A 72,089-nucleotide genomic window follows, 5' to 3' on the forward strand; every position below is an offset into this window, starting at 1 on the left:
TTTTTTATTTTTTTATATAGGTACAATACTGGGCTGGCACATGATAAGGGGGGCTACTGGGCTGGCACATAAGGGGGGCTACTGGGCTGGCACATAAGGGGGGCTACTGGGCTGGCACATAAGGGGGGACTACTGGGCTGGGCTGGCACATGATAAGGGGGGCTACTGGGCTGGCACATGATAAGGGGGGACTACTGGGCTGGCACATGATAAGGGGGGACTACTGGGCTGGCACATGATAAGGGGGGCTACTGGCACATGATATGGGGGGCTACTGGCACATGATATGGGGGCACTCTGGCTACTGGCACATGATATGGGGGCACTCTGGCTACTGGCACATGATAATGGGGGGCATCTGGCTACTGGCACATGATATGGGGGGGCTCTGGCTACTGGCACATGATAAGGGGGGGGCTCTGGCTACTGGCACATGATATGGGGGGCTACTGGCACATGATAAGGGGGGCTACTGGCACATGATAAGGGGGGCTACTGGCACATGATAAGGGGGGCTACTGGCACATGATAAGGAGGGCTACTGGCACATGATATGGGGGGGGCTCTGGCTACTGGCACATGATAAGGGGGGGGCTCTGGCTACTGGCACATGATATGGGGGGCTACTGGCACATGATAAGGGGGGCTACTGGCACATGATCAGGGGGGCTACTGGCACATGATCAGGGGGGCTACTGGCACATGATCAGGGGGGCTACTGGCACATGATAAGGGGGCTACTGGCACATGATAAGGGGGGCTACTGGCACATGATAAGGAGGGCTACTGGCACATAGGGGGGCTACTGGCACATAAGGGGGGCTACTGGCACATGATATGGGGGGGCTCTGGCTACTGGCATATGATATGGGGGGCTCTGGCTACTGGCACATGATGTGGGGGGCTCTTATTTCTGGCACATGATTGGGGGCACTCTGGCTACTGGCACATGATATGGGGGGCTCTGGCTACTGACACATGATATGGGGGGGCTCTGGCTACTGACATGATATGGGGGGGCTCTGGCTACTGGCACATGATGGTGGGGGGGCTCTTATTACTGGCACATGATTGGGGGCATCTATGGGGGCACATCTTACTGCAGATTATTGGGGGGCACTATAGGGGCATCTACTGAGGCTAAAAAAGAAGATATTTTATATGGGGGCTCTGTATAGGGGCATTTTATACTGGGACACATTATGGTGGGTACTATGGGGAAGGGGGGGGCACTATGGGGGTCATCTACGGGGGCACTGAGAAGGGGTATTTTATATTGGCACATTATGGGAACATTAGCTCAACTGGGGGCATTACAAATGTTTTGAATATTATAAGGAGAATTATTACTACTGGGGGGGCATTATGGTGGGCTTTATTACTCCCCCATGGTATGACCCCCTAGTAGCAGCACCAGCCTCTCCCTGCTCTTCTATCCCTCTGCCCCTTCTCCAAATCCTTATTATGAAATCTTTCTCATTAGGTTAAAGCACAACATCAGCTCCGCCGAGCCCCCGGCCAAAGTGTTGAAGTGGCGTCCGAGATCCCCAAGGGCCAAGTCAAGTAACTGTAAGTTTTTATGGGGGTTCTACAAAAGAGCTATCGTGGGGCAAAGTTCATATTCGTGTTTACACACGTGTTTTAAAATGAATGCTTTCTCCTATTATAAACAAGTAAATAATGACGCAATGCTGTGGGGCTGGTGTGCAACTTTTTCCAGGGCTGGTTTTTATCCCCAGTCCGGCCCTGGCCGAGCGAGCCGCCGGGACTTTTTTTTTTTGACTTTTTTTTTTTTGACTTTTTTTTTTTTGACTTTTTTTTTTTTGACTTTTTTTTTTTTTAAGCCGAGCCGCCGATTCGTGGGGCTGAAGTTGGGGGCTGAAGTTGTTGCCATAGAAACATTGTAAAGGGGAGGAGTTAGTAAGATAACCACGCCCATGTGGGGGCGCCAGAAATATTTCTGCACCCAGGCGCCTGTGACCCTAGGATCGGCCCTGCCTACTGGTAAGTGAAAGGTCTGTGCGGCGCATTGCCTATAGCACAGACCTGTCACTTACCAGTAGGAGGAGCTGCCGACCGGTCACAGACATCGCTGCTCGCAGGTAAGTATGAAGCTTCTACAAATTGCTAAGTAACCATGGCAACCGGTGAGGGAGGGGAGAGGGCCCACTGGCCACCAATGAGTTAACTACAGGGGAGGGAGGGGGGGCCCACTGGCCACCAATGAGTTAAAAACAGGGGGGGGGGGTCTGCCCCCTGCTGCCTGGCGGCACCTGCCAGGCAGCAGGGGGCAGTCATGTACACAGTTTTTCAGTATATTCTAACCTGAAGCGTCCCCATCACCATGGGAACGCCTCTGTGTTAGAATATACTGTCGGATCTGAGTTTTCACGAAGTGAAAACTCACCTCTGAAAAAGCTTTTATGCAGACGGATCTTCGGATCCGTCTGTATGAAAGTAACCTACGGCCACGGATCACGGACACGGATGCCAATCTTGTGTGCATCCGTGTTCTTTCACGGACCCATTGACTTGAATGGGTCCGTGAACCGTTGTCCGTCAAAAAAATAGGACAGGTCCTATTTTTTTGACAGACAGGAAACACGGATCACGGTCTCGGCTGCAAAACGGTGCATTTTCCGATTATTATTTTTTTATTTTTTTTTTATTTATTTTTTCCACGGACCCATTGAAAGTCAATGGGTCCGCGGAAAAAAATGGAAAACGGCACAACGGCGACGGATGCACACAACGGTCGTGTGCATGAGGCCTAACACTGTAAATAACAAAAAAATAAAAACAGATGCAAAACAGCTATTTTTTTGTTACCTTGCCTCACAAAAAGTGTAATATAGAGCAACCAAAAATCATATGTACCAACAAAACTGCCACCTTATCCCGTAGTTTCCAAAATTGTATCTTTTTTTGGAGTTTCTGCTCTAGGAGTGCATCAGGGGGTCTTTAAATGGGACATGGCAACTTAAAATTATCCCAGTGAAATCTGCCTTTTGTGCCCTGCCGTGTGCCCGTACAGCAGTTTATGACCACCGGGCAGGGGAGGGCTGAGAACTTAAAGTGGCCCTGGAAAATAAAATAAAAATGGCCTCATGTTGTAGGTGGGTCCTTATTGACAAAAAGCGGGACAACAGAAGTAGGTGGGGCCAGCAATACCATAGTGCAGGACAAAATAGTACCCCAGAAGAACCAAATACCACAGAGCAGCACAATATATGGCCCTAGCAGAAGCAGATACCACAGTGCAGCACAAAATACTGCCGTCCACCCCACAGTATGAAGATGTATTATTGTCCTGATGATGGCAATATCATTGAATTCAGGAGGGCACCTGCGGCCACTGGCCAGCTACATAAGTGCCTGATGCTCCTACATTAGTTATGTACCTTACTGATGGCCAAGAGGATTAAGTGGCTGCCTGGGCATTGGCCCACCAGGAAATTTCCCTGTAGGGTTTATGGCCAATCAGCCCATACCTAAGAGTGCCTGCACATGGTGCAGATTCATGTGCAGAAAACCTGCACCAAAACCTTGCAGATTTGGTGCGTTGTTTGGTGCAGATTTTAGTGTGGATTTTTTTGTTTGTGTAAGGCTGGGTTCACACCTGAGCGTTGCGCAAACGCGCGTTTTTATGCGCGATTTTGTCGCGCGTTTTTATGCGCGTTTTTTGTAATAGTAAACGCGCGTTTGACGCGCGTTTGGGTGATTGACAGCAGTGTTGTCCAAAGAGTCTATGGCCCAAACGCGCGACGTAAATGGGTCATTATTCATTTAAGAGAACTGGTCACCATGAAATGCAGTGCAATCTGCAGGCAGCATGTGATAGAGCAGAAGGAGCTGAGCAGAATGATATAATGTTTTCTGGGAAATACGTTTTCACCATGTACACAGATCCCTCTGGTTTGTTTCCATCCTGTATGTAGCATTTCCTGTTGGTGTATCCAACCTACCCCATGATACACCAAATATTGCTCTGCAGAAGTGCAACCAGTAAAGGGGTCGCACTGCGACTTGTAAATTGCAGTGACCCCGACCCCAGAATCACAAAAAATCCTGATTTTGTCAAGTGCTGCGCCCAAGATTGCCCTGTTGCTCCAGCCTTATTTCTACTTTTCTAGGAGGAATGGCACAATGTAGAGTTCTGAGACTGCTCCACAATTGGTACATTGTGGGAAATGCAAGTATTTACTAAAACTGACTTGTCAGAAGGCTGACAGATCCTCTTTAACCCCTTCAACCACCGTAATGTACTGGTCACAGTGGTTGAGGAAATGTAAGAAGTGGGCTGCTGCGGTGAGCCTGCTCCATGTGTGGCGTATGCCAGCTGTAAAATACAGCAGGCACACGGCCACACTGATGGGGAACAGCAATCACGCCGAACCAGATCATTTAACCCCTCAGATGCTGCTATCAACACTGATCTGTGAGGCAAGGCAGGGGGATGTGGGGCTCCGATGGCAGCCTGAACACTTCTGAAGCTTACCAGACTGCCATTGTAGGCTCCCTGCTAAGCTGTGCACGAAGCACAGCTCAACATGGAGCATGTCAATATCCCATTCGCCCTAATAGCTCTCTACTAGGCCCCTTTTACACGGGCGAGAATTCTGTGCGAGTGCAATGCGTGAGGTGAATGCATTGCACCCGCACTGATCTTCATTCAGCAGGACCTGCGCTGACTACACCGTGCTCACGTGGTGAGCGCGATTACGTCATCAAAGATCCTTTGGCAGGTCCTGAAAGAAGAAGAAAGAAGATGATGCTGGCTGCGCGAATAACAGGATGAGGTGAGTTAATTTTTTAACATTTTTTTAACCCCTAAAGCCACATTTTAGTAAGCATTCTGTATTAAGAATGCTATTATTTTCCCTTATAACCATGTTATAAGGGAAAATATCAAAATATACAGAACACCTAACCCAAATCTGAACTTCAGTGAAGAAGTCCGGGTTTGGGTCTGGGTACCACATCGGAACGCAATCGCAGTCAAAACTGACTGCAATTGCATACCAACTCGCACGATTTTCCCTGATCGCAGACGCAACGCATCCGGACCTAATCCGGACACGCTCGTCTGCAAGGGGCCTTAGGGTGATCAGGACAAGGAATCAAAAGATCCCGGGTTCTAGCCCCCTAAAGGGGGTTAAAAGTTATTATTGTAAAAAATGAAAGTTTAAATTACCCCCTTTCCCAATTTTTCATATAAAAATATATTAACAATAAAACATTTACTTATCAGATATCGCTGCATCCAGAAGTGTCTGAAAGATTAAAATATTTTGTGCGGTGAATGCTGTAACGAAAAAAATGAAACCCACATGATTTGCCTTTTTTTTTGTGAAAAAAAAGTACGTACTACAAAAATGGTACTAATAAAAATTATAGTTCGTTCTGCAAAAAACAAGCCCTTATACAGCGCTCTACACTAAAGTATAAGAAAGTTATGACTGTCAGAAAATGGCAAAGAAAATGTGTATTTTTTTCAAAGGTTTTAATTTTTTTTTAAAGTAGTAAAACAAAAATAAAACTATACAAATTTGATAACGCCATACTTGTATTGAGTCTCAGAATAAGGATGTCATTTTTAGCGCACAGTGAACGCATTGAGGCAAAAAAAAAAAAAAACCTTGGCGGAATTATGTTTTTTTTTTTTTCAATTTAACCCCACAATTTTTTCCCGGTTTCCAATAACAGACAAGGTAAATTAAATGCCTTTAAACTATACAACTTAGCCCGTTCAGCCGTTCGTTGCGTTGGGGGGGGGGGCGCAATTTAAATGGCTCCATGATCTGTCCGCGGCGAGAAAAAATAGAACATGTTCTATTTATTTTTTCGGTGCAGAGGCACAGAGAGGAAACCCCCATGGAAGCACTCTATAGTGCTTTCGTGGGGTTCCGTGCCTCCATTTTGCACCGACCTTCCGGATTGCGTACCTATTAAAGTGATGCGTTGGTGCAGGCGGCCATTGCCCGCATTTCACAGCCATGTGAATGAGCACTTATCCTGCAAGTGGCTATCTGGACGGAAAATTAAAAAAGTTATGGCTATTGGAACGTGGAAAGGAAAAAATGAAAATGCAAAACAAAAAATGGGCCCAATACTTAAGAGGTTGAAGGGATTGTCCCATTTATAAGATGACTCCCCCAGTGCCCCCAAATGTGATAAAATAATAAAAGAATATATACTCACAACTTCTAGCGTTGCAGCTCCGATCGCCACCTCGGGTACAGGTTACAGACTCAATCCCTTGAAGTGTTAAAAATACAATGACTAATGCAAATGAAAAAAACTATTTCAGTAGAGCAAATCCACATGCAGATCTGCTGGCCAGTCTCTAACAGAAATCTATCTACAGGATTGGGAAATATGGCCTAGTACTTTGTTTCTGTTTATGTTCGTATGCAAGAGGCCTATTTTCTTTCCGTGTCCGTTCCGTTTTTTTTTTTTTTTGCAGACCGTATACGGAACCATTCATTTCAATGGGTCCGCAAAAAAAACTGAAGGTACTCCGTGTGCATTCCGTATCCGTATGTCCGTATTTCTGTTCCGCAAAAAAATAGAACATGTCCTATTATTGTCCGCATTACGGACAAGCATAGTACTGTTCTCCTAGGGGCCAGCTGTTCCGTTCCGAAAAATATGGAATGCACACGGACGGACCGCAAAATACATACCATCGTGTGCAAGAGGCCTTAGGATCAACTCTTGGTTTAGGTAAAAAAGAACAGCTTGCAACTGTGTCAAGAAAACTGCATTGTGTGAAAAAGGCTTTCGCTTAGCATAGAATAGGACACTGTGCTTACAATAATGAAAACAGACTAAAATAAGCTGCCATATGAGTCTATTCTCACTACAGTACCTTGTAAAACATCTAGGAAACTGAATTGTCAACTGGGATGTCATGATGCACACGACAGTGAAAAAAAACGTCTGGTAAAAACGTACTCACTGTCTGTCAGTTTTTCATGGCCATTTTGCATCAGTGTGTGCATCCATTTTCTGGCCATGTGTCCGTTTTTAATGTCCGTTTTGCATCAGTTTTACATGTCCGTTAAAAACGGACAGTTATTTCTAGACCCACCCTTCTGAGAACACTCACAGAATGGTAGGCCCCCAGCTAAAATAATGTCCCCCATTGTGTAGGATTTTTTCTTTTATGCTGCCCCCAGCTTTAATAATGCCCCCATGTAGGCCCCCAGCTAAAATTATTTCCCCCATAGGGTAAGATTTTTTTTTTTTTTTTTTTTTTACTGTCCCCAGCTTTAATAATAATGCCCCCAATGTAGTCCCCCATCTTAAATAATCTCCCCCATAGTGTAACATAGTAACATAGTACATAGACATTTGTCCAACCAGTTCGGCCTGTTATCCTGCAAGTTGATCCAGAGGAAGGCAAAAAAAAAACAGTGAGGTAGAAGCCAATTTTCCCCACTTTAGGCCCCTTTCACACGGGCGTTGCGGGAAAATTTGCGGGTGCGTTGCGGGAACACCCGCGATATTTCCGTGCGAGTGCAAAACATTGTAATGCATTTTGCACTCGTGTGAAAGAAAAAACGCGCGTGTTTGGTACCCAAACCCTTGGGATCAGTGTTCTGTAGATTGTATTATTTTCCCTTATAACATGGTTATAAGGGAAAATAATAGCATTCTGAATACAGAATGCATAGTAAAATAGCGCTGAAGGGGTTAAAAATACATAAAAAATAATTTAACTCGCCTTAGTCGACTTGCTCGCGTAGCCGGCATCTCCTTCTGTCTTCATCTTAGCTTTGTGTAGCAACAGGACCTGTGGTGACGTCACTCCGGTCATCACATGATCCATCACCATGGTAAAAGATCATGTGATGACTGTGACGTCACCAAAGGTCCTTGTTGCTACACAGAGCTAAGTTCAAGACAGAAGGAGATGCCGGGCTGCGCGAGCAATAGATTAAGGTGAGTAAAAAAAAAAAAATTTTTTAACCCCTCCAGCGCTATTTTGCTATGCATTCTGTATTCAGAATGCTATTATTTTCCCTTATAACCATGTTAATAAGGGAAAATAATAATGATCGGGTCTCCATCCCGATCGTCTCCTAGCAACCGTGCGTGAAAATCGCACTGCATCCGCACTTGCTTGCGGATGCTTGCGATTTTTACGCAACCCCATTCACTTCTATGGGGCCTGCGTTGCGTGGAGCATGCTGCGATTTTCACGCAACGCATAAGTGATGCGTGAAAATCACCGCTCGTGTACACAGCCCCACAGAAATGAATGGGTCCAGATTCAGTGCGGGTGCAATGCGTTCACATCACGCATTGCACCCGCACGGAAAACTCGTCCGTGTGAAAGGGGCCTTAGGGGAATAAAAAATTCCTTCCCGACTCCAATCAGGCAATCAGAATAACTCCCTGGATCAACGATCTCTCTCTAGTAGCTATAGCCTGTAATATTATTACGCTCCAGAAATACATCCAGGCCCCTCTTGAATTCCTTTATTGTACTTTAGTGTAGGCTAGCTTAAACTAGCTTAAACACGCTTAATGACCAGACCACTTTTTGCAATTCTGCACTACACTATTTTCACCGTTTATTGCTCGGTTATGCAACTTACCACCCAAATGAATTTTACCTCCTTTTCTTCTCACTAATAGAGGTTTCATTTGGTGGTATTTCATTGCTGCTGAAATTTTTACTTTTTTGTTATTAATCTAAATTTAACAAAATTTTTGCAAAAAAATGACTTTCACTTTCAGTTGTAACTTTTTTTTAAATAAACGACATCTATATATAAATTTTTTGCTAAATTTAATGTTCTACATGTCTTTGATAAAAAAAAAAATGTTTGGGTAAAAAAAATGGTTTGGGTAAAAGTTATAGCGTTTACAAACTATGGTACAAAAATGTGAATTTCCGCTTTTTGAAGCAGCTCTGACTTTCTGAGCACCTGTCATGTTTCCTGAGGTTCTACAATGCCCAGACAGTAGAAAACCCCCACAAATGACCCCATTTCGGAAAGTAGACACCCTAAGGTATTCGCTGATGGGCATAGTGAGTTCATAGAACGTTTTATTTTTTGTCACAAGTTAGCGGAAAATTATGATTTTTTTTTTCTTACAAAGTCTCATATTCCACTAACTTGTGACAAAAAATAAAAAATTCTAGGAACTCGCCATGCCCCTCATGAAATACCTTGGGGTGTCTTCTTTCCGAAATGGGGTCACTTGTGGGGTAGTTATACTGCCCTGGCATTTTAGGGGCCCTAATGCGTGAGAAGTAGTTTGAAATCCAAATGTGTTAAAAATGCCCTGTGAAATCCTAAAGGTGCTCTTTAGAATGTGGGCCCCTTTGCCCACCTAGGCTGCAAAAAAGTGTCACACATGTGGTATCACCATACTCAGGAGAAGTTGGGCAATGTGTTTTGGGGTGTATTTTTACATATACCCATGCTGGGTGAGAGAAATATCTCTCTAAAAGTCAACTTTTCCCATTTTTTTTTTATTTTTTTTATTCAAAGTTGTAATTATAGAGATTTTTCTCTCACCCAGCATGGGTATATGTAAAGACACCCCAAAACACATTGCCCAACTTCTCCTGAGTACGGGGATACCACATGTGTGACCCTTTTTTTGCAGCCAAGATGCGCAAAGGTGCCCGAATTCCTTTTTAGGAGGGCATTTTTAGACATTTGGATCCCAGACTTCTTCTTACGCTTTAGGGCCCCTAAAATGCCAGGGCAGTATAAATACCCCACATGTGACCCCATTTTGGAAAGAAGACACCCCAAGGTATTCAATGAGGGGCATGGCGAGTTCATAGATTTTTTTTTTTTTTTTTTTTTGGCACAAGTTAGCTGAAATTTATTTTTTTTATTTATTTTTTTCTCACAAAGTCTCCCTTTCCACTAACTTTGGACAAAAAGTTCAATCTTTCATGAACTCAATATGCCGCTGTCATGGTCTTACCTTCTTGCTGTTCTCCTTCGTTTGACATGTGCTGGCGGCCATCTTGGTTTCTGGGTTTCTTGTAGCCTCCCACCCTGCGGCTTCTCCTTCCCACTGGGAGGAGCTGGATGCCTAGCTCATATATATAGGAGGTCTGTGGCTTCAGTTCCTTGCTTGGTCCTCCTGTGTTCACATGCTTCTAAGACTGCTGCTGCTTCTGGTTCCTGATCCTGGCTTCGTCTGACTACCCTGCTGGTTCCTGATCCTGGCTTCGTCTGACTACCCTGCTGGTTCCTGATCCTGGCTTCGTCTGACTACCCTGCTGGTTCCTGATCCAGGCTTCGTCTGACTACCCTTCTGGTTCCTGACCTCTGGCTTCGCAAGACCCTGCTTCGGTTTAGCCATCCGTTTGGACTTTTGCCTTACAGCTTTATTTTCAATAAAGCCTTCTTATTTCCACTTATCTCTTGTTGTACGTCTGGTTCATGGTTCCATGACAGCCGCTCAGCGAATACCTTGGGGTGTATTCTTTCCGAAATGGGGTCACATGTGGGGTATTTATACTGCCTTGCTTTAGGGGCCCTAAAGCGTGAGAAGAAGTCTGGAATATAAATGTCTAAAAAATGTTACGCATTTGGATTCCGTGAGGGGTATTGTGAGTTCATGTGAGATTTAATTTTTTGTCACAAGTTAGTGGAATATGAAACTTTGTAAGAAAAAACAACAAAAATAAATAAATCAATTTCCGCTAACTTGTGCCAAAAAAATGTCTGAATGGAGCCTTACAGGGGGGTGACCAATGACAGGAGGGTGATCAGGGAGTATGTATGGGGTGATCACCACCCTGTCATTGATCACCCCCCTGTAAGGCTCCATTCAGATGTCCGTATGTGTTTTGCGGATCCGATCCATGGATCTGTGGATCCGTAAAACACATACGGACGTCTGAATGGAGCCTGACAGGGGGGTGATCAGGGAGTCTATATAGGGTGATCACCCCCCTGTCATTGATCACCCCCCTGTAAGGCTCCATTCAGACGTCCGTATGTGTTTTGCGGATCCAATCCATGGATCTGTGGATTCGTAAAACACATACGGACGTCTGAATGGAGCCTTACAGGGGGGTGATCAATGACAGGGGGGTGATCAATGACAGGGGGGTGATCAGGGAGTCTATATGGGGTGATCACCCCCCTGTCATTGATCACCCCCCTGTAAGGCTCCATTCAGACGTCCGTATGTGTTTTGCGGATCCAATCCATGGATCTGTGGATCCGCCAAACACATACGGACCTCTGAATGGAGCCTTACAGGGGGGCGATCAATGACAGGGGGGTGATCAGGGAGTCTATATAGGGTGATCACCCCCCTGTAAGGCTTCATTCAGACGTTTATATGTGTTTTGCGGTTCCGCGGATCCATGGATCCGCAAAACATGGACACCGCGGATCCGCAAAACACATACGGACATCTGAATGGAGCCTTCCAGGGGGGTAAACAATGACAGGGGGGTGATCAATGACAGGGGGGTGATCAGGGAGTCTATATGGGGTGATCAGGGGGTTAATAAGGGGTTAATAAGTGACAGGGGGGATGTGTAGTGTAGTGGTGTTTGGTGCTACTTTACAGAGCTGCCTGTGTTCTCTGGTGGTCGATCCAAGTAAAAGGGACCACCAGAGGACCAGGTAGCAGGTATATTAGATGCTGTTATCAAAACAGCGTCTAATATACCTTTTAGGGGTTAAAAAAATCGCATCTACAGCCTGCCAGCGAACAATTGCCACTGGCAGGCTGTAGATCCATTCGCTTACCGGCTGATCCTGTGACCGCGCGTGCCTGTGTGCGCGCGTTCAAAGGAAATCTCGCGTCTTGCGAGATGACGCGCCGGCGCATCCAGGAGGAATTACAGGGCCGCCGCAAAGACGCATCCCTGCGTGCTGCGGTCCTGTAGTGGTTAAATAATGCCCCCATAATGGCCCACCACAGTTTTTTTTCACGCAACGCATAAGTGATGCGTGAAAATCACAGCTCATGTGCACAGCCCCATATAAATAAATGGGTCCAGATTCAGTGCGGGTGCAATGCGTTCACCTCCCGCATTGCACCCGCGTGGAAATCTCGCCCGTGTGAACACCCTAAAAAGAACCCGTTATCTCTGCTGACATGTCTGGTTTAGTAAATGCGTGTGTTTCCCATGAAATAACAAGTATGGAGAATTTTTGTTATAACTTTGCATTATTCTGTTCCTCTGTTAGGCTGGGTTCACACAGGCGTGACGGATTGGCTCAGGATGCGTTCAGTGAAACTCGCACCATTTTGCAAGCAAGTTCAGTCAATTTTGTCTGTGATTGCGTTCAGTTGTTCAGTTTTTTCCGCGCGGGTGCAATGCGTTTTGATGTGTTTGGCCTCATGCACACGACAGTACTTTTTCACGGTCCGCAAAAACGCGGTTCTGTTGTTCCGTGATCCGTGTCCGTTTTTTTCTTCTGTGTCTTCCTTGATTTTTGGAGGATCACCAGACCAGAAAAGTGAAAAAAAAATCTAAGTCAAGTTTGCCTTTAAAATGATAGGAAAAAAACGGACGCGGATGACAATCTTGTGTGCCTCCATGTTTTTTCACGAACCCATTGACTTGAATTGGTCTGCGAACCGTTGTCCGTCAAAAAAATAGGACAGGTCCTATTTTTTTGACGGACAGGAAACACGGATCACGGACGCGGATGACAAACGGTGCATCTTCCGAGTTTTCAACGGACCCATTGAAAGTCAATGGGTCTGCAGAAAATCACGGAAAACGGAACAACGGACACGGATGCACACAACGGTCGTGTGCATGAGGCCTTTTTCACACGCGTGATAAAAAACTGAAGGACCATCAGTGAAAAACGCATCGCACCCGCACTTGCTTGCGGATGCAATGCGTTTTTCACGCAGCCCCATTCACTTCTATGGGGCCAGGGCTGCGTGAAAAACGCAGAATATAGAACATGCTGCGATTTTCACGCAACGCAGAACTGATGCGTGAAAAACAACGCTCATGTGCACAGACCCAGTGAAATGAATGGGTCAGGATTCAGTGCGGGTGCTATGCGTTCACGTCACGCATTGCACCCGCGCGGAAAACTCGCTCGTGTGAAAGGGACCTTACTCCTTCTGCAAAATGTATGAATGGAAAAAGAAGTTGAAAATACTCCAGACATAACAAGTTGTTTCAAAAATATCCAAACAATGCAATACCTACGCGTTTCCTTCATTTCCGTGCCCTTACTCATGGCGATAGACTGAAGTTGCCCAAAACGCATAGGTGTAGTTTGGATCTTTTTGCAACCACTTATGTAAGGAATTTCTTAAATAAAGTACAGATTTATAGCTCCTGAAATTCTGGACTATTTTCTGGGTTCTGAAGTGTCCGTGGAGAACAGATCCTGGGAGCACAATGACGAGACAGCTGGCTACAAACAAATATGTAGGAATAAATTAACAACTGGGTGTTACCATTCACATTGTCAAAGTGGTGTGTCCCTACACAGTCTGGCATTGTCATCCCTGATAGGACAGTATCAGACTGTGTATGGACACTCCTCCAGCTGTTAATACCCAGTTGTCAATTTATTCATATATTTCTAGGAAGAATAATAGAGGAACGTCCCAACACACAGTTCTAAGAAAAGATACTCAGGGTTGTTTTTTCATGGGGGTTGCACATATTTACTAAAATGGACATGTCAAGAGCTGTGACGGTTCCCCTTTAAGTCTGACCGGAGATATATATGAAGAATACAGAAGACATAAGTACTCTTTCCTTTCTAAATAGAGAACACCAGAAAATAGTATCCAGATTTCCGCATTATGATTTATATCTGTAGTGAAGGAATGACTACTCCACCTACTACTTGCCATGCACGTGCTAGAAGTCATGGCAGAGCAAAGTTTAAAAATACCAGACTCTCATCACGTAAATTATAACCTTTGAGGCAACACTGTGCCATTATAGCTTTTTATAGACTGTACTATGATTCAATTATACGCCTATGCTTGGCATCATATAAATGTGCGACTATTATAATACTGTAAAAGCTAGTCACATAATAAAGCATTCCAAAAGAAAAATGAAAGTTGCTCATTATTTTCAATGACACGTGCGGTCACGCTTTCTCGCATATCTCTATGACATTTCCAGAACTTTCACACTCCGTGGTCTACCACACTGTTTTCAGCACATGCAGTCTTTTGTTTGAAAGCCCATGGTGGCTGCCCTTCAGTGGGATACCTTCAATGAAGGCAGACTGCAACTGCAACAGGACCAGGTGGTAGGGGGTCCTGGTGCTGAGGTCCTTCTTCTCCTTCCAATATGAAAACACTGCATTTCCATTCAGCCACCACTAGGGGGAGCTCAGTGCTAACAGATGATTACAGCTTCAATTTCAGTCAATGGTACTAGCATAAATTCCCATGCACTGAGCTCCCCCTAGTGGTGGCTGCTGGCAGCCAGATTTGTAACTGATGGAAAGCAGAAGACTTATCAGTCTATTTATGCTTGTTTTCTAGCATGAATACATTAAGAAATATGGGGGTCATAATGAGCACAATATTTATGAACCACTGTTCCACTTTACTGACAAAAAAGTCAGATAAAATGGATAAGGGCAAGGGTGATTTTTTTTTATTTACAATTTTTTTAATTCAAATTTCATTCACTTAAAGAAAAAAAAAGTAGATTCATCAAAAATTGAGATCACTGAGCAGTGATTGACATATGCATACTAAGGAACAGGGTGGGGCAGGGGGTCAATGCTAAGTTTTGCTATGGGGCTCTTTGAGATCTGTGAACGCCCCTGCTGCACTTACTTTTGTTGCATATGTACATGGTTCTTCCACAGTGATTTCAACTTGTTCCCCTGTTGTTACGCTGAGCAGTGGGAGACACGAGAACACTGGCATGGATATACCATAAGTCATCACAATAAAAGTAAAAGTGAGAGTCAGTGGTGTACATAGAGAAGTAAGGTCCCCATAGCAAGAATCAAACCAGGCCCCCCACACAGGACAGAAGGGGGGTTTCTGCCTAAACCCTTTTCAATGACCCTTGGGCCATTTTTTTACCGCTTGCTTAAAGTTGTTCCTTTAGAGGGTAGAGTCCTGACCAAGTTTTCAACCCCAGTAGAAGAGCGGATGATCCCAACTGGGCCCCCTCTTGCCCTGGGCCCCATAGCAGTCGCATGGTCTGCCGCTATGGTAGTTAAGTCCCTGGTGAGAACCATGTGTCCATAGTCTGCATAAAAGCACACAGAGTTTCTTGTGTGTGGCCCAGGATAATGCCTCTGTATAGTACTTTTTTAGAGTATGACCCCATAGAGCGGCTGGCCGCATGTGGTCAAGCCACGCCCACCCACAGGAACCAATGGTCACACAATTTTTGTGTAAAACTGTGCAGCCATTGGCTGCTGCATGGGTGGGTGTGGCTTGGCTGCATGAGGTCAGCCATACCGTGGGATCACACCTTTACAGAGATACTCAATCTGCACATGAATGTCTCAATAATACGGAATACCATGGCACATGTCACACATTTTTACGTGGTACAGTAAGGCAACATAGATGTCTATTGGTGCAATATTACATGTTAAAACTTGGAAATGTTATTGAACTGTAATTTGCTTGTATGCATGAGCCTTAAAGGGGTTGTCCGAGATAAATACAGCGGCAGCGCAGCCCCTTTAACAGCTGATCATGGGGTGATGAATGCTGTACGCATGATAAGTCATGGAAAACTCCTTTAAAGGGATTCTGTCACCAGGTTTCACCCCTGTCAGCTAAACATATGCTGATGCTCAGGGCCTCATCAGGATTCCTATTGTGGGCTTCTAAATGTGATCCGTAGCCTTATTTTGCTGAAAAACAGGTTTTACTAACATGTCACTCAAAGAAATAAGGTGCCCGAGGGGATGTCAAAGGATGCAAGGTGCCGGCCGCACCCACCGCCGTTCGTGCCCAGCGTCGCCTTTCCAGACTTCTGCACCACCTCCTAATCCTCTGTGCCGCCTCTCGCTCTCCCTCCCTCCCCCTCCTCCTGCTGTAAGATCTTGCGCGTGCGCACAGGGCTCTGAGAGGCTGGCGCCAGAGTGCAGGTCATACCTGGGTTGAGCAAAGTGTCGGCGCATGCGCACTTCGCTATAAGAAGCCAAATCGAGAAGTCCGCATAAGCGAGTCAGGCAGAGCCCTGTGCGCACGCGCGAGATCTTACAGCAGGAGGAGGGGGAGGGAGGGAGGGAGGGAGGGAGAGTGAGAGTCGGCACACAGGATTAGGAGGCAGTGCAGAAGTCTGGAAAGGTGGCGCTGGGCACGAACGGCGGTGGGTGCGAGAGGCACCTTGCATCCCTTGACATCCCCTTGGGCACCTTATTTCTTTGAGTGACAGGTTAGTAAAAACCTGTTTTTTTTAGCAAAATAAGGGTACGGATCACATTTAGAAGCCCACATTAGGAATCCTGATGAGGCTCTGAACATCAGCATATGTTTAGCTGACAGGTGTGAAACCTGGTGACAGAATCCCTTTAAAGGGGTTTTCAAACACCTTCTCACTTTTCCTCAATTTCAGTGCTGCCATTCTGTTTTTTGTTTCTGGGGTTGATAGTGAAGTCATCCCTAACAACCCCATGCGATCTTTGCAGCCAATCACTGGCCTCAGCAGTCACGTGGGGGTTACAGAGACGTCATTGCTGCACAGAGACCTGTGCTGTATCAGTAATGTCCCTAACGACCAGACGCGACCACCCAGACCAGTGAATGACTCACATATGGTAGTCAAGGATGTCATCACTGCAGCACCAGAAAGCAGCAGCAATGTGTCAGTTTGGGATTGGACAGGTGGGTACAGCTACGCCCACATCTGTGTTTGGCAAATCCGGTAGTCTGTATCGGCAATTCAGTAGACTACCAGAATGAATACATCCGGTATAACTAGACATTGTCGTGGCCTGCAAGATCCCTATTCATTATAATGGGATCCTTCAGGAGTCCGGCAAGGAAAAAAAATGCTGCATGCAGTGGTCTTTTTCCAGCAAAAAGCAAGCATTCATGCAGGAAACCTGCCAAAAACTCAACATATCCCATCAAAGTGATTTTGAATTACCGGATATGGTAATTCCGATAGTCTGCTCCTCTGCTGGAAAAGACTACCAGATTTACTGAGCACAGATATGAACCTAGCCTTAGCCTTTTTTTTGTCATCTTTTTAAAAAAATCCCTGCTTTCAACTTAAATTTTGTGGTCTACTCGGGAAAACCCCTTTAAATGGTGAAATGAATAATTGTACCCTCATCTTTACTATGCAAATAATTTCGTAATTATCTTTTTGCAAACATGAAATATTTTACTGCTGTATAGATATATAGATGAGATAAATAGATATGAAATAGATAGATATGAGATAGATATGAGATAAATAGATATAAGATAGATAGATATGAGATGGATAGATAGATAATAGACAGACAGGAGATAGATAGAGAGCGAGATAGATTTTAGATAGATAGACAGACAGATATGAGATAGATAGATAGATAGATAGATAGATAGATAGATAGATAGATAGATAAAAGGTAGAAAGGTGTGGGCAGCACAGCTGTCTGTAAAGTGCGGTCGGAGTGCCAGCGGCTGTGGGGGCGATCCACCTCCAATAAATACAAAATAGAAAAATTCCACAGCACATCCAAGGCGTAAAAAAGTAGAAAACGGCTTTATTCACCAGACACGCAACGTTTCGATCCGCTTACTGGGTCACTTCTTGAGAAACATCCCAGTAAGCGGATCGAAACGTTGCGTGTCTGGTGAATAAAGCAGTTTTCTACTTTTTTACGCCTTGGATGTGCTGTGGAATTTTTCTATTTTTTAGATAGCTAAATAGATAGATTTGAGATAGATAGATATGATAGATAGATAAGATAGATAGATAGATAGATAGATAGATAGATAGATAGATAGATAAGGTTTTGGAGCTAAGCGCCTCAGATGTATAACAGATGCTGCAGTAATACACACATAATACTAATCAGACGTCCCGCCTGGTTGGTTCTGCTGCATCTTTGTGTTACTTTGCACTGCAGTCACAGATCTCCACCTGCCCATATATATCTCACTTTGTCAGTAGGCACTGCCTGCATAACTTTATCTTTTGCATTCTCCTGGCATTCCAGCACTGAGTGGGTTAAACTAGCAATCTGACAGTCAGTCACCACATGCCCCCAGAAGCATGAAGCTAAAGGGCAGTCAATTAACACAAGGTCTGCCCTATCCTCTAGTGCCCCCTCCTCCCTTCACCCTGCCAAGCCATGCCTAAAGCCACCCCACCCTTTACCTGCCCCCTCACATCATCATCGCTCTCCCCAGACATCTACCCCTGCAAAACCAGTGCCTGCATCCCAACGACACATCTCCCTGCAAAGTGCCTGTCTGCCTTCCCCTCCCTGGACAATGAGCACACATCCTGACAGGAGCAGGAGTCATCTGGAAGGCGTCTTGGGAGGTGACTGCAGAAGAGCTGTCACAGGTGGAGAGATGCTGGTGCTGGAGCTCATGTAGAGAAGGGAGGTGTCTTCTGGAAGCAGCTGCCCCTTTCCTTCCAGCTCCTCCACTCTAGCCCAGACTGCTGCTGCTGCTGCTGCTGCTGCTGCTGCTGCATTGGGATACACTGTATGACCCACTTACCCACATCGGAGGAGGCTACATCTCTGCCCAGGGCCTGCCAGATTCCCATGTGCTAAGCAAGAGACAGCAGGAGGTGGAAGCCATCCCCAGACAGCGCCCAGAGCCCTGTAAGTAAGATGGCCAGCATTCTGTGACTATGTGTGTGACCTCCTCCCTGCAGATAGGAGCCCAGCCTGGAGACTGCATCTGCTCCTTCTATTCATCTACACCAATCTCATTATCCAGTGATGGTTCTGTGCTGTGATTTACTTGTAGATGTGTATGGAGAGAGAGAAATTACAGAAATGTAATATCTATCTACAGCTGTAGCAGGGTTAACACATAAACTCAACTCAAATGTATTAATTCATCATCTAGAAACAAAAGTCAGTGAAAAGCAATTGAAGGTGTTTGCTTAATGCATTTAGATAACACGTCTTATAAAGTGGGGTGTGTTAACTTTTCTACATCTGTATCTATCTTGCTGTCATGTATTGTATTATCTGTCTGCCTCTATATCTATCTATCTATCTATCCTGCTGTCATGTATTGTATTATCTGTCTGCCTATCTATTATTCTATCTATCCTGCTGTCATGTATTGTATTATCTGTTTGCCTATCATTCTATCTATCTATTTAGCCTGCTGTCATGTATTGTATTTTTTGTTTGTCTATAATTTATATCTATCTAGCTATCTATCTATCCTTCTGCCATCTATCCTTATATCTATCCATCATCTACCCTATCATCTATGTATCCATCGATCTGTTGATCTATATTTCTATCCTGCTGCCACCTATTCTTCTATCTATCTATCTATCTATCTATCTATCTATCTATGCATGCTTCTGTAATCTGCCCTATTATCTGTGTTTCTGTCCATCTATATTTCTATCCTGCTGTCATCTGTCATTTAGTCATATATCCTTCTATTATCTATCTATCTTCTATCTTTCATTTCTCTATCTATCTATCTATCTATCTATCTATCTATCTATCTATCTATCTATCTTCTTTCTATCTATGTATCTATCTATCTATCATACATATGTAGACGATTACATAGCTCTTATCCTTATTGCTATGTGAGATAGAGAACCAGGCTTCTTCCATGTACATACTATGGAGGACATGCATTATTAGTGTCCTCCTCTCATGGCAGCAGTCTAGGGCATGTTACGGGTTTATCTAAGGTGATTCTGATCTGCCATGGCATACAATGTTTTAAACATGTTGTCCAAAAATGTTCCTTATGCCATAATGATAGGGTATCTGAGATGCTGAACCTTTTTTATTGACTACTAAGTGCCAGGATGATGTGTATTTGGCATTATGACTGCTCCTTGCCTTGAACATAGTGCTCTTGGATTGTCAGTAAAGTGGCATATACAATATGATTGGTATTACATTGTGGACTGTTAACATATGTAAAAGTATTGGATCTCTGATTGCCTTTGTTATGTCTATGGTCGAGGTTAGGTTTATGGCACGCGAGGATCTGCTTGGGGTAGTAACTGATGTACATAGCATTAGATATTAGCATGCTGTTTGGTGGAAGAATTTCTGGGATTTTATCTACTTTGCACATTGAGCTGAGGTGACAGTGACGCTCATGCATTGCAGATGTTGTGATGACTGTTTAAAGAGCTTCTGAAGGCTGAAAAGAGAAGGCAAGGGTTCAGATTTTAGCAGAGCTTTAATCTACTTGCTGAATGGAGCACATGCCTGACAGGCTCCAACTGTCCAGATCTGATGATAGTTCTGTTTTTCTTAGCAAGCTTCAGCATTTTGAGCAGTCAAGTGAAAACAGCGACCAATACAAGGCAGCAGAGTAAAATAATTCAGCGGCGAATAATGCTGATCCTTGCCATAATTATACTGCAGTGGAAAAGCAAAGGTTCTAGTCTGCTGACTAGATGACTGGCAATGTATGGCATACTGCAATGCGTTGTGCCCTGAACAGCTCAGTATACAGCTGTGCCCTTCACATCTTAATTATGCCACCCTGCATTTTGTAAGAAGGTGTCACCGTGGCTGCCATAGGCATGCCCAGCGCAATCTTAGTAAGATGATAACATTATTACTAATCATTTTACTATACAAATATTGCTCATGAAAGGTGGTGTAATTATCTAGTCTGTGTTTACCAACCTTAAGACTAATGTATTAGTGACATGGCATAATTTTCCCAGCTAATAGCAATATAAACGCATAATAGTTACATGGAGGCACATTTAACCTTCCCAACACATCTTAAACTTACTGTATAATAGAATAAATAAAGACACTACAATGCTTTATTATGTGGGTTACCTTGAAAACATTAACACCACAATACATTTCCATAAATAATTAAATAAATATAATAAATTCCACATTAAATAAATTATTAAATAAACCCATAACCATAATTAATTAATGAGAACTTAATCCACCCAGCTGCACTGAGTCATTCTGCCCCCACCAACTCAGCAAAGCGACGAGGAACACATTTTGTTTTTATATAAAAAAGGGAGTGGGGGGGGGGGTGGCCCTCTTCTTCTTGAAACTGGCCCCAAACCTTTGAAGAACCTGCAATATAAAGTCGACAGGCTTCCCGCCACAAACATGACAACAAATCCCAGGGCTGGATTTCTCCCCCAGCAACCGCCAGCAACCAATCAGAAATGGATTTCCTGAGCCAACATTTACAGCCAAACTGGAACCAACCGGTTACCTCAGCACCTCAGCCATAATTCAGGTATCTCTGAAAATTAAAAGAGCGGGAAAAAGGGGGGGAAGAAAGGCAATACCACAAATATATGAGGTGCCTGTGCCCCCATGTGTCCCCCAAGTGAAACGCTCTGGAGGACTAACCATGGACTAAGATGTTTTTTTTCTTCCCAGACCACAAGCATGTATGAGTTAAAGCCGATTGGCATAAATCTTTAGTTGCAACCTTTTGGCATAAAGCTTGGGTTGTAGCCAGTTGGCATAATGCTTGAGCTGTAACCAAGTGGCAAAAATTTGGGTTGTATCCAACCATCATAAAGCTTGGGTGGTACACAATTGGCATAAAACTTGGGTTGTAGCCAATTTTCAGAAAGCTTGAGTTGTAACAAATTTGCACAACCTATTGTTGTAAAGCTAGAGTTGTAAGTAACCAGTAGGCATAAATCTTGGTTTGTGAAAAGCAGAGAAACTTGTGGATGGCTAAATGTATATGACCAATAAAGTAAATGTAATAACTTATTTGAGAGGTATCTGTTGACGAAGCAACCTTTTCCTGGACCTCTATGCATTGGTCAAGATCTTATAGGTCTCTTTAGTGGCCATGAACAGTGAATACATGTTTTAGATTTATCCTCCAACTTCCAACTGGATCTGCATGCCCACTTCACTTGTCGATGCCATTACCTGTAGTCCGCACGCGCGCAGACTACAGTGTGTAGTGCGCACACGCGGGATTTAAAACCGGCTCAGGGATTACGTCAGCGCGCCGGCTCTTGAATATATTATATTAGAGGCGGCGCTGGACTCAGGAAGGCGGCGCTGGGCACTGGACCGAGGGGTGCGGCTGAGCACCAAGTTAGGAAAGGACATCCCCTTGGGCACCTTATGTAAGTCATTAGCATATCACTAAAATCGATTTTATAAATAAATAAATCAAGACTATTAGTTAATAAGGGCATAATTTAAAACAGCTCAGGGAGACCTACAAGTAGCTATGTTTTACTGTAGGGGGTAAAATGTGGTGACAGAATCCCTCTAAGTTCACTCCTGGATTTGGCCTTCAAAACTGCATTAGGAAACCTGAACCTATGGCCGTACCCTTTGAGACAGTTGTCTTTGGCAGTTGCTAGGTCCCTGTCCTACACAGAAATTTGGACCTCTCAGTATTTTAAAAAAATATGTGTGTGATGTGGCCACAACACGGGTGATTTTTAATATGGCCATCTGATATCAGCTTAAGAAAACATTTAAAGAAATAGCTGTAGACAGTGGATCAGTATGGCCAGACTTAAAAATACTTGTTCACATTCGCCAACCATAGACGTAGCGCTGAAACACCCTATTCACCCTATGAAATACAGTAACTTCCTCTCGTATCTGCAGAGTGTTGTTTTGTAATAACAGTTGGCAGACATTAGTCTGTATGCCTTTTATCATTAGGCTGGTGACTTCATGGGTACTATAAACATGTTAATGCAATTATACATGTAATTATTTATTGTGGTAGGAGGGAGGAGTAGGTGTGTGCTGCTGCTAAACAAAGGGCGGAAGGTAGAAGATGGATTTTAATAATTGTTCATTTACATAGTAACGCTCATCGTCTGAATATTTGCAATTAATGATATGAGACATAAGAAATGTCTCATCAATGGAAAGACACATGAAAGTTCACATAATGTGTTTTTATATCACTACTTTCAAAAGATGACACCCAGGCGTGAATTAAATTAAATTAAGTGTTCTTGTAATAATGTGCATAAAGAGCAATTTCCCGGAAGGAGTTGCCCAGCCACATAATTATTTTTTTACACAACCGGTCTCTGTTCACCCGGTTCCAGCGATGATGTGTTGGCATTACATGTGACCACTGCAGTGAGTCCACGCCTGCTGCGGTGACATCAGGTCTGTCGACATGTCAACGATGTGGCCAGTGATAAACTGCAAAGGCCACATATTGTGTAGACATGTCATCGCTGGAGCCAGGATTGGTACGGAAGCAGCAGACGATTGGTATGGATAGTATCACTTTTCTGTTGTTTTATAGCTTTTTAACCTGTCTGTATAACATTGAATCTGGATTGGCATCCCCTTTATATATAAAGTCATACAGCTAATAGACAGGTGTCATATGAGAATAACGTCACAGGGCAGAATGGAATTCACATTCTCTACGTGGTGTGAATCTATATGCAGATTGCAGGTTGCCTTTTACAGCCTTTTTTGGAGCATCAGGTTCTGAATGTCCTAATATAATAAAATCCAGAATTGGTGGGACAGCGGAACTATTGTCAATTAAATTCCATCTAGTAATGGGATAATTTTGCTATTTTGGGGGATAGCTCTTTATGCAACGACAGGTAGTCTTGTCCTAGTGCAGGCTTCAACTGAAAACTGTTAGAAGACAGCACTGACAAAGGAGGGGGGAGGGGGGGTTTGTAGGGCATCAAGAACTTTCAGATTTGACCAAAAGATCGGGAGCAAAAAATGGTAAACACCATCAGAAAGTATTATTTTACTGAAAGAGTAAGTCAGATGTGGTTGGAAAATACAGTAAGTGAATATATACATGCACGGAATATCTTATGTTAAAAATAAAAATATAAGGCATCTAGAAGAACCATGTTGTCTCTTTCTGCCGTCGTTCTGCTATGTTTCCACAAGAACTGAACATCTGTAGATTGTAACATTTACGTAAATCAATGCTGTTTTGTCAAAGTTCAAATAGTCAATAGAAACCAGAATCACTGCAATAATTAAAGCTTTCATGCCTTTATGTGGTGTAAGACATATCGAGTCACATGAAGAAGCATCACGCAGAAAACATCCCATATAGATGACATCCTCTCTACTGCTTGGTTTATGTAATGCCATAAGCTATTTATTAAGGCACCAATACCCAACTTATTTGGCAGTCCAACGATGGTAGAACAACTGCGTTTTCATGAATAATTCCACAGTAATCCACTGATGATGCTTATGTCCACCCATGGATTTTATATGGTCTAACAATTTCTGGATGCTATTGTTTCCTATTATCCATCTGTCATGGTTAGAGAACTTTCAGTCTTCAGTTTTGAGCACCATTAGGTGTCTTAAAGGATTTTTTTTGTGGGAGGTGGGGCTAATTTATCTAAGCCAATTAGTATTTTGGGCAAATATTGGTAGGTAAGTGAATACCAGTAAAATAATATGTAGAGTATAGCTGTATGTGCATTGTGTTGTGTTCACATACTACTGAAACCAAGGACACATGACGGCACCTGTCACCCAACCTTTATCTCACGATCTACAATATTCTGCTGGGCTCACGGTTCATGGGATGACATTGTTTTTCAGTAAACACGGATCTTTGTGACCATAACACGGGATTTCCTGACGGATGTTGTTTACTTTAAACAACATCCTGGAGGAACGCTGTGAATGGGAAGTGAGGCTGACGTATCTGAGCCAGCCGGTGACAATGGAATCACACTCACGTCCTTCCTGATTTTACATGTATTATACAAGACCAGCTCTTACCGTCTGATCCAATATATTGTAACATGGGTGCTATTGTTATATTGATAAATTATTTTTCTATGTCTATGTGGCTCTTCTGATAGAAATTTTTATATGTATCATGCATCATTTTTATGGATATAATGTTTGAGGCATAAATAAAAGCCTGCCATTCAATATGCTTGTTGAGGGGATAGGCCATCATTATCAGATCAGTGGGGTGTCTGACACTCCACGTTCCTGCCGTTCAGTGCTTCCATTCTCTACCATGGGACCATCACTGTGGTTACAAGATCAATCCCCTACACAATGGATGGAGCTATATAATTCCTGCACTGAAACAGCTTATTGGCGGGGCTGTGGGATGTGTATCTAACAATGACAGCCCATCAATATTAAAATCCTGGAATGCCCTTTAAGGGGGGGGGGGGGGGAAATGTGTTGGATACCTGTTTTGCGTCTCTGGTCTAAGTGAATTTGGTTTCTTTCTTGCCTACAGATCACTTCTTAGCCAATCGCATGATGAATAAGGTGCTTGTAGGTTGTGTGATTGGCTAATATGCTAACGGCAGGCATAATTTGCATTGGTAGCAGGATAGTTTTTACTAGTGTTCAGTTAAAGGGGCTCTTTTGATGGCCAAACTTCAAGATTACCTTCTGCACAATGAAGAAGCCATGTTACTCCTGTGAGCCTTGTGTCCACAAGGACAAGAAACTGTGTCTGTTACTTGAACTTGTCCATTTCAGCCCCGTTCAAGCATATGGAATGATGGAGTGACCTGCAGTCCCAGACACAAAGCGGCTTATACAGATGGGCCTCCAGGGATGGATTGGCCATAGACCTTACAGGGATGGTACCTCACGGTCAGCCAGTGGATGTTTTTGGGGATGTATTTTGTGCTGCTGGCAGTATTTTGTGATGGACTGTGGTATTTGGCTTTGTTGGGGTGGTATAATGTGTGACAAAATGGTATTGCTAGCCCTACCTCCTTGCTTGTGTTGGCCCTGCCATCCATCAATTTGGACTCGACTACACAACAGGTCCACTTTTAGTAATTTTTCCAAGGCCACTTTAAGTTCCCAGTCCACCCCTGTGGGCCACTGTGCCTGAGTAATAGTGTAGTTTGCCTTAACCAAGAAGGGTGATCAGCAAAGCCCTTTTGTTTTGCTTATTGCTGGGGTTCCTGGGGTTTTCACTCCACCTAACCCATTCTAAAGGCCCTTTCCCAGTCAGATTACCCGGCCAATTATAGAGAACAAACATACATGCGATCCCTCATTCCTGATAATTGCCACATGTAAATGTGCAGCTGATCACCCAGTAGATGAGCAAAATGCTCATTTATGTAGCACATAAAATAATTATTCATCACCAGTCCTTTGCCCTCTCTAAATAGGGATGCACTTCCTGCAAACAATAAATCTGTATGGGGATGAACTATTCTAGTAGTGATCATTCATCCCCATATGGAGGGGATAATTGCTGTCTCTAAATAAAGTTTAAACAACCTAGCCCGATTTCCATACAAATGCGTCAACAGAAAGTTGCTGCTTACAATGGCCTGTACCCTGTTTAAAGGCCACCATACACAGTAGTATTTTTTCAGCTGAATCTGACAAAAATGGCAGGTTTGGCCAACAGTCTAATATGTGTGAAGAGCTCTCGGGGAAAAGAAGGATTGGGAGAAGTGAATATTTTCACCCGTCCTTTTATAACTCCCAGAGTTATGCTACCGCCAGAGGTGTCTGGCAGCGGCTTTCTCCTGTCTCCTCATTGAATACACATATACATGTGGCCAAATCGAACGTGGATACGTATGGGGAAGTCGGGAAGAGATAGCTGTTGAATGTCTATGGCAGCTTTAAGGAAAAGCAGACATGGGCAATCATACAACAGCTTGAGTCTGCTGAAGGTCTAATGTGTAGAAATCTGAGTCTCACCTCCTTCTGGGATTCGCGTCCCAACCTATCCCTTGGTTGAACCTGATGGACTTATGTCTTTTTTCAACCGTATTAACTATGTGACTATGGAAATAGAATATATTAAATTATTGCATAACTACTGCTTGTACTTTTAGAGCACTTTCACACAAGCGTTAAAGTTTTCTAGTATTTAGTTTCCGTCATAGGGGCTCAATACCGGAAAAAAACGCTTCAGTTTTGTTCCAATGCATTCTGAATGGAAAGCAATCCAATCAGTATGCATCAGGATGTCCTCAGTTCAGTCCCCTTTACGGTATTTGGCCAGAGAAAGGTATTTTCTCCGGCCAAAATTAAAATTACGGAACACTTGCCGGATTACCGGATCAGGCATTCATTTCCATTGAGATGTATTAATGCCGGATCCGGTACCAAGTGTTCCGGAAAAATGGATGAAATAAATCTGTGGACAAGATAAATACCAGATCCGTTTTTCCAGATGACACCAGAGAGATGGATCCGGTATTGCAATGCATTTGTCAGCCAGATCTGCATCTGGATCCGGAAACAAATGATATCCGTTTGCATATGGATTTCTGGATCCGGCAGGCGGTTCCGGAAAGGGAACTGCCTGCCAGATTCTTCTAATGCTAGTGTGAAGGTACCCTTACAGTTCTAATATGAGGGAGGTTTAATGTAACCTACATTTCACTTTCTCACTATTAGGCCTCCTGCACACGACCGTATGGCTTTTGCAGTCTGTTTTTCATGGATCCGTTGTTCCGTTTTGTTTCCGTTTCTGTTCTGTTTTTCCGTTCCGTCTTTCCGTATGGAATATACAGTAATTGAATAGATACAATTGGGCTGGGCATAACATTTTCAATAGATGGTTCTGCAAAAAATGGAATGGAAACGGAAGACATACGGATGCATTTCTGTTTGTGTTCCATTTTTTTGCGGACCCATTGACTTGAATGGAGCCACGGAACGTGATTTGCGGGCAATAATAGGACATGTTCTATCTTTAAACGGAACGGAAAAAATGGAAATACGGAAACGGAATGCATACAGAGTACATTCAGTTTTTTTTGCGGAACCATTGAAATGAATGGTTCCGTATACAGACCGTATACGGAATGCAAAAACGGCCAGTAAACGGGGAAAAAAAAAGGTTGTGTGCAGGAGGCCTTATACAGACGTGGTGAACTATTGTGCAAGGTTTAACCTTGTTCTATTTGTCATTAATGTTTGGAAATCTAGCAAGCCAGGTCCTAATCGTTAAGTGTTACGTATATAGGGGCAACACCTGGTATTTGTTAATGTTACAAAGCCCATGAGTGAAGGGTCTAGCTAAATCATTGCATGTAAAGCTACTATATAAGGAAATTTCACTGGCCACACTTCAGCTATAACACAGTATAACATATCTTGGCTGTGTTACATTGGACATGCTACATTTTATGTTTGGGACGTTTGCTTGGCTTATCATACATCAAATCTGAGTTTCATTATTTCTTTTTGCAGTGGAGGAATAATGGACTTAATAGTTTATATACGTTTTCTAGAAAGTTATTAATATTCCTGGATTCCTTTCAATTTTTCTGACAGGATACCTCAAATATAAGTGTACATTTTATCCTCTCGATTTGCTTCAGTTGGATAGCTGAAGCTGAGGTAAGTGTGATTGATGGCGAATAAGCTATAGCACTTCATTGGACAATCATATGTTCGATGGGTTTTCCGTGGCTGAGTTTGGTTTATGTACCACCTAACATCATTTAGAATTTGATTATAGTTATGGCATATGTTGGAGACCATTTTTATTAAGTGGTCTACCACTAACTGTGTACAAAAAGATTTATTATGCCAAAAATGTATTTGATTCTGGGATTTTCCTACAATGAATTTAAAAATTGAAAAAAGAAAATCTGATGCAGGGTGAAACATTTTAGACTCCGCGTATTAAAGTATTGCTGAGTGCCCAGGTATACACATGGCTGCTTACTAATAGAGGACAAAGGACTACAGTAGTTGGTTTTGTAGTTGATCCATATTTAATGCTATTGATGATTACCAGAACTGGGGCACCACCATAGGGGGTGCAGTACATGGGGTAGCACCCTGAGTGGGCTCTAAGTCCCTTTGTCCCGTAAAACTAACTTAAATTCTGTGATTACTTTGTGAACTGTGTTACAGATTTCACATCGCCTCTATAACAAAGCGTAGAGTGCCCCTTAGTCATAAATGAGACTAATGTATGCTCATTACTCTGCTGCCTATCCAGCATTAAAGGGGTTTTCCGACCCTAAAATGCCCCACCTATATGCCTGGGCTCCTCACACACAATTTACTTACCTGGCTATCTGACACCCGCGTCCTTCCTGGTCCCTGCACAGCCGCCACTGAGGGGCCCGGGCATATAGGGGGGCATTTCAGGGGTCAGATAACCCCTTTAGGCTGTTATTGAGTGAGAGGGACAGTTGGCAGCTATGAGCTTGTAAATGCAAATGGGAAAAGTGCCATTGGCAGAACTGCACCCACAAATTGTTTTCTTACCCATAATAGAATACAGTAAATTGTGCCACTGAAGGAATTTGACTGAGGGTGTTGTCAAGGTGGTCCCCTGGTATTCACTCCTGTACAGGGATTTGGACTTCAGGAGTAGTCTCCGTTCCGAGGTTGCACAGTAATGGCTACCTTTGCAGCTACTACCCAGACTAGGAACCTGTTGCTAGGTACTCTCACATAGGCAGGGGCATAGCTATAGGGGGTGCAGAGGTAGCAGTCACTACCGGGCCCAGGAGCCTGAGGGGGCCCAAAAACCCTTGTGCCACATAAGACACTATAGAAAGTGTATGCTGGTCTATTTACACCTCTAGCTAGAGGGAAGGGGTTAGGTCAAGAATTTGGCATGAGGGGGTGCCCTTTCAATGTTTGCCTTGGAAGGGTATGTGCTACCCTGCCCCTTGCCACCAAGCACTGAGGAAATGGGGGCCCAAGCTGAACTCTTGCACCAGGGCCCGTGAGCCTTTATCTACACCCCTGCTTAGCTGTTGGCAGATGGGTTCTACCAGAATTACAAATAACTTCTTAAAAGGTAACCGAGGAGTTTCATTCAGGGGTTGATTGGTTGATAAGATCTACACAATATTCATGATTTCTCCACTGCTTAAAGTCATAACACAGTTAGTGCCAGAGTTTTAGGCTAGGTTCACACTAAGTTCAGGTATTATGCGTAGCAAGCATATTTGAAAGGTTTCCTGAATGTAAGCAACAACTATATGCTTACACCTGACATTGGCTTTTTTATGAGCATTTTTGGGACGCTTTTTTATTCAGAATTTTTTACATGCATTCTTTTCATTCATGAAAAAATGCCACACCTACAGCATACTGGGGTTTGAAAAAAAAATGTCACTGACCTATATTACATACCTAAAGTGAAGGAAACTGTCCACAAAAACACAATTTCTATTACATTTTATATTCCCTTATGCTAAAATGCTGCAAAAAGATTGTTTAAAAAAAATAAATGTTTATTTGTCAAGATTTGTGTTTCTAACACCAGTTTTGATCTACTAAGGGTATTTTCACACTAGCGTTATTATTTTCCGGTATTGATTTCCATCCTAGGGGCTCAATACTGGAAAAAAGATCAGTTTTATCCTAATGCATTCTGAATGGAGAGCAAGTCAATGTCTTCAGTTCAGTCACGCTTACGGTATTTGGCCGGAGAAAATACCGCAGCATGCTGCGGTATTTTCTCAGTCCAAAGTTCCAGAACACTTGCCGGAATGCTGGATCCTGAATTATTTTCCATTGAAATGCATCAATGCCGGATTCGGCACCAAGTGTTCCGGCAAAACAGATCCGGTTTTCCAGTCTGCGTATGTGCAAGCCTTTAAAAATGCAAAAAATAAAAAAATCTGCATCCGGATCCGTCTACAAATGCTATCCTTTTGCATCCCCTAGGATGGAACTCTTTGCCGGTAAAAAAAAACGCTAGTGTGAAAGTACCATTAGTCTGCTGTAGGAGCATGGAGGAAAATTTTGGCAAGATTTATTGCACAGTGACTTCACATGCACATGGCTGTACCCAATTATGCTTCTGCAACAAATCGATCCTTAAAAAACAGGTAGCTTCTGCGAGTATTCTATGATCTGTAGTATTCTCAAAAACTAAAGATCATAGGGCCTGCTGTGAGATTCATGGATCGGGCACATTAATCTGTTAAAAAAACGGATGTGTGAATGTCCCCATTAACTGGTTACTACTTTAGCTATTTAAAAAACCTCACTGAAGAAAAACATGGTCGTATGCATGCACCCTTAACATAGCATAATAAAAGCTACTACATCCTCCAAAAACGTATTTTCCAAAACTACTGTCTTGTTTTATTCCGCAGCTCTTGTGGTTCCATTGTAATAAAAGTGTCTGCTATCAATGGTTATAATATTTCCACTGGGAGCTGCTTGACAAACAGGAAACTGACTCTATATAAAGATCTTCATATCACGCAAGATTTAGAAGTTTGAGTGGAGTACATGATAGTATGCAGCTCTTGAGTGCTTAACTAGTGGAAATGGACCCTGTAGAGTATAATTGGCTGCTGAACTACTGATAAAATACATATGCTGTGAGATACAAGTGCTATTTGCAGTTTAAGGAGGCCAAAGGCAGTCAAGTAATGCTCTATTTTACACTGAACAAGACAAATAAAGCAATCAAGTCATCTCGCCCCCTCTCATGATAATATAAAATAGTGCTACCAAGTGAATAAAATGTATTGGCCATGACATATATAGAAGCTAAGGGTGACATTTCTCACCCAATACTCTTATCAGTAAATTCTTTTGTCTCTATTAGCTTTTAAATATTACATAGGGCCTAGTTTTAAGATCGTGGAATCAAAACCTACTGCTGAAGAACAAATAAAATCTGGGATTTAAAGGGGGGAGGACACAGATCCAGCAACATTCTTCATAGAAACAAGGAAAACAGGACTGTAGAATCTCTGACAAGAGATTATTACAACTCCATGTAGAGGTATAGATTATTCCCAATCATTGAGCGTTCTGTTCAGATATTTGTGGTGGTGCTAAAAGGAAAAGGCGCATACACAATAGTAGTTTAAGAAGAAGGGAGACACATGACTGCAGAATCGGACTACACCGTTTTTTTGTAGTCTGTAACAATGGAGATACATAAGTCTACATGGGAGATGCATACACAAAACTTTAGGATATCTTCAATCAAAACTGTTCGCAAAGTTGTCTATTCCAGCAATGGATATTGTGTATTTTAAACAGACTGAATGTTACAATTACATATGCAATTCTCATACCAGCATTGGTGTGCAGCTCCGTTTGACTCTAATGGCTTGTTTACATCTGCTTTGGAAGCTCCGTTCAGGGCTTCCAATGCAGATTCCATCAAGAAGCCCGGAAAAAAAGGTCCTGCATGCAGGACTTTCTTGTCTGGTAAAAAAAAAAAAAAAAAAAATGGTTCCAAAATGTTTCCATTGCAGTCAATACAGTTTGTTCAGCCCCATTTATTTTATCTATGTGCCGAAATATATAGTGGTGGTGTGAACTCACCCGAATTATAATGTATTTGGTATATTTCACTGTATTTATTAACATCATCTTACTGTACAGTAATAATATAGAATTAAAATGCCTCCCTCTTTAAAAGTTGTGCAATTCATGGACACCTGCATCAAGTTTAACTGGCGGAGATGCATACATTGTACAGTCACTTGTTTTAAAAGCTAAAAAAGTTTACTCTGTATATTAATCTTTACAACGTTCATAGAAGCTTTTGAGAAGAGCGACATTTGTATTAGATTCATACCTCAAACATTTGCTTCTTTTCCACACTTGACAACTTGTAACACTAGATTGAAGGTGTTGTCCAGTTAAGGCTAGTTTCACACTAGCGTTCGTCGGTCCGCTCGTGAGTTCCGTTTGAAGGAGCTCATGAGCGGACCCGAACGCCTCCGTCCAGCCCTGATGCAGTCTGAATGGAGCGGATCCGCTCAGACTGCATCAGTCTGGCGGCGTTCAGCCTCCGCTCCGCTCGCCTCCGCACGGCCAGGCGGACAGCTGAACGCTGCTTGCAGCGTTCAGCTGTCCGCCTGGCCGTGCGGAGGCGAGCGGATCCGTTCAGACTTACAATGTAAGTCAATGGGAACGGATCCGCTTGAAGAGGTCACCATATGGCTCAATCTTCAAGCGGATCCGTCACCCCATTGACTTTACATTGAAAGTCTGAACGGATCCGCTCAGGCATCTTGCGCACTTAGAAAATTTTCTAAGTTATTAATGCAGACGGATCCGTACTGAACGGAGCCTCCGTCTGCATTAATATGATCGGATCCGTTCAGAACGGATCCGATCAAGCGCTAGTGTGAAAGTAGCCTAAGATGACAAGTGCCCATATGCCTGTCTTGGATCCATGCTCCTAACCTGTATCAAAAAGAGCAAAGGGTTGCTGCTCTGGAGGCTTCAGCAAACTATGCAGCCTTATAGCTTCAACCATCTGCTTCATCTGTTTAAGTTGTAGAACCTACTCTGATCAGTTTACCACCAGCACGTTCTAATTTAGAGGTTAGGTTGCCCAAAGACAGTGCCTTTAAAGTGGCAGCCAAACTGTGCCTAAGATCAGGTGAAGTTGTGAATGCAAGATCACAATAACTTCACCTCAGCACTATGTGCAAAGCCAGTTTCCACCTGACCTACAGCATGTCCTGATCATTGCATTGACGTTGAGCAAATTGATAACTATTAGTGTTGGTTGAGCACCAAAGTGCTCGAGTAGAACAACTCGGGATGCTCGGGTGCTTGGTAGAGCACAATGGAAGTCAATGGGAGAACCCGAGCATTAAGCCAGGCACCCCCTGCTCTGAAGAGGGGAGGGTGTTTGGTTCACAGGAAAAGGTCAGAAATTGATGGAAACACCACTGAAATTGTTCGGGAACAGCATGGGGAGAATATCTGGATGCATCTTGGACTCCCAGTTCGCTGCTGGGAACGATGTTGTCTGAGTAGTACACCAACTTTACCGACTGACAATAATACGCACAAAACCGAAGATAAAATTTATTTTAGAGGAAAAATTGTTAGGAAACATTCTTTCCTGTATATTTACTTGTATATAACGTGGAAGTGCTGCCTAAAATTACAAAGAAGAGGCACTCCAATACAACTGTATATCACATAAAGGAGGACCTCATTCACATTGTGGTACAATTGTTCAGGTAGTGGGACTCCTACACTCATAAAGCCTATGCAGTAAGTGAAAGGGCTGCCAAAAATTACAAGGAACCGGCACTACAATACACCCTTTATTACACATAAAGAAGGGCATCATACACACCCTTGAAAAATTGTGATTGATGGCCTTCTGGTGACCCTCAAAAACTATTGGAGATGCTGATCTGAACATCTAAAACATTAGGGGCGAGGGCCTGCTGCTGAGCTGACCTTCTAAAACATTAGTGGCGAGTGCCTGCTGGCGATCTGACCATCTAAAATATTAGGGGCGAGGGCCTGCTGCTGATGTGACCATCTAAAACATTAGGGGTGAGGGTCTGCTGCTGAGCTGACCCTCTAAAACATTAGGGGTGAGTGCCTGCTGCCGATATGACCTTCTAAAACCTTAGGGGTGAGGGCCTGCTGCTGAGCTGACCCTCTAAAACTTTAGGGGCAAGTGCTTGCTGCTGATCTGACCATCTAAAACCTTAGGGGCGAGTGCCTGCTGCTGATCTGACCATCTAAAACATTTGGGATGAGGGTCTGCTGCTGAGCTGACCATCTAAAACATTAGGGGTGAGAGTCTGCTGCTGAGCTGACCATCTAAACATTAGGTGTGAGGGTCTGCTGCTGAGATGACCATCTAAAACATTAGGGTTGAGGGTCTGCTGCTGAGCTGACCATCTAAAACATTAGGGGTGAGGGTCTGCTGCTGAGCTGACCATCTAAAACATTAGGGGTGAGGGCCTGCTGGTGACACTCTAAAACATTAAGAACAAGGGCCTGCTGGTGACCCTCAAAAACATTATGGGCGAGGGTCAGCTTGTGACCCACTAAAACATGGGTGAGGGCCTGCTGGTGACCTCAAAAACATTATGGTTAAGGGCCTGCTGGTGACCCTCAAAAACATTATGTTGAGGGCCTGCTGGTGCCCCTTAAAAACATTATGGGCGAGGGCCTGCTGGTGACCCTCTAAAACATTATGGGTGAGGACCTGCTGCCGAGCTGACCCTCTAAAACATTAGAAGCAAGGGCAGCCTAATAAACATGTTGATATGATTGAGGAGGAGGACAAGAAATGGGAGATTGAACCATATACCCTTCTTAGTGGTGGAAGGGGTGCATGGGAATACAGTGTATTCAATATACGATAAAAGCCACATAGTTTATGTTCAGCTGCTTTCCTCTGGTGGTGTAGAGAAGTCAGGGGCCAGCCAGGCCTTGTCCATTTTTATAAGAGTCAACCGGTCAGCATTTTCAGTTGACAGGCGGATGCACTTATCAGTTATTATGCCCCCAGCAGCACTAAACCAAAATGCTGGCGGCAGGGCAGGCCAGCACCTCCAAGGCGTAGAGCGCCAGTTTGTGCCATGTGTCTAGCTTGGACACCCAATAGTTGTAAGGCACAGAGGGATCACTGAGGACGCTGACACGTTCTGCTACATACTCCTTAACCATCTTTCAAAAAATTTCCCTCCCTGTGACACTAGGCAGCGCATCAGGTTGAGGGTGCTGGCGGAGTGTCATAAAACTGTCCCAGGCCTTGGACAGTGTTGCCCTGCCTCTGTTGGAACTGCTGTGTGTTCCCCTCATCTCCCCTCCTTGGTTGGCCAAGGAACTACATAATCTACAACCATCGTTGTCGGCCAGAAATTTCTTGAGCAATTGTTCCACAAGGACCTTCTGGTATTGCACCATTTTCCTCGTCCTCTCCACCACAGGAATAAGAGATGAGAAGTTCTATTTGTAGCAGGGGTCGAGAAGGGTGAACAACCAGTAATCGATGTTGGCAAAAATGCATACAACGTGAGGGTCACGGGAAAGGCAGCCTAACATAAAGTCAGCCATGTGTGCTAGAGTCCCAACAGACAAGACTTCGCTGTCCTCATCAGGAGGAAGACTCTCAATCTCCTCATCCCCTTACTCCTCTTCTACCCATACACGCTGAACAGATGGAATAAAACTTCCATGGGTATTACCCTCTGTAGCGCAGGCAACCATCTCCTGCTCCTCCTCATCATCCAATTTGCGCTGAGAAGACGAACTTAGGGTGTTCTGGCTATCACCCTGTGTACTGTCTTCCACCATTTCCACCTCTTCCACATGCAAAGTGTCCGCCCTAATTGTGAGCAGCGAGCGTTTGAGTAGACACAGAAGTGGAATGGTTATGCTGATAATAGCGTTATCGCCGCTCACCATCTGTGTTGATTCCTCAAAGTTGCTTAGAACCTCACATGCCCACATGACATCCATGCCCACTTATCGCTTGTGAAGAGCAGAAGCTGACTGGAAAGGCGACTACCATGTTGCAGCTGGTTTTCCACTACTGCGTCTGCTGCTCACAAAGCCTGGCCAACATGTGGAACTTGGAGTTCCAGCAAGTGCTTACGTCGCACAATAGTCAGTGAGCTGGCAATTGCAAGCCTTGCTGCAGCATTGCTAGACCGGCGGAAGCTGTCGATGACTTGCGGAAATGGGCACACACGCGGCGCACCTTCACCAGTAGCTCAGGCAAATTGGGATAGGTTTTGAGAAACCGCTGAACCACTAGGTTGAACACGTGGGCTAGGCATGGTATGTGTGTGAGCTTGCTGAGCTCCAAAGCCACCTCCAAGTTACTGCCATTATCAGACACAACCATGCCTGGTTCTAGGTTGAGTGGTATGAGCCACAGCTCAGTCTGGTCTCTTGTCCCCTGCGACAGCTCTGCGGCAGTGTGCTCTTTGTCACCTAAGCAGATCAGTTTAGGCATGGCCTGTTGCCCCTTCCTCACTGCAGTGCTACACTGCTTCCAGCTACTGACTGATGTCTGACTGGTGCTGCAAGATGATAATTCAGAGGTGGAAGTGGAGGAGAAAGCGAAGGAGGAGAAGGGGTGCAGCCACTAATGTAGGTGGTGGTGGAAACCCTGATGGAAGTAGGGCAGGGCCCGCAATCCTTGGTGTTGGTAGCACCCGTGCCATCCCATGGTACGACTCGCTCCCGGCCTCCACAACGTTCACCCAGTGTGCCGTCAGGGAAATGTAGCTTCCCTGGCCAAAAGCACTTGTCTATGTGTCAGTCGTTAAGTGGACCTTCCCAATAACTGCGTTGGTCAGGGCACGGGTGATGTTACGGGACACATGCTGGTGTAAGGCTGGTACTGCACACCGTGAAAAATATTGGCGGCTGGGGAAAGAGTACCGCGAGACAGCCGCCGCCATCAGGCTGCAGAAAGCCTTTGTGTCCACAAGCCTAAATTGCAACATTTCCAGGTCCAGAAATTTGGAAAGATGCGCATTTAGTGCTATGGTCTGTGGGTGGGTGGCTGGGTATTTGCGCTTTCGTTCAAAGACCTGGGGTATAGACATCTGTAACGCTGTGCTGGGACGCAGAAGTGGATGTGCTAGCTGATTGTGCTTGCGAAGGTCCAGGTGCATGGCGGGAGGCACCCGGGCCTGCATCTTGGACAGGGGATTGGCCAGCACGTAACACAGGGGAAGAGGAAGCAGTGGTGTGACCCGCACACACTGTTTGTGGACCCAGGCGTTCGGCCCACCTATTAGGGTGGTTTTATACCATGTGGCAGATCATACTGGTGGTGAGGTTGCTAGTGTTCACGCCCCTGCTCATTTTGGTATGGTACAATGACAATTCTTTTATCGTCTGCGCTTTCCTCAAAAAAGCGCCAGACTGCAGAACACCTACCCCTTGGCAAGGGAGATTGCCGCAAGGGGGTGCTCCGGGGAACAGTTGCGGGCCTGTTTGGTGTGGCCCGCCTTCTCCCTTATGCCAACCCACTGCCTCTTCGAGCCTATTGCGGTTTAACGGATCCCTCCCCCTCTGTACTGCTATCCTCGCTCGGCTTGCTACCTTTCCAGGTTGGGTCAGTGACTTCATCGTCCAGCACCTCCTCTTCCACTCTGGTCATCCTACTGACGGGTTGACCTAACAACAACCTCAGTTATTGACTGTGTCTCATCCTCATAATGAACCTCTTGAGACACTAATTGCGGTTGACTTATTGGCAACTGTATCTTATCATCATCTTCCACCTCGTGAAACACTAATTGCCGTTCCCTACCGTTATCTTCTTCTGACTGTTGATGCTCCAGAGTTTGGGAATCAGGGCACAAGATCTCCTTATGTCCCTCTTCAAGCAGGCTTGGCGAGAGGCCCAAATTAAGCAATGGCGATGAAAAGCTCCTTTGAATATCTGAGTGTGGGCTCACTTGTTTGCCAAGACTCTCCATGGTGTGTGGAAGGAGTTTCAGGGTGGGTATTCTTTTGACTAGACTCTCAGCTACTGAGACTGGACTTTGTGGAAGACAGGGTGGTGCTTAACCGACTGGAAGCATTATCTGCTGCAATCCAAATGACCACCTGGTCGCACTGCTCTGACTTTGAGAGTGGTGTCCTGTGCTGCCCTGCAAACTGGGACATGAAGCTAGGTATCGTGGATCAGTGTGTTTCTTCCCCGTCCCTTACTGCTCGCCTTGCACATATTAAATGGTATATATGCTTGCAAGTATGTCACACGTACAGTAGCGCAGGTTTTGTAAGTGTATGCACAAATAAAGTACACAGAATGTCCCAGATATTATTAGGATGTGCCCACGTCAAACAGGTATAGCGCAAGTAGTGTCGCTGTCACCACCGCCTAATAAAAAAATGACACGGAATGAATGTTACTGATATTTAGGATGCGCAAACATTATACAGGAGGTATAGCGGTATAGCGCAAGTAATGTCACTGTCACCACCGGCTAATAAAAAATTACACTGAATGAATGTCACTGATATTTAGGATGTGCACACGTTAAACACGAGGTATAGCGCAAGTAATGTTGCTGCCACCACCACCTAATAAAAAATTACACTAAATGAATGTCACTGATATTCGGGATGCGCACTTGTTAAACAGGAGGTATAGCACAAGTAATGTCACCACTGCCTAATAAAAAATTACACTGAATTAATGTGATGATATTTAGGTTGCACAAACATTGTACAGGAGGTATAGCGCAAGTAATGTCGCTGTCACCACGCCTAATAAAAAATTACACTGAATGACTGTCACTGATATTTAGGATGCACAAACGTTATACAGGAGGTATAGCGCAAGTAATGTCACTGTCATTAGCGGCTAATAAAAAATTGCACTGAATTAATGTCACTGATATTTAGAATGGGCAAACTTTATACAAGCGATGTAGCGCAGGTAACATCGCTGCTGCCAGCAGCAGAAAAATTAGACTGAATGTCACTAATATTTTGGATACACAAACGTTATACAGGAGATGTAGCGCAGGTAATGTACCTGTCCGCAGCGGACACCGTCTACAGAAAAAGTACACTGGATGTCACAGATGTTTTTAGGCTGCGCACACAATACACAGGAGATATAGCGCAGATAATGTCGCTGTCACCAGCGGCGAAAAAAATTACACTGTCACTGATATTTCGGATGCACTAATGTTATATAGGAGATGTAGTGCAGGTAATGTCACTGCCACCAGCAGCAAAAAAATTTGACTGAATGTCACTGATATTTCGTATATGCAAACGTTATACAGGAGATGTAGCGCAGGTAATGTAACTGTCCGCAAGCGGACATCATCTCTGGAAAAATTACACTGGATGTCACAGATATTTTTAGGCTGCGCACACGTTAGACAGGAGTTGTAGCGCAGATAATGTCACTGTCTGCAGCGGCCAAACAAATGCAAGCTATTTAGTGCAGGTTGCTCTAAAAATATATATTGCTGCCAGATACAACAATAGCCCTTAAAAGGACTTTTGGTTCTATAACAAGTATGAAAGCTAAAATATTCCTATTTCACTCTTTACACTATCTCTCCCTTCTGCTCTCCAGCTCTCTCTGACTAAGACTGATGCGTTTCGGCCAGCCAATCACTGTAATGCCAGTAGCCCTCATGGCTATGGCATTACAGTGAATAGCAGTACTTACCCGCACATTTATTGGCTGCGTAGCAGCCAACAAACGTGCGGGGAGGAGACTTGAGCATTGCGCTCGAGCACACGCAGTATTCGGCCAAACACCGCTATGTGCCAAGCATCATGATGCTCGAGTATAATTAGTGTTCGGCCCAGCATGCTCGCCCAACACTAATAACTATGTCTAAAACATATTTTGTTTGTGTAGAAACATTTTGGCTTTTATACTGGGCTGTAAAATATTAGGTTTTGGTCTGGTGCTATTGTTTAGTTGTGTGTTCCACAGCTTTGTTCTGCCAAGTTTGAAAGGAATTATGAGGGTGTTATGCTGAGGATTATATTGGTTATTGCAGCTAAGCTGTAAATTATACTTCCTTTGCTCGCTTTTGCAAGTGGTGTTCTTTTTCTTATGGAAACATAAATGCCGTATGTTATTACTAATCTTGTTATAAACCGCTAACTCTCTAAGAAGGATTGAACCATTACTGTTTTCTTTGTGACACTTTTTTTGTTGTTGCAATTATCTGTACTATTGTGTCTATTGTCTAAATTGTTCTGGTTTAAAGACAGCAGATGATGATCAGCACAATGTAGTCAAATGGAGTTGAAGGTGTTTTGTCAAAAAGATTAACTTGCAAAAAGATCTTAAAATAACTATGCATTCCATTTGAGACACCTGAAACATACAGATGAAAACATGAGAGCCTATAGCTGACAGATGGCACTTATACAGTGAGATCCGTCGGCTGTATGGTTCGGGAAATCCTCCCAATGTCTACCACTGATAGAAACTATGTGAAAGCATCCTAAATGCCAGGAAACAAGGTAACACAACAATAAGGCAGCTGCCACTTTGGGTATCTTGAAGGGTCAGAGCAGGGACATACTGTAAGTATAGGAAATGCAGGAGTTGTAGTTGCAAGCCTGAGTGAGCCTAAGAAGGCTCTTTACACCAAGACAGTTATATTTGGGGGCCTAATTCTAGCTTTTTCATTTGGGCCCAGAAGTATCAAATTGACACTCCTGTGCCCCAATGAAAGGTCAGACCCCCTTCTGATTGTACATCGGTGGCACAACTAAGCAATATGCCACTATTGTCTGTGAAGAGACACAGGCTCGGACTGGTCCACCGAAGTTGCCGAGGATCCTCCAGTCTGCCCAGGCTCTGATACTATAGTGGACCTGAAAGGCCCAGGAGAAAAAAATATATTTTTTAGCTGACTTTGGAGTTAATCACTTGCCACTAGGGTCTATGTAGTTGATTCAAAACATATTAAACTGTATTGATAATATAAGGGTTAAGCCAAAGAATGATTTCCTCTAGTGGACCCAATGCAACACTGATGAGAAACCCTTTAGATTGGTAAGACATAATTGATGACAATCACATATGGCACTTTTTGTAGTATCCTTAGGGATTGTCAGATTTCCACAGATCCTGGGTGACAATTTTAATGTACCATGGAATGCATGCCATTAGTGGCTGTATCCCAACATCTGCTACTCAAAAGACCAAGATAACCCAGAAACAGCTGAATTAAATGTAAAAGGACTTTTAGTTTTTAGATGCATTGAATACATGGTTGCCATTACATTAGTCTTTTAACAATTTCAATAGAAAAGGGAAAACGATGACTCAGAGAAAGTTATTCCTTTATTGGTAGTGTGCTGGTCATCATTAAACACTTCCTGAAGTTGAAGGAAGTGGTTTTAATGCTAGTTTTGTGATGGAATTACAGTGCAGGAGCGCTCTGTTGGTCACTTCCTGGCTTCTCTCCATAAAATAATGTGAGGCTTTCACAAAGGGTATCACAAATTGTCATCATTGACCTATTCAGGAAGTCTGGCAAATTTTGTAGCTACAGTCATATACTTAAATAATTATTTCCTTCACTTTTTTATAGCAAATTGATGATTTGAACCCTCAAAATCCAGAATTAGTGACATATACATTACATTTCTCTTTAAGAAAGTTTTCCAAGAATATTCCTTTGGACCATTTCTTTGGATAGGCCCTTAATTTGTGATTATTGGGAATCTGAAACTAGGGATCCTCACCAATCAGCAGAACAAAATGGCTTTACCTCTTTTCCACGGTGGTTGGGTCTTCAATGGCACCTTACATGAAGCTGTGCCTAGTACTATAGATCAGCCACATTCTTTCTGTTGATTAGTGAGGGTCCCAGGAATTAGACCCCAAAGGATAACACTTTGACAGAATATGCTAAGAATAAGCCATTTATTGGTATTTCTGGAAAGGTGGTCTTAGGCGAATATAGTTAGGCTCCATTTAGATGTCCGCACTTTGGGTCTGGATCCGTTCTGCAATTATGCAAAACAGGTGCGGACCCATTCATTTTCAATGGTGACGGAAAGGATAAATGCATTTCCAGTCCGTGGCCCCGAACTACTGGTCCGCGGCTCTGCAGAAAAATAGAACATGTCCTATACTTGTCCGCAGCTGCGGACAATAATAGGCATTTTTATTGGGGTGCCGGACCGGTGTTTTGCGGATCCGCAAAACACTTCGGACATGTGAATGGACCCTTAGATTGATTGGTCGCTAGGACCTGGTGTTTGTAGTGGTAATGCAACTCCCAACTGATAACTTCAGCTTTGGGTTGGATATTCTGTATACTCATGACAACCACATGTAATTGTGACAATAAATATATCAGTGTCCTATCTACAGCCTATTTATGCCTACATGTCAATATGTGACATGGCCACAGTGGGGAAACCCCTTCTGTGCAATGTAAACCCCCTTTAATTTATCTAATTTCATTTATTCTAATTTACAGTTATCTTATATCTTCTATATATTTCTGCTTAATAAAAATATTGGAAAAAGACAGCTCCTAGAATACTATGCAGGATATCTTCAAGCCCTTTAAGGGCTTGTTCACATCACCGTTATGGATTCCGTTTAATGTTTTCCATTATAACATGGTTATAATGGAAGCCATAAGACGGAAGTCAAAACGGAAGCCTTTAAAGAGGCATTCCGTTTTGATCCGTCATAATAGAAGTCTATGGTCATTCATAACGGATCCGTCTGGTTTCCGTTATGCAAGACGGAAAACAAAGTCCTGTTGACATGACTTTTTTTCCGTTCTCCATAACGGAAATCAGACGGATTTGTTATGATTGCCTATAGACTGCTGTTATGACGAAAAGCAAAACTTAATGCCTTTTAAAGGCATTCTGTCATAATACAAGTCTATGGGCAGCATAACGGATCCGTCCCGGTTTCCGTCATGCACGACTGGACTCCTGCATAATGGAAACCAGACGGATCCGTTATGCTGCCCATAGACTTCTATTAAGAAGGTTTAAAACGGAATGCCTCTTAAAGGCTTCTGTTTTGACTTCTGTCTTATAGATTCCAATGACGGAATCCATAACGGTGATGTGAACAAGCCCTAACCTATATTAGGCAATACACTTAGAATCCTTATGGCTGAGAAACAGAACAATTATCTGCTGACAAACAATGAAATTGTGTTAGCGATTGTTCATATCCCTATGGAGGGATGATCACTGCATGGGAATGAAGCTGAAAGAGTGATGATCATGAACAAACGTTTCACTCGCTATCGATGCCCTGTGCTTTAGCTTTCATTTACTTTAGTTTGTGTGCCATAATAGAGCGTTCAGAGTTTTTTCAATTTTAAAATGAATGAATTAGAGAGATGAAAACTAGAATATGACTCATTTCCTTGTTGTATTTAAAAGAAAGCAGCAACTGAAGTTCTATTTGTCTACTTGCCAGAAATTACAGTCATTGTTATTCCGGAGACATTGCTGACATCTGCCAAGTGAAGTTATTAAAACATTTTTATTATTTGAATCACCGGCTGTATAGCTACAACATCATAATTAACCATATAAAGGATAGTTTGCTGCATTTTTGGAATTAACTTGCCAATTAACAGCACGCACAACTTGTCAAAAACTATGATTAGACATTGCAGAAACTTCAGCTCATTATTGAAATTTATAAAACTGCCACATATTTTTTATTTGCTGTAGACCGCTACAGAAAATGTACAGCACAAAAATATTTAACATATATTGTATATGCACAATTTTTTGTGACATAGTATATTACATATTTAATTCATTCTTAATACATACATTATTGCATGGTATATAATGCAGTGATAATTCATACATATAATGGTATATGAAAAGAAACTGAACCAGAAAAAATCATTGAGTTAAGTCCCATTTACCCAGAAAAAAAACATTTCAAAACATCTGAAAAAAATCATTCTGAGTAATTTTAGTATTCATATGAGAACAGTAGCTCATGCTGAAAAGGCTCGTGACCATGGCATCTAAGTGGTTTAAAGGGCTACTTAAAAGAAAACTCACATAGCTCTGTAGAAAGAAAAATAAAAAAAAGTTATCTGTCTTGGGATGCGGCAATGCAAAAACAAAGGTTTTTATTGTGCAAAAGTAGTAAAACGTAAAAAAAAACTATATGGTATTACTATAATTATAGTGACCTAGAGCGTTAGTCTACTTTCACACTGGCGTTTTGGCTTTCCGTTTGTTAGATCCGTTCAGGGCTCTCACAAGCGGTCCAAAACGGATCAGTTTGCATTCTAATGCATTCTGAATAGAAAAGGATCCGCTCAGAATGCATCAGTTTACATTAGTTCAGTCTCCATTCCGCTTTGCAGACGGACACCAAAACGCTGCTTGCAGTCTGAGGAAACTGAGCCAAACGGATCCATCCTGGCACACAATGTAAGTCAATTGGGACGGATCAGTTTTCACTGACACAATCTGTCACAATAGAAAACGGATCCGTCCTCCATTGACTTTCAATAGTGTTCAAGACGGATCCGTCTTGGCTATGTTGAAGATAATACAAACAGATCCGTTCTGAACGGATGCAGACGGTTGCATTATCTGAACGGATCCATCCCTGACGCAAGTGTGGAAGTAGCCTTATTTATCATGCTATTTATGCCGAAAAATAAATGCAGAAAAATTTATAGCGTTAAAAACTCAGTGGCGGTATTGCTATATTTTTCAACCCTACCTGAATTCTATTCACTATGCACCTCAACAACTCTGTTATGTACATTTAAGTGGTATCTACTTCATGGGTGAGTTGCTGTGGTTCCTATGGCCATGGAAAACCAATGCCATGAAATTCCTGATGCACAGTTTTTGTGCTGATGTCACGGCCAGAGGAGGTATTGAGTCCGCAGAGCATTGATGACTTTTATGCACTATGCACCTCAGCAACCCTGCTGAGGTCTGTAAACTTAAGTGGTCTCCACTTTGTGGCTGAGTTGCTGTGGTTCCTAAATGCTTCCACTTTACAATTATACCACTCGCAGTTGATCATGGAATAAGGTATCTAGGAGGGAAGAAAGTTTAAAAACTGACTTGTGGCAACAGTGGCATCACCTGGTTAACCAAGGATGCTGCTAAATGAATTGTAATAGTTATTTCAAAGTGAATACATTTCCAAATACAAACCAAGAGGCATATTCAGCTCTGCTACATATGTGCCTATACACACATACTTAATATATAATTCTACAAGTTCCTTCCGTTATAGGGAGTATCTTCCTACTTGGCCTATCTGCCAAACTCGTGACTCATGAAGAATACTTTCTGTATATTTTAAGAGGCAACAAGCCTTGAAACAGCCATCTAATTGCCGTATACTCACATTAGATATCCATTCATCCAGTCATGTGTAATCCTTGTTAATCAGGACTTGCACACATTCAACCAGAAAACTGCCCAGGGATATTCAGTAACATTATCTTGATGTCTGCAAATAGCAGTTGTTACAGAAGCATCCACCAGTCATCTCTTTATCTATGCAGATAGTGGAGCAAACAGCTGTGTCATAGACATTCTTCAATCATCTCTTTATCTGGGCAGGAAGCCTGGCGTTTTCACTTGATGTCGGTGTAGATTTATTTTCACTGAGATCATTGGACCGCTGTGGGGCAAAATGTTAAAATACAATAATACTTCTGTTTCATAAATCTGACCATATAATATGCCCTAAAGTGTTACTGTCATTACTTTTTATTACATTAATTCCTTAGCTTATAATGAACAATTTAATACTGTACTGTAATAGGGTTTCGTAATAGGGGTTGTATGTATGGACTCATTTATACATATACATACATTCCTGCTGTTCAAGACTGCCACTAGAGGGAGCTAGCTGAATATGGATTTATTCAACACCCTTTGAACCCAAAGATCCCCCGTGGAACTTTATCCTCCAGAGATTTATGTCTTGAATGTATCAACTATATTTTTTTTTACTAATTTTACCAGATACTGTTACATAGTCTTCCCTTCTCCCATGTCTTTATTTTTTAATTGTAGATTTTTAATTCTATTTTGTGTACATGATTATGAAGGGAGCCATCTCTTTACAGCATTCAGAGATATGTTTTATAGTAGCCACATGGACCAGCGGAACCTGTAGTCTGGAGGTGACTCATTGAATCCTATCATACAGTTTTCTAGACATGTTCTGTGACCTGTGCAGAAGTCATTGTGAAGGGAGGGGGAGGAGGTGAGCTGTGATCATCATCTATTGTGAATGGTGGATACTGTGTTATCTACAATGAATGTTGTTGAAGGAGTCAGTGTGAACGTGGAGGACAGTTTACTGTGGGGATCAGTTATGCGTGTAAAATGCTTTTTGTTTTTGAAGTCAGACTATGTTCACATATCACACGTGTCAGATTTAACACAGATTTGGCTCAGATTATGAGTTTTAATCTGCGACAAGTCCAACAACAGTCCATATTCCATAAATGTGAATGAGGTTTTCTTCAACTTCATTTACATGCCACTGTTAATTTTCTGGTGGAATTTTAGCTGTGCTACAGAAAAAAATCAGCAAAAATAAGCATGCTACTTATTTTGGGTGGAAGGACAGAGGATTAGCCCTATTGAATAACCACAGACCAGTGATAGTGCAGATCCGCTGTAAACTTTCAGCATATTCATGGCAGAGATCAGATTATAAGCCTCTTTTATGCAATGTGCAAATATGATCCATGTGAACAGACTCGCTGCACCATGGCTAAATTGCATATGTTTGAGCAGAATTGTACAAGAGGAGGATTTTGAGAATAAAAATTGCCAACACCCCAGTGGTGATATGGGTCAACCCATCTCTTGTTAGTTACCTCCAATATCATTTATCGTATATAATGTTTCTTCTGGAAAAGGTACGGTAGATGGGAACATCATGATTTTAGGTCATAATGTTCTTCAGACCCACAATCGCAGGGCCGCCATTCTGGTGTGTTTTTTCGTTAAAGGGGTTATCCCATGACTAATGTAAAAAATTAGACATAAGACATCATATAGTACATGACGACCTCTTTGTAACAAAACTAGAACTAGCCCTGTACCTCACATGGATCCAGAGATCTCCCTATTCATTGCTCTGCTTGATTTACAGTATATCAAGCTGACAGCTCAAGGGGAGTGTCTTTACTGCTGCAGCTAAGGGGGTGTGCCTCAGCTCTTCCTATCGCAGCTCAGGAGGCAGTTGAAGGATGAAACTGAGCATGTGCGGCCTTTTCAATGAGCAGGTCAAAGAAATAAGAAAAAAACAAACTGTAGGTGGCGCTATACAGATACATTTTATTGAATAATTCAGTGGCTATGCAAAATTTTTAATTAAAGGCAATTACAAAAGTATTCAGATCCAAGTGCTGGTTTTAAAACTGTACAATATTTTTCGTGGACAACCCCTTTAATGTTTTGTAAGTTAACCAATCTTTTATATACAGTATAAGTGCTTTTCTCTTTTGTCTCTTTAGTGTGTGATAGTACTCTCACAGTATAATATTATATAGATATGTGTGACTTTATGCAGATTTGGATATGACATATAATGAAAGTTACCAGATCTTGTAAAATCTCGAGGAAGTGTTTCTAGACATTAAATTGCTCTTATTCTATATAATTTATCAGTATGTTTATAACCTGTTATAAGAATGCATGCAGACTGTGCAATGTTCTGGTCAATGCCCATTAAATCTGAAAGAAACATATATTATGCTCCCAGCCAGCATTATCATACACTCCCAGAATCCGCTTTTCTGATGATTTAGCACTTGCAGCACTGGGATAAATCTTCAGCATCGCTTCATTTCACAGTCTCTTTCCTCCCATTTTTCAAAGCTGTTTTCATAGCAGCAAAATGATGACTTTGGAGAGCAACATTGCAAAAATTTTCAGCCATCAGCGTTTCTCTTAATCTTTTTATTTCTGCAAGAACAAATAATTATGTAATAGCTTTAGGTCCAATAAATACATTGAATAACACTGCTGGAAATTCAGTTATGGTGCTATAGAGTGCAAGGAAACAGGATTTAAAGTATTTTTGTAAAGTCATAAAACGTATAAGAATGTAGAAAAATTTTGTTTTTTGGCATAAGCTAAAACTGCAGCTTAAAATTTGATGTGAAATGGGGTCAGCAAAACTGAATGTCATTAACACGAAATACTTAGACCACATGTAAATTAGTTTGTAATGAAACAAACACTCCAGGAAAAATTTATACTCTGTGGTATGGCTAGTTGTGGGCATGATCAGGAGGAGCATGATACAGGGATTTAAAGAGAACCTGTCACCACAGGAATACAGTGCAGGCAGCATATTACAGAGCAAGGGGAGCTGATCAGATTTATGTCCAGTTTTGTGGGTAAAGATTCAATAAAACTTGTTATTTATCCATAAAAATCTCTGCTCTTTCTGAGCTCAGTAGCCCAGTGGGTAGTCCTATCAGTGATCGACAACTATCTATGTATACCTACTACTGGAAAGGCTGCCAATCACTGATAAGACTGCCCACTTGGGCTGCTGTGCTGAGCTCAGAAAGAGCAGAGATTTTAATGAATAAATTGCAAGTTTTATGTGTCCCATAAAACTATATATCAATCTGCTCAGCTCCTCTTGCTCTATAACATGCACTGCATTATCATGGACACAGTTTCTCATTAAAGAACAACAAAGAGAGAAGTCATTTCCTGGAATAATCTTTAAGTTATTAATGTCTGAATAAGACAACCCTGTATACGCTTTTTGTCAGGGAGGGGCTACCTTTCATGTGCCATATTAAAGAGCACCCCGGGTGGTCTAAAATTCCGAATTGTATTGTATTGTATTGTGTCACTTTTATTGTGCTGATTAATTTTATGACATATCCTTAGAGGGCTCATAGCTGTGTACACATCTGGGTTTATGTGTGATTATATGTTACCGTCTGAAGGCCTACAGTATATTTGCTCTGTATTGGCATATGCTGATCATCTTTAGTACCAGTTTTTATGTTCTAGTCGTCCATTTGAACATATTCAATATAAAAAACTGATGTTTTCTAACAATACACATGTCACAATAACCACCAAACCCTTAAAGGGGTTATCCAACCCCTATAATGCCCAGGCCTCTCATACAGGTTGTACTTACCTTGCTCCCCGTCACTTCTGATGCCCACACTGCCGCCACTGCATCTCCCTGTCGCACAAGTCAAGACATCCGGCGAAGGGGTAGGGGGGTGTTTCAGCCAATAGCAGGTCGTGATGGGGACAAGCCTTCCTAGAATTGCGGAGATGCAGGGGCTTTTCTATTTTACTTTACCTACTACTGGCTCACACGGCACAGATTTTCACTCTCTATTCTGTAATATGTTTGGTAAGGGGCTTACAGCTGGGCAGTAGTACTTTTATAATATTAAATTGCATTTTTCAAGCTGCTTGGCCCCCTGCAATAGAGGGAATTCTACTTTTTAGTTTTCCACTTCAAATAGTAATTCTTAAATGAGGCTAGAAAAGAAAATATATGGGTGTTGTTCAGTGCTACCAAATCAAAAAGCATTACAAATATCTGTGTGTTCATGCATTTACACAAGAGCACAGTAAAGGTTAGATCAAGCCGACATTGAACAGCTCATTGAAATGCTAGATTTAGCGCTTGTTACGCAAAAAGCCTTTTAAGTCATTTAGATTTTTACTGGGGAGCCTTGGAGGGTGTAATTATATGGAGATATAATTGTCATTGCCAGTATCTGCTCATCATTTAAGTGGATTGCAAATTACCCTCCTCAGTGATATAGAGGAGACAAGAAGAATCAACCAGATTGCTGTCTCATGTAGGTATGTAGGAGAATCTGGACTGTAGTATGGATGCACATGGCAGAGTTCTAACTAGGTATTGCTTCAGCTCAGGCAAATATTTTGTTTGCTGCCTTAGCCCTGTGTCTAAATACTTTGACCAGAGTGGCTTATTGGTAACCACTGACACCCATGATGACCAGCTCAGCAGCCAGTAAAGCCCCTGCTGTGTGGCATTATGTGATGTCTCTATGCATCTCTGTGAGGCTCAGTGTTCTCCACCAATGTCTATGAAAAACAACCTCCATGTGTCTCCATAGGAAAATCTGAGGAGAATGTACAGTAGGTTCACCAGGGGCTTATAGATTGCTATTAGGATGATTACAATGTTGATCCTAAATATGCTGCTGTGCATGAGGTATACTGAGTAACAGTCTCACTTTTGAAGTACTGTCTAATATAAAATGAAACTTTCACATGTAGCGTGTTGGCTGTCTAGACCTGCACCCGATTCATCATAGAGGCTCAGGCTGGATGTAAATGTAATGAAGCGCTAGACGTTTTTGTCTAACTCTATACCAAAAATGCCCCAATTTGTGACACTTGTTAGATAGATTTTAGACACATACATCTGGATCATTGTTTTGTTAAACTTGAATCAAGTTACCAGGAAAGGGAATTTGGAATTTATGGTTTATTAAAACAAAATCTTCAAAAACAGATCCTAAAGAAAAAAAATGACTTGTAGGAGCAGAACAGAATGTTAATTGAAATAGTAGTGTAGTAGTGAAGTCATAAAGAGGCTAACATGACCTTGCTGTCCCATTTTCTTTCATGTGGTTTAGTGGAGGAAATCTACTTCACAAAGTAAAGTTGCAGAGTGGAACCATCAGATCTTTCACTAATTGATGTGTTGAAAGAAAATGAATGACCTGTGAAAAATGTGTTATTGATGCATTGTTTTCTATGTTTTATAGGTTCCCATAATTTGGGGGGAAAAATACATTGCACATACTGTTTATTGCTGGCAATTGTGTTTAGAAGACCTCAAGCTTGTCCAGACGTCTGAGATTATCAGAATTTCAATGACAGCTTCAGAATGTTGCTGAGATTATCTACAAGAATGTGACTGTTCTGCCGAAACATAAACTTTAAATTGGTTCATTTTATTCTGCATTGTTACCTGAGAACTAATCAAGATGCCTGCTAAGACGCCCATTTACCTAAAGGCTGGAAACAGCAAGAAGGGTAAAAAATTTAAACTGAGAGACGTGTTGTCCTCAGACTTGATCAGCCCACCATTAGGAGATTTTCGGCACACCATACACATTGGAAAAGATGGACAACATGATGTTTTTGGTGATATCTCTTTTCTACAAGGTAACTATGAACTGTTGCCAGGAAACCAAGGAAGACAAAGAAACAGTCATTTGAATGGACACAATGAATTTTTGAGGGCAAACAGCACTTGTGACTCAATGTTTTCTGATACATCTTCACCTGTTCTTAAAAATGCTATTTCTTTACCGACAATTGGTGGCTCACAAGCTTTGGTCTTGCCCTTGTTATCTGCTGTGACTTTTAACTCTAAAAGAGACTCTTACAGCCCTTCAAAGTCACCCACACTTAGTTGTGAGCCTGTGCTAGAGGAAAAGTTGATGGAAAAGTGTGAGCCTTATGAAAGTGAGCATCATTTCGACCGTGGAAGCTCATGGAAGGTCAGTGGCTCTGCATCTTGCTCCACGAATGGAAGGTCAAGCCATTCATCTAGTCTCTCTGAACAGTATAGTGATTGGCAAGGGCTTGACTTGTTTGAAGATAGCCATAGTCCTTGTGAAATTGAGAACACTGATTTAAAACAAGAGAAATCTCTTTCTGACTTGGCAGGATCTCTCCTAACTCTGCAGCTTGACTTGGGCCCTTCTCTTCTGGATGAGGTGCTTCATGTAATGGACAAGAACAAACCATAAAACTGTTAACTTCCAGCATTCTTCAGACACATGGTACCTATACAATATTCATCAGTTTTGATCTACATTTTGGATCGATTTTCACAGGGCGCGTTTTTCATGATTAGTAGCAATACTGGAGTGAAGGATTCCGTTTTTGTTCTTAATATGAAACTAATGTAAATATGAACGCCAACCTTCCATTTTTAATGTATTATTTAAAAGTTTTTAGTCATGCTATGAATAATATATGTGGATCATGGCTGTAAAGTTACATATCCACTAGCCTGAGATACATCTGTAGATTTTCAGCTTCTCAGTAAACCATATCTTTTTCATATTCTAGTCTGAGATCTCTTAATATTTTGGACTATGCTATTATAAGGACATCTTTAGGTCTTAACAAGATGTTCCCCAGGTTTGTACAACAATCTTTTTACAAACATGTTACATGGTTGGGGATGGTTCACTGTATACAAGAGGCAGACGTTTCATTTTACTTAATTTGTATTTTTCTATTCATGTCAATGAATTTTGCATTTTATTATCTATTTCAATTGCCAATTCAGCTTTAGCGATAAGTGTTATTAAATTTCCTTTCACTTAAAGGATTATTTGATGCCAAGCTTTAAGCTACATGAACCGTTGCAATGACCATAAGTTATTTCTGTTTGACTATCCTTTTATGTGCCTTTGTATTTTTACTGCAACATTTATATTTTTAGACATGGCATCACCATTTGTATTGCTTGTAGATTTTTCATTGCAGGTCTATTGTGTATTTTTTGTGAGTGTTCAAACAAATGTGCATCTTTTCTCTTACCTTAGTCCTACAAATGCTTAAAGCTTCTATGTTACATTTGTAAATGAAGCATTAGTTTAACACATTGATGCAATACCTACAATAAATAGTTAACAGCTTGGTTGGAAGTCAGTATTTATAGATTTTAGCTAGTAAAAGGGAAACTAAACTCTAATTTATAGTTGGAAACAAAATTACATTATTTTATATAGGTTACATATTTTACTCATTGCAGGTGTCTGTATATGGGATCAAATGTGTTCCCATGCCAATGTTATGTTGCTTTATTTTTATTTTCTATGTATCTCACTTAACTAGGAGAGTTACGAGGGCCATATATTTTAGTGTTGAGTTTCCCTTTATAAATACAACCAATAGTATGTACAGTAGCTCATCTGCAATACCGTAACCAGTGTTTGTTGGATTTACCCTGCCACTTTAGACACAAAAGAAAAGCACTTGTAATTTTGTTTGCATTAAGTTTTAAATGCATTTCTTATATTTAGGAAATGTTCAATATTAAAGGTAAATAAATTGACTTTACATAAAATGTAAAAAATATCTGCAGCCTACTTATTTCATATGGTGGTATTGTATTGCTCTGTAAGCAGATTTATTACACTACATACAGATGTAGCAGGGTTAACACACAAACTCTTAAGTCTACTTTCACACTTGCGTTTTGGCTTTCCGTTTGTGAGATCCATTCAGGGCTCTCACAAGCGGTCCAAAACGGATCAGTTTGCATTCTAATGAATTCTGAAAGGAAAATGATCTGCTCAGAATGCATCAGTTTGCATTAGTTCAGTCTCCATTCCGCTTTGGAGACGGACACCAAAACGCTGCTTCCATCTGATGAAACAGAGCCAAACGGATCCATCCTGGCACACAATGTAAGTCAATGGGGACGGATCCGTTTTCACTGACACAATCTGGCACAATAGAAAACAGATCCAACCTCCATTGACTTTCAATGGTGTTCAAGACGGATCCGTCTTGGCTATGTTAAAGATAATACAAACTGATCCGTTCTGAACGGATGCAGACGGTTATATTATCTGAACGGATCCGTCCATAACTCCTCGCGTTATCTTGAAACAAAAGCCATTGAAAAGCAATTTAAGGTGTTTGCTTAACGCATTTAGTATAGATAACATGTCTCATAAAGCATGTGTGTTAACTCTACCACATCTGTAGCATGATAGGTGATCAATATCTAATCAGTGTGGCTCCAATTCCAGTAAAATCCACTGATCAAGTGTTTAAAGAGGCCGCAGAACTCCGATGAGCACCACTACCTATTCTTAGGCCAGTTACATCATGTGGCCTAGGAATAGTTCAGTTTCATTGAATTAAATAGGGTTGAGCTGCAATACCAAGCACACCCATTATCTAATGGATGGCACTGTACTTAGTAAGCTGCAAGGAGTCCTCAAACAGCGGATTAGCAGGGATTCAGGAAGTCGGACTAAACCAATCGCATACTGATGACCTGTTCTCAGTGACGTGCCTAGGGTGTTTGGCATCCGGGGCGGGTCTTTTCTCTGGCACCCCCCCGCCCAATACTTGACCACATACCTCTTACATCCAGGGACATCTCCTGTCATGTAGACCTTCTCTTTCCTCTTCTCCTCTGTTAGACCGCCATGACAAATTCTTTCAGGTGCATCTCATCTCTACAGAGTTTGTAACACAGAAACGTTTGATTTCTCAATTTTTGCATCAAATTCCCCATCCTGGTGTCCCCATAGTGTCATCCTGCTGCCACCCTAATACTGTGCCCGTTGTGCCCCCTGATGCCCCAGGGACTATACTGCTGAAAAAATAGTGACATAATTGGGGTAATTTATTAAACTGGTGTAAAGTAGAACTGGATTTCCAAAAGAGCTGTAAAAATTGAAAGGTGGAGTCTGGTTGGCTGTTATGGGCAACTAAGCCAGTTCTACTTTACACCAGTTTGATAAATTACCCTAAATGTCCCTATAGTGTCCACAGCAATTATAATGTCCCCTAGGGTGCCCCCAGTAATAATAACACCCTATATTGTGCTCCAAGCAAAAATCCCTCTATAGTGTCCCCAAAAATAATAGAATTGCCCCTACAGTGCTTTCCCAATAGAAAGGCCCCCATGCTGCCCCCATATAGCAATTTTCCCCACACTACCCCCACACAGTAATTTCCCCCACACTGCCCCCATACAGTAATTTCCCTGCCACAGTAATTTCCCCCACACTGCCCCCATACAGTAATTTCCCTGCCACATTAATTTCCCCCACATTGCCCCATATAGTAATTTGCCCCACACTGCCTCCACACAGTAATTTCCCCCACACTGCCCCCATACAGTAATTTCCCCCACACTGCCCCATACAGTAATTCCCCCCACACTGCCCCATACAGTAATTCCCCCCACACTGCCCCATACAGTAATTTGCCCCACACTGCCCCATAGAGTAATTTGCCCCACACTGCCCCATACAGTAATTTGCCCCACACTGCCCCATACAGTAATCTCCCCAACACTGCCCCCATACATTAATTTCCCCCATACTGCCCCCATACATTAATTTCCCCCACACTGCCCCATACATTAATTTCCCCCACACTGCCCCCATACATTAATTTCCCCCACACTGCCCCCACACAGTAATTTCCCCACACTGCCCCCACACAGTCATTTCCCCCACACTGCCCCGACACAGTAATTTCCCCCACACTGCCCCGACACAGTAATTTCCCCCACACTGCCCACACACAGTAATTTCCCCCACACTGCCCCCATACATAAATAGACAAACTCCAGCGTAATTTGCAAGTTTGTATAACTTTTTATTGAAATTGCGGCTTCAATGTTGTAACGTTTCGGCCTATTGGCCTTCTTCAGACTAATGCCGCTGGTGATGATGTGAAGAAGCTGCGCTCTGTAGGAATATTTTGCGGGAGTACCGCTGGTGAGACTGCCCCTATACAGTAATTTCCCCCACACTGCTTCCACACAGTAATTTCCCCCACACTGCCCCATACAGTAATTTCCCCCACACTGCCCCCACATAGTAGTTTCCCTCACTCTGCCCCGGTACAGTAGGTTCCACCACACTGCCCACACACAGTAGTGTCCCCCACACTGCCCCCACACAGTAATTTTCCCCACACTACCCCCACACAGTAGAGCCCCACACAGTAGTGCCCCACACACAATAGTGTACACCACACAGTCATTTCCCCTACACTGCCCCATACAGTAGTGTCCCCCACACTGCCCCATACAGTAGTGTCCCCACACAGTAGTTCCCCCCACACTGCCCCATACTGTAGTTTCCCCCACACTGCCCCCACACAGTAGTTTCCCCCACACTGCCCCCATACAGTAGTTACCCCCACACTAGCCCATACAATAGCATCCCTCACACAGTAGTTTCCCCCACACTTCCCCCACACAGTAGTTTCCCCCACACTGCCCCCACACAGTAGTTTACACCACACAGTAGTTTCCCCACACTGCCCCCCACACAGTAGTTTCCCCCACATTGCCCACACATAGTAATCCCTCCCATAATTATTGCCCCCACATAGTAATACCTCCCATAATAATTTGCCCCCACACAGTATCCCCCCATATCCCCCCATTTCCTCTTGTGTGCACCCCCCCAAAGTTGGCACATAAAATAAATAAATATTTGCCCCCACACAGTATCCCACCATATTTTCCCTCCACATGTCTTTCTATGTGCACCCCCCTCATGTTCCCCAAAGTTGGAACATAAAATATAAATAATTAAACTAAAAAAAAAAAAAAAAAAAAAAAAAAATGAAAGCTAAATACTCACTTGTGCTTGCTTGCACTGTGCTGCGGAGTCCCGGCACAAGCCCACGCAATGACGCCATCGCACGCGCCTGCACCGGGATTTCACTACCTGTATTGATGAAAGCGCTCATTGCTTCTGGGCCTGGCAGTGGCACCCCTGTGAGAGTCGGCACCCGGGGTGGACCCCCCCCCCCCCCTGGGTACGCCACTGCCTGTTTTGAGGTTTTGAGGCTAGGTCATCAGTATAATACATTCAGAAAACCCCTTTAAATGGGTTTTCCAGCTTCTTAACAAATTCTGGCTGCTATTTTCTCCTGTATAGAGAAGCATACTTACCTGTTCTGTGCCTGCTTCATTCTGCTTCCTTTAGTTCACCACTGTGTTCACTGGTCTCTGCTTGTAAACTTCTGACATGCACCTGTTTTCATATGTGCTGCTGCAGCCAATGACTGGCCACACCACTAATGTGTCCATCGAGCAGCACATCACTGGTTAACATTTTGCTTCAGGACATGTCACCAATGCAATGGCACACATGACCCCGTCCATGCTGGAAGTTTACAAGTGGGAATCAGTGTGCGGTGGACTGGAGGAGCCAAAACCAAGTTTCAGGGAAGAAGTAGGTTTGCATCCCTCCACAGGTCTGGCGGGCTGGGAGATGCAGCCAAAATTTGTTAAGACGTTGGAGAACCCCTTTAAGGCCTCCATACAAATAAAGGAAAAGTCAGCCAAATCTGCCGATTTTGATGGGACTAACTGCCAATCTTGTGTGTATTGAGGCCTCCTGACTAACCCCGACAAATGATTTGGAGGAAAGGAAGGATCAAACATTAATTTCAGTGCCTGATCCTATCGTTAGAGGAAATGAGTGGCCTCCAGGGGAGTCTGAAAATTACTCCACCATCTCCATTGACAACCCATGCACGCTTGAACAAACAAGCATACATGAGTATGGTGGGCTGGGAGTGATAGCTGCCAACTGAACATTTATCTATTAAATGTGTATGGGCAACTTTAAGCCATATAGCCTGTAAAGTTGGATCCTGTGCTTTATATTCTCTTTATACTCTTTTTTATTATAGTATGTTTGCAGACTTATTTTCCTTTTTACTCTTTGCTTTTTAGTCCCATTACAACTAAAGGGCCTTCTAAAAAAATTAGCATATTGTGATAAAGTTCATTATTTTCTGTAATGTACTGATAAACATTAGACTTTCATATATTTTAGATTCATTACACACAACTGAACTAGTTCAAGCCTTTTATTGTTTTAATATTGATGATTTTGGCATACAGCTCATGAAAACCCAAAATTCCTATCTAAAAAAATTAGCATATCATGAAAAGGTTCTCTAAACGAGCTATTAACCTAATCATCTGAATCAACTAATTAACTCTAAACACCTGCAAAAGATTCCTGAGGCTTTTAAAAACTCCCAGCCTGGTTCATTACTCAAAACCGCAATCATGGGTAAGACTGCCGACCTGACTGCTGTCCAGAAAGCCATCATTGACACCCTCAAGCAAGAGGGTAAGACACAGAAAGAAATTTCTGAACGAATAGGCTGTTCCCAGAGTGCTGTATCAAGGCACCTCAGTGGGAAGTCTGTGGGAAGGAAAAAGTGTGGCAGAAAACGCTGCACAACGAGAAGAGGTGACCGGACCCTGAGGAAGATTGTGGAGAAGGACCGATTCCAGACCTTGGGGGACCTGCGGAAGCAGTGGACTGAGTCTGGAGTAGAAACATCCAGAGCCACCGTGTACAGGTGTGTGCAGGAAATGGGCTACAGGTGCCGCATTCCCCAGGTCAAGCCACTTTTGAACCAGAAACAGCGGCAGAAGCGCCTGACCTGGGCTACAGAGAAGCAGCACTGGACTGTTGCTCAGTGGTCCAAAGTACTTTTTTCGGATGAAAGCAAATTTTGCATGTCATTCGGAAATCAAGGTGCCAGAGTCTGGAGGAAGACTGGGGAGAGGGAAATGCCAAAATGCCTGAAGTCCAGTGTCAAGTACCCACAGTCAGTGATGGTCTGGGGTGCCATGTCAGCTGCTGGTGTTGGTCCAATGTGTTTTATCAAGGGCAGGGTCAATGCAGCTAGCTATCAGGAGATTTTGGAGCACTTCATGCTTCCATCTGCTGAAAAGCTTTATGGAGATGAAGATTTCATTTTTCAGCACGACCTGGCACCTGCTCACAGTGCCAAAACCACTGGTAAATGGTTTACTGACCATGGTATTACTGTGCTCAATTGGCCTGCCAACTCTCCTGACCTGAACCCCATAGAGAATCTGTGGGATATTGGGGAGAGAAAGTTGAGAGACGCAAGACCCAACACTCTGGATGAGCTTAAGGCCGCTATCGAAGCATCCTGGGCCTCCATAACACCTCAGCAGTGCCACAGGCTGATTGCCTCCATGCCACGCCGCATTGAAGCAGTCAATTCTGCAAAAGGATTCCCGACCAAGTATTGAGTGCATAACTGAACATAATTATTTGAAGGTTGACTTTTTTTGTATTAAAAACACTTTTCTTTTATTGGTCGGATGAAATATGCTAATTTTTTTAGATAGGAATTTTGGGTTTTCATGAGCTGTATACCAAAATCATCAATATTAAAACAATAAAAGGCTTGAACTACTTCAGTTGTGTGTAATGAATCTAAAATATATGAAAGTCTAATGTTTATCAGTACATTACAGAAAATAATGAACTTTATCACAATATGCTAATTTTTTTAGAAGGACCTGTATATTATTCCTGTTTTTGCTTTCAGGGATAGACTGAACGTTTGCTTGCATGGGGCCCAGATAATTAATACATATATCACATCTATATACTGTATATTACATATCTATATCTACAGCTTCCTGATCTAGTTCTGTATTTCAGACTTACTGTGTTATGTTAAGCTAACGCTTGGTCATTAGTTCAGACTGTCAGGCATGCGCCATTTGCAGTCTTTTCATGTCTAAAATAACTATGTGCCGTTTCCCATGGCATAGCATGCATAGGAACTGTCAAGACTAGATCCTAGTGAGTTCAATTATTTGAAACAGGTGTGAACAGAGAGGCCATCAAGAGAAAGACCACATATATGACCCTTGTAAATTGACTTATCTTGTCTTTCATGAAATACCATACACTGCTCTGTAACTGAGAAGGTAAGAGATCGTTTTATGGACCAAGACCAATATACAGTATTTGTGCAGCATATTTGATCCATGCACTGAGCACATAGTTTGTGAAATAGTTAAAATGTTTCCTACTCATTATAGCCTTTCCTGTTTGACCCCATGTATTGCTGAGAACTTCAGAGCATTTGACCTTGGAGACAACAAAAGGCACATGATACCAACCATTCTTGGAAAGTTGCTAGAATATCTTGATTAATGAACTAAACTAATTATTTGGAAAATCTAAAATATAACAATAGTACAAACGGGTAAATTTGCCAAATAGAATTCAGAATAAAGGATAACAAAAAAAAATTAGGCCTTATGCCCACAAACGTATCTTTCATGCGTGTGCTAGTCGCATTTTTTGCGGGTAGCACACAAGTCACTCATTTATGTGGGGTCGTGCACAAATCCGGATTCTTTGTGTATCCATGTGGCCGTTCCACAAATGATAGAACATGTCCTATTCTGATCAATATGGCTGACCGGAATAGTCCTTTCTATTGATGGGATTGTGAAAAATTTGGAATGCATACAGAAGGAATTCGTATTTTGCGTATTTATACAATGTTCAGGAATAGAAATATTTTGTGTGTAAAATAGATTTTTTTATAGTGATCGTTCAATATATATACAGTCCATTGCCAGATTGGCTGGTATAAAGCTGACCCTGGCACTACCAGGCATTGCAAACAGGGGAATATGTTTGCACAATTTTTATTAATATAGACCATAGCAATTTATAACAGGCAAAATAAATAGGCAGCCATAGGGAAGGGTTGGGTAAAGTGTATATCTCATTTAGAAACAAAAACATGACCCCCCAATGACTGCACAATTGTTACTGACCACATCTGTCACCTGCAATTCTGTTTTCTCCTACTTTCTCTATCGCTGCCATTTAAAAAACATGCTGCTTCCACTGAGAGGGGTGGGATAATACTCCAGTCTCTACTAGTATAACGGTCAGTGATTAAGCTGCCCTCACTTCCCACAAGACTTGGGACCAGGCACCTCCATGACAAACCCTTTGAAGATGACTTGACGGGAGAGATGAGGACAGCCAGAAATTTCCAAAATACAATATGTCAGAACAGACGCTACTTCACTGGATGACAGGGGCGCAGAGAGGAGCCGAGAAAATCTGTATACCTAGAAACGAGTGGTATATGATTTTAAAGAGAAATGGACAACAGACAACCTGCTTACTGGCAGAATACTGCGAAAAAAAAAAAAAACCTCATAGTGACAATACCACAGCAACAGCGTGCAATAGGAAACTAGTCAGGAAGTGATAGAGTTAAAAATTCCAAGCCCCACGTACACGTAGAGCCGATAGTGGGCTGATTGTATGTTTAACTCGCCTTTTCATCGCACTTCGTAAGGGTGCCTACTCATTCGGCAGATTTTCTTGCAAAAAACGTCTGCGAATGAAAATCTGTTCTATTCAGCTGAATGAGGGTATTTTTGCCGGAAGGAAATGGACTTCTACTATTGCCTCATTCAGTTGAACACAATGTCACAGGCAGTTAAGAAAAAGGGACCATGTACTTCTATTCTTTAGCTTATTCTTTAATATAAAGGATGGAGGGTGACACGTTTCAGGGCTGTACTCATCAGATTGGTCCAGCACCCCCATGGATCAGTTGCTTACCTCTGCACGATGTTAACATCTGGCACCGCGTGTCACGACCCTTGGTCATGGTCGTGACTCCTTGGGAGCCGCATGCAGTTGCCCGCGGTTTGGTGTTGTGTCAACCGCAGCTAGTTGTTTGCCTCAAGTGCGGTTGCCGCGGACAACAGGTATGCGTGCGGTTGCCCTTGGCAACGTGTGTTTGTGTGCACTTCCCTTGTCTGGTGTGCACGAGGGTTATTGTGTGCACTTCCCCTTTAAGTTGATGTGTTCCCTTCCCTGGTGTTGGAATGGTTAACTTCCTTCCTAGTGTGTGTGTGCACTGGGTGTGTCTGACTGTTGGGTGTGGCTTCTTGGCCCTATAAAGCCTCAGTGGAAGGTAGTAGTCAGAGAGGGTGCTTCAGCCATGCTTGCTGGAGACATCCTCCTGGTTATTTACCAACTGCCAGTGGGGGCCACCCTTCTGGTCATAAATTGTTACCTTGTCTGATGTGATGTTTATGTGTATGCGGTTGCTTGTTTATTGCACCTTATGGTTTCCTGGTTTCCCGTGTGATGTATGGTGTGTGCTGTTGTCATTTGTGTTAGTTGTGGATAGCAGCACTTGCACGTGGGTTCCAGGCTGTGTGTCTGTGGCAGGTAGGTGAGGTTGTAGTTTCCACGTACCTGTCACTGCCATCAGTTGTATTGGTTTCCCCTTATTTACAGCTTGGCCATTCTAGGCTCCTGTGTCCAGGAGGAACAGGTAGTCTACCCAGCTCCTAGCTTAGGGACCTGCGGAGGGTTAGTAGGGACCCAAGGTTCCAGAGCATGAGTCCTCTTACCTTTAAGGTCGGCTCATGCCGCTAGGAGTTAGGGTCAGATTAGGGAGGCTTTAGGAGGTGACCTGCTCCCTGATCCTGTGGTCCTGGCCAAGCAGCAACCAAACATCTACGGGTACCACACGGCTGAGGGTTTCCCCCATCCCCAGCAGTGACACCGCGGCATCCCAAAAGAGCTAAAGGTGGGGATGGCCCATCTGAGGTTGATGACCTATCCTAAGAGATCGTCACCCCCTGTAAAGGGACTATTAGTGACAACACTAGTAAATCTTCAATGTTTCCTGTATGCCGATTGTAGCAGAGATTGCTGGAGTCAGTAATGCTTGCTGTCTGCCCTGGAAGTTGGCACATGCGTGATGTGGCACTCTAGACACCAATGCCTCCTGGTAGAAAGCTGTTATATGGTTATGGATGGAAGCAGTATGACAAACTGTATTAATACATCATGGGCTTATAGCTACTCGATGGATAGCTGCCAAACACATTTCAGAGCACCCATGCTCCTTCTTCAGTGGCATTTATTATACGACTAAAGTCCTCTATGGAGATGTTACTTACGTATATAAGACCAAAGCATAGAAAAAGATGTGGAACGGATCAAACTAACTCCATGTACATAGCACCATAATATATAATACACCCATGTTAAATAAATACATAAGCTAAATATAATTATAAACATCATGTAAAGGACAACTAAACAAAAATTTCAAACACATAAAATGGAATAGAAAATAAAATAACAGTTTATCTGCATATTTCATTCATGTTGATTTGTCTATCTCTAATTTATGGGCCTGACACAATGGGTGTAATAAGTAGGATTACTTTACAAGAGTATGTTCTCACCATTGTATTAACATGCTGAAAAATGACATGCATAATCATCAGCATAAAAAATTTAAGGCATATCTACATTGTTTTATTTGTGCAATTTTCCATTTGAAAGTGTTTTTGGTGTGTATTTTGATGTGGGTTTTAAAGTGGTTTTCAGTCCTCCTATTGATTTCAGTGTGAATTTTCATGCAGACTCCACACCAAGAATGAACGTTTTTATTTCTGCTACGCAGATTATCAATTCACACATATAGAAAAGTGTAGTTTTTCCATTAACACCAATGATAGGCAGATTCAGATCAGATTTGGTGTGGCTGTTGAAGCGTAAAACACATTAAAAAATCTGCGTGGACAATCCGCCATGTGAACATACTTCTGTCTCCTTGTATCAAGCTTCTTTCTCACTCCTCCTCCTCTCAATTCACATCTCAAATCCATCTTCAGTGAAGATGGGCTGCCTGCTCACTGAAGGATCACATTACTTAGAAGTCTTTGGAAGATGAGAAAAATCCCGGCAGAAACTTTTCTGAAATACAGGCTAAATTAGATTTAAATACACTGGGGTGTCCCCAAGCACTGACTCCATATATGGACATAGCTATATATGTAGTCAGAGCAGGGACTCCTAAGCCGCAGACTCACACAGAGGGATTACCTCATTGTACAGGGATCTTCTGCATAGAAATAGAGGCTAAATTAGATTTAAATACACTGACTCGAGCACACGTGGTGTTTGGCCGAGCATAGCAATGCTCGAGCCGAACTGGTGTTTGGCCGAGCATGCTCACTCAACACTATCTATTGCATTATATGTAGGGGACTGAAGTTATTAATTTCATAGCTCACTACTACTGGTGAGACACAAAGGGGGTATTTTATGATGATAATAAACACTTTGAGGCTTACATACTGTTCTTGCGGGGGGGGGGGGGGGGGGTGATATAAATAGGAGGTGAGGTTCAGAGTTTCATAAAACAGTAGATCTTTTATTTAGAAAACTAAACACATTAAAATCAATTAAGCCTACATGTTTCGAGTGTACAAGCTACTTGATATAAATAATCCACTGAGGAAGGAGCTGGAGCTCTGAAATGCTTATGGCGGTTTATGTCACTTTGTTACATACGGTGTTGGAATGTCGACTTTCACCCAATGAAATATAATTTAACCTTTAAAGCAACAGCTTGTTGAGCACGGCAACAATTCATTTACCCAGCAAACAGTAGGAGATAGAAAGGGGAGTCACTTATTACCTCCCACACTCTGACACGTGCTCCTACAAGAGAACGCTGAGCGCCATTCATATCGTCTTCAACTACCTACAAAGAAGATAAGTAAAGGTAGGGGTAAGTGCATAGCTTCGAAAACCTTTTACAGCTGGTTGAAAAAGTAAGCTCTATTAACTCTTGGATTCCTTTAAAATATTTAACTAAGTGGTATTCACTACCCTTATATTTATGAATGACGAATCGATATAGTGGAGCCCCAACATCGGCATTTATTGTCTCATATAATTTTGCTCTCAAGTTCTTCTGGACATATTAATTCCCATATTTGGACTGTTGACCATATAATTCTGAAGATCAATCAGTAATCATGTTTATAAAGACAAAGTAATGATCATGTTTATACTCTTTTGATACATTTTTTCCAAGTATCTGTATTGTGGGGTCCAACACCTGGGACCCTGCTGATCAGCTGTTTGAGAAGACACCGGCACTTGCGGCCTTCTCTCAGTTCACAAGCACAGCACCGTGCATTGGATAGCAGCTGTGCTTGGTATCGTAGCTCAGCCCCATTCACTTCAATGTCGCTGAGCTGCGCCTAGGCTATGTGACCTAGGCAAAGCTGAGATAAGGCTGCGGCACTACTAACAAAGAGAAACTTGATTATAACATTGGCTGGAATAAAGGTACGTCACATTATAGTACAGATTTGGATTCCTTGTCAAGTTCTCTATCAGATACATATGTCATGTGCACCACTTCCAATTTGAAAATTTCGACTTGGTTCCAGGATAGAATCTTGTTGTACACTGCCCCTCACAGATTTGCCCCCTTGCCTTTAGCAACATGTCACACACACATGATGGCATTGCCAACTACCATTTTCCATTTATTTAGGTGTCTCCATACATTTGGTCCACCCTGTATAATGAACCATCCTTGTATCACATATTTTTTGTTTACTTTTACCTTGTGTTGTATAAAAAAGGCTATTACTGTTTGAAAACGGTAAAGCTTAAATAGATGCTACATACACTGTAAAGCCTAACAAGATACTACAGAGACAACCTAAAGAGGACCTTTCACCGATTATTACAATGTGAACTAAGAATACAGACATGTAGAGCAGCGCCCGGGGAACTCACTGCACTTACTATTATCCCCGGGCGCCGCTCCGTTCTCTCGCTATGCCCTCCGGTATCTCCGCTCACTAAATTATAGTAGGCGGAGTCTGCCCTTGTTCTTCTGTAGCGCTGGCCAATTGCATTGCAGAGCTCACAGCCTGGGAGAAAATAACCTCCCAGGCTGTGAGCTCTGCACTGCGATTGGCCAGCGCTAGAGCAGAACAAGGGCAGACTCCGCCTACCATAACTTAGTGACTGAAATCTCTGCCTACTATAACTTAGTAAGCGGCGATACCGGAGGGCATAGCGGGAGAACGGAGCGGCGCCCGGGGATAATAGTAAGTGCAGTGAGATCCCCGGGCGCCGCTCTACATGTCTGTATACTTAGTTCACATTGTAATAATCGGTGAAAGGTCCTCTTTAAAGGAGTATTTTTATATTTATGGCCTATGGCCTTATGGCCCTTGAAATGAATGGGAACTACTGAAAAACAGATGATTGTAAGGGGTTTTGGGAGTCAAACCCAGGCAACACTGTCTTTCCTGAAAGTCCAACATTTTTCTGCCCTTATCATAATGGATCATATGCTTTGAGCATACAAGCAAAAATATTTGCTCATCTAAAGCTGCATATTCCAGTACCATGAATTGATTATTTATTCTGCAAATTTCAGGAGAATTGCTGATGCTCTTCGTAGCATTGCCTCAGTAACAGAGGTACAACTACTGAACCTACTATAAATATCACACAGGTATTCTACTACTTATCATTTTGACTGCAAGGTCCATTCACAACAATACGAATAATAAGAATAACACACCTAAAAACAGTAGTTTACTGATGGTTTCTAGTTGATCTATAGTAAAAAAAAAAACACACAAAAGGCAAAATAGAAAATACTATTATTAAGACACATCTAAAGGATTCTAGAGTATAGTTTTGTCTAAATAGTTCAATGTTAAAGATTGAGGTTTCTTTAAAGGGACCCCTTTTCTGACCCTTAAAGCCTCATGGTCAGTGATGTCCGTCAGAGATTGTGAGCCAAAACTAGGATTGGAGCCTCCACAGAGATAAGGTATAAGGGAAAGATCTGCACCTGTTCTGTGTTTAGAGCCGCACCTGGTTTTGGCTCACAATTACTGATGGAGATGAGGCATAAGTTAAAATTAAGGGGTTATCCAGAATTTTAATATTGATGGCCTATCCTCAGGATTGACCATTAAGATAATTTATCTTTTTCAGGGTAGCTCCGGTTCCTGAAGTCTGTGCTGAAACTTCATGCCGTAGCTCCATCGACACTGGACGGTGCTTGTACTTGTAGCGCTTCTCCTATTCACTTCAATTAGAACAGTGATGCAATTACCAGCTCTGCTCACTACACAATGAATGAAGCTATATTGAAACATCTGGGGTGTGGGATGTCAGACCTCCATCAATTTGATATGGATGGCCTATCCTGAAGATAACCCATCTGTATTAAAATCCCATAACCCCATTTATGGGCTATACTTTGTGCTCATGAAAAGACAAAAAGAAACGTCTTTCAAGCAGCTCAATTCCAGCGCTTGGTTCTTTGCAAACTGCTTCTGGTCCCCACATGACCTCTAAAGCCAGGGAATGGCGGAAGTGGTGCATGTGCTGATGGACGGAACATCACACTTTTGGTCCCCCATCACTTGTGGTCCACAGGGGACCAGAAGCAGCAGGGACATGATATTTGATGCTTGAACGGAGTTGCTTGGAAGAGGCGAGTGTCTTTTTTTTTTTAATATTATGCACACGTTTCGGCCCTGATTTAATCTTGAGTTAAAGATATTATTACAAAGATTTATGTTATAAAATAGCCTATAATATACTGTTTTTATACTAGCAAGTTGTTGGATCACCAAACAGCACTAGTACAGTGCAGGATTATATAATGACATCATGGAAATTTTTCAGTGAGTACCTCAGCTCTAAGGGCAAGATGTGTTTCTGCTATTTAGATATCTAAATGAAATGTGTATACATTGAGAGATTAAAATGTAAAAGTTCTGTATATCCTAATGTCTCCAGACATACATGCTGCCAGCTTGGCCTCAAGTGTTTATAAGTTATGAAGTACAGTGACATATTCTCAGACTTGCAAAGTGACTTCTAGAGTTTCTACATTTATATAAAAAGTAGACTATGTTCTGTTATATCCCTCATGAGCTCCCTACATGACTTTTCCTTAATATGTTAGTTGTCAAAGTTTGAATTTGAAGAGAAAAACAAAGAAAACAATATAACATTCATTCTGGAATGGCTGCTCTTGTCTACAAAAAACAAGTAACACTGTATGGCGGACTTTCTGCAGATAGCGTGCATCTATTGGCACTAGATATAAACATATTTTCCAAACTTTGATTTGGCTCCGATTCGATTCAGTCCAAATAATGTGGCAATATATTGCAATGTAGTATCAGTTGATCCTCTCACATAAAGGGGTTAAAATACGTGAAGTAGTAGAATCAGCAAGGTTTGGTATGTATCCACCTCAGGTTTAAATGGTGAGTGTGTATACACTTAAAGTTCAGTTTGTTAGTGTCATTAATTAATTCATTAATCGACAGGTGTGTTTGTCGACCTGCAGGAAAATACCCACACTGTTCCAGGACAGATTAGTAAAATGTGAAGCGGTCATATAATGAACTGTAAAATAGTCATAAAATATGGCAATGGCAGAAGGATTTACGGTGTATTTGTAGAGTCTCACTGTACCGCGCTGCCTAAAACGCCTTTTACCTTTCAGGACGCCTTCTATTGCTGTAAGTATCCTTTGTGAACGGGCCCGTTCATATGGTGCTCAATTGACCAAGTTTATGATAAGTAATGCGTTCAGATGTTCGCAGAAATCTCAAGGTGTATAGTACAGCCAGTGTCCGGCAACACCAGGTAGTCGGTGGGATTCCAAAGGGATAACTTTCAATCTGCAATTCTTCAAACTGATGGTAACTGGTGGTAACAAGCAGCCTGTTTAATACATACTGTACTGTTGTTTTTTTTTAAACTGGTCCAAAAATTCTCTATTTTTGGTGGCAGATGCCTTCTTCTCTGTCTGCTGATCTTTAAAATAGGGACAACCATTTTGATAAATTTTTGTGGGGAAAATCACCAAAATTTCAGATTTATCACCTACTGTAAATTAGAACCTTTTGGGAAATTTTCAATTTGCATAATCAATTTGCTCAGCTCTAAGTGGCACGTATTTAGCTCCATTACTTTGCAGTAGACACCACTACTGTACGTGACCGAACAATCGTTAGTTTAATTGTACCCATTTAAACAGTTACTTTGTTTATACACTTGGAAAATTACACAGGTTAATGCAGTCTCACACACCCCACTAAGAAAGAGAAACTGCATCTGCACACCCCTTCCCTTTTATCTTCCTGACTTCAATTTACAAAGGCAATTTTTGGGGATCCTTAAGGGTTGTCAAAACATTTACAGAGTGTGTGCAAGCAGACATTGTACTGTTAAAGGTGCGGAAGATTCCACCTTTTTCTAATTAGATGTATTCAAAAGTTTGCCCTAGAGATGGGCAAACCATGTTTTATGTCCGGTTCGCCAATTTTTGTCAAAAGTTTGGTTCGGGCTGATATCTTGGGCTAAGATGAAGTTGCTCCTATTGCCCTGAAAGTTGGTATATAATCCCTTCCCCTGAGGAAACTGGGTATTCCCAGCGATACGCATGGGGAAGTCTTTTTGACATAGGCCTACACACAGGTCTGGGATTTATGTGATTTCATTTTTGCAGGTATTGTTTCATATTTAATTAGAAAACCAAAATTATGGATGAGCACTCTGCATTTGGACTTAAATAAAATTTAATTAAACCACAATATTACATAGGTAAACACGTGTACAATATAATTAAAATACAATAAAATATAGTTGACATAAAATCTCAAGAGTCCACAGAAATAAAATTCGCAGGTGGGAATGATTCCTTGTTTCCACAGTAAAACGCTGAAGTATCTGTATAACTGCACAGTGATAAAGTGCTCTGCAGTTTATACACTCAAATTGAGGTGTATGGATAAACATACATATAAAGATGTATATTCAGGCTTCCGCTATATAGAATTTCTCAGATAGTAGCCTTATTTCACATGATATTGTGCAATGGTATGATGAGGCAAATATTGCATTTGTTTCAATCTCATGCTAGTGATATATAAGTTTTTATAGATCAGATCTTCTTACCTCCTTTCAGTTCTTATCTTTCGTTTTCGTTTTTAGTTTAGTTAGGCAAGGGTCGAGTGGCACAGGACACTGCCGGCGTCTCACTGCGTACTCCTCCAGCCAACTATTTTTGTGGAAGAAGGTATATCACACCACTCAATAAGTTTTTGGGGGGGCAACAGGTATATCACACCCGTTGCAAATAGTTGTTCCAATAGTGCATGTCCCTCTATATAGCTGCGGTATCACAGCAGAACCGCACACAACTGCTGAATAATACAAATGCACTATATACTGTCTATGTTGGAAAGTGTATTATAGGTATATCACACCCCTCAATCAGTTTTTTGGGGGGCATCAGTTATATCACACTCGTTGCAATTAGTTGTTGCAATAGCGTTTGTCTCTCTATATAGCTGCGGTATCGCAGCAGATCCGCACACAACTGCTGCACAATACAAATGCACTATAATATAATTTCTATGTTAGAAAGTATATTATAAGTATATCACACCCCTCAGTATATCACACCTATCGATAGCACACCTATACCAGTCCTTAAAAGGACTTTTGTGGCCCTATTAGCTAGTGTTTGGTGTCCCTAACAGCCTGTCCCTGCTCCACAAAGCAACCTCTCCCTACATTGGCAAAACACAGAATGTAAAATGGCTGCCAGATCGGGTTATTTTATAGGGTAGGGGGTATGTCCATGTGCTGAAATGTCTCAATCGGCTGTCCTTTCCCATCTGATGGATGTGTCATGGGTCAAAGTTCGGTGCAATGCAAAAGAATATGGTGCCGGCAGACATTGCCATATGTTCACATGTTTGGCGATTCGCGAACGCGCAAAGTTCGCCGTGAAATGACGGCTGGGCGAACAGCAAGGCCATCTCTACTCACAGGTAAATTGCTACCCTAGTCTGTGTATTGTTGTAGTAATCATGTATATATATGCTGGTTTAATTAAATTGAACGACCCAACTAAAAATGTAATTCTAAACGTGTCGAAATGGAAATCACGCAAACGGCCGATTGAGGCCTGGCGTTCAAATTCATGTTAACACTCACAGGTAAATTGCTGGCTTAGGCTGTATATTGTTATATTAATCACATGTATATGCTAATTTATATAAATTGAACAAGCCCCCAATTTTTTTTATTCCAAATGCGTGGAATTGCCAGGTAGACTGCTGCCATACCCTGTGTTTTACTGTAGTAATCATGTATATATGCTGGTTTAATTAAATTGAAGAAGTAAAAATATATATATATATAATTACCGAATATGCGGAAACGGACGATTGAGGCCTGACCCTTAACATCGCGTTAACACTCACAGGTAAATTGTTACCCTAGTGTGTATTGGTGTACTGATCTTCAATATGCTGGTTTCATTAAATTCTATAAAAAAATTAAATTACAAAAATTGGAACTTAACTGTGTGTGTGGTGATAATAAATGGATTTAGCCCTAATATTTTGTTCTCAATCAGTGATGTATACGGTTTTTCAATCAAATTTTTTTATTTTATTAAATATGTGAGATAACCTGACACAGTGATCTCATTAGTATTCTATATGCTATGCTAGACTGATGGTAGAACACCTGTTGTACAGTTTTCACTTATTTCATCCCTTTACAGAAAAAAAAGCTTTCTATAAAAATGGGGGAAAAATTAAAGTATTCCCTAGCAGGTATCTGCTTTTTAGGCTTACAGAAGCTGCAGTTCTACTAGCAGAAACAGCTGCCACAGCTCTTTTCTTCTCACTCCCTGTCTGACAGCTTCCCTGCTTCTTCCTATTCTACAAACACAATTCTTCTTTGTAATTCTAGCTTTTCCCTTCACTCTCCCTGGCAGTAAAATACAAGCTTGATTGATTCCCCATCCCCCTTCCTCTCAGGTGAGAACCATGTGAGAACTCTTCTTCTTCCTCTCTAGTGCTTTTTTTTAGTGGATTCATCCAAAAGAAACCTAAAAAGATTTGGTTTCGTCTGTTGTATGAAAAATAGCAAGATTCAGTCCAGACTGTTTCGCTCATCCTTAGTTTGCCCCATTCATAATTTATAATGGATCCCTCCTGGTTTCCGTTATGCAGGAGTCCTGTCCTGCATAACGGAAACTAGGACGGATGTGTTATGCTGCCCATAGACTTCTATTATGACAGAATGCAAAATGGAATGTCTCTAAAGGTTTCCCTTTGCATTCTGTCTTAAGAATTACGTTATTTAGTTTGGGTTTGGGTTCGGGTACCCAAACTTGCAATGTTTGCAGTACGAGTTTGCTCATCCCTATTCATAATTATTTTTATTTCTATGTTAGAATAAAATTCTTTATCATTTTGAGTTTTTATTCTGTTGGCTCACCAAACTGCATTGGAATAGTCAGGGTAAATTTTCCTACTTTTTAGAGTAAAACTATTTGTAAAAAGCAATG

The 72,089-nt window shown here is 42.3% G+C and overlaps 1 protein-coding gene across 1 annotated transcript; it reads left to right on the top strand.

Annotated features, from left to right (window-relative positions):
- Positions 1–18,324: 18,324 nt before the first annotated feature.
- Positions 18,325–53,373, top strand: CDC42EP3 (CDC42 effector protein 3). Its single transcript, XM_044289863.1, has 2 exons — positions 18,325–18,749; positions 51,050–53,373. Exon 2 carries the CDS (start codon positions 51,272–51,274, stop codon positions 52,040–52,042), a length of 771 nt encoding a protein of 256 aa, XP_044145798.1. The 5' UTR covers positions 18,325–18,749; positions 51,050–51,271; the 3' UTR covers positions 52,043–53,373.
- Positions 53,374–72,089: the final 18,716 nt, after the last annotated feature.

This window comes from Bufo gargarizans, chromosome 4 (genome assembly GCF_014858855.1).
Source record: "Bufo gargarizans isolate SCDJY-AF-19 chromosome 4, ASM1485885v1, whole genome shotgun sequence".
Lineage (NCBI taxonomy): Eukaryota > Metazoa > Chordata > Amphibia > Anura > Bufonidae > Bufo > Bufo gargarizans.

Excerpts from the sequence above, each read along its gene's own strand:
- CDC42EP3 (XM_044289863.1), top strand. The coding sequence starts at position 51,272 with ATGCCTGCTAAGACGCCCATTTACCTAAAGGCTGGAAACAGCAAGAAG.